General features: G+C 38.1%; 4 protein-coding genes and 1 long non-coding RNA gene across 10 annotated transcripts in view; 4 read left to right on the forward strand and 1 right to left on the reverse strand.

Annotated features, from left to right (window-relative positions):
• The first annotated feature begins 29699 nt into the window (after window positions 1–29699).
• LOC110940423 lies at window positions 29700–33143 on the forward strand. Of its 5 annotated transcripts, none has more exons than XR_004890439.1 (7): window positions 29702–30079; window positions 30937–31243; window positions 31305–31515; window positions 31605–31791; window positions 31884–32059; window positions 32173–32310; window positions 32413–33143. It is a non-coding gene; the product is annotated as an uncharacterized LOC110940423 (long non-coding RNA). The 5 variants fall into 5 exon arrangements; XR_002593135.2 differs by having other exon boundaries at window positions 29703–30079; window positions 31312–31515; XR_002593137.2 differs by having other exon boundaries at window positions 29703–30079; window positions 31320–31515.
• Window positions 33144–34388: 1245 nt separating this feature from the next.
• On the forward strand, window positions 34389–35666 carry LOC110940422 (peroxisome biogenesis protein 7). Its single transcript, XM_022181961.2, has one exon. It carries the CDS (start codon window positions 34500–34502, stop codon window positions 35448–35450), a length of 951 nt encoding a protein of 316 aa, XP_022037653.1. The 5' UTR covers window positions 34389–34499; the 3' UTR covers window positions 35451–35666.
• Window positions 35667–49406: 13740 nt separating this feature from the next.
• On the forward strand, window positions 49407–54570 carry LOC110940421 (protein SCAR1). 2 transcript variants are annotated; one of them, XM_022181959.2, is made up of 10 exons: window positions 49407–49829; window positions 50438–50601; window positions 50695–50818; window positions 50903–51020; window positions 51125–51195; window positions 51276–53304; window positions 53404–53502; window positions 53635–53739; window positions 54108–54183; window positions 54316–54570. In XM_022181959.2, exons 1-9 carry the CDS (start codon window positions 49675–49677, stop codon window positions 54150–54152), a joined length of 2910 nt encoding a protein of 969 aa, XP_022037651.1. In that variant the 5' UTR covers window positions 49407–49674; the 3' UTR covers window positions 54153–54183; window positions 54316–54570. The 2 variants fall into 2 exon arrangements, with proteins under 2 accessions (XP_022037651.1, XP_022037652.1); XM_022181960.2 differs by having other exon boundaries at window positions 53407–53502.
• A 3920-nt stretch (window positions 54571–58490) lies between these two features.
• LOC110940419 (F-box/LRR-repeat protein 25) lies at window positions 58491–61288 on the forward strand. The gene is made up of 3 exons (XM_022181958.2): window positions 58491–59583; window positions 59982–60062; window positions 61055–61288. Exons 1-3 carry the CDS (start codon window positions 58642–58644, stop codon window positions 61115–61117), a joined length of 1086 nt encoding a protein of 361 aa, XP_022037650.1. The 5' UTR covers window positions 58491–58641; the 3' UTR covers window positions 61118–61288.
• A 2824-nt stretch (window positions 61289–64112) lies between these two features.
• Window positions 64113–72089, reverse strand: part of LOC110943030 — an 8703-nt gene continuing 726 nt past the window's right edge. Inside the window, exons 2-4 of the mRNA XM_022184788.1 lie at window positions 65505–65753; window positions 64533–64820; window positions 64113–64415 (exon numbers count right to left, since the gene is read on the reverse strand). Of these exons, the coding sequence (XP_022040480.1) occupies window positions 64113–64415; window positions 64533–64820; window positions 65505–65753 (840 nt within the window). The remainder of the gene's footprint in view (window positions 64416–64532; window positions 64821–65504; window positions 65754–72089) is intronic.

Genomic DNA, 72089 nt, shown 5'->3' on the forward strand with positions numbered 1-72089 from the left:
ACAAGGCTTTGTTTAGCCTGTAGACATGATCAGGATAAAATGGATCCTCAAAGCCTGGAGGTTGACATACATATACCTCTTCTTGCAATGTACCATAGAGGAAAGCACTTTTGATATCCATATGAAACACCTTCATGTTGTGGTTGACAGCAAAGGCCAGGAACAGTCTGATAGCTTCCAATCTTGCAACAGGGGCGAATGTTTCATCATAATCAATCCCCTCTTCCTGTCTGTAACCTTGAACCACAAGCCTGGCTTTGTTCTTGACAACAATGCCCCTTTCTCTGTTTTGTTCTTGAAGACCCACTTTGTGCCAATGGGACTGACCTCTTTTGGCAGTGGTACAAGCTCCCATACTTGTTGTCTCTTGAACTGTTGGAGCTCCTCTTGCATGGCTTCTACCCAGCTGTTGTCTTTCAGTGCCTCTTGGTACTTGACTGGCTGATGGAGTGATAGAAAACCAGCAAAAAGACAAATGTTTTGGGTTTGGCTTCTTGTGAGCACCCCATCATTGATGTTGCCAATGATTTGATCAGGTGGATGAGATCTCAAGAAGATTAAATCTCCTTGATATGGTATGATGGCATTTGTTGGTGAAGGCTACAAATGTGTATCATCTGAGCTAACCACTGCTGGTGACTTTGATGACCCAGCAGTGGCTTCAAAAGGTGGTGGAATGGGTGGTAATGGAGTGGACCACTGCTGACTTTTATCCACTGTTTGAGGAATTTTGTCAGCAGTAGTTGAGGATATGGAAGCAGTCGTAGATGGGCTACTTTGATCAACAACTGTTGATGCAGCAGTGGTTGAGCTTTGACAGTTGTTTTGAACAACTGATGCTTTCCCTTTTGTGGCAGACCTTTGAGGGATGATGACTTCATACCAATAGTCTGGTGTTGTATCCTCTGATGGACCTGCACTGTTAGTCTTGACAGCAGTATTTTCAAAAGTGAATTTTTCAAGATCAAACAGTTCAGCAGGATTTGCTGGGATTTTCATTGATGAAAGTTCATTGAACTTTACATCCAAAGTCTCCTCCACTACCTTGGTCCGTGCATTGAAAACTTTGTAGGCCTTGGCAGTGGTTGAGTATCCCAGAAAATATCCACAATCAATTTTGGCTGCAAATTTTGAAATGGAATCTTTTAAGTTCAAAATAAAGCATGGGCAGCCAAATACCTTGAAGTATGAGATCAGTGGTTTGATTTTATACAGAATTTCATAGGCAGTCTTTTTGTGCCTGGGGTTGATTAAAACTCTGTTCTGGACATAGCAAGCAGTGTTTACTGCCTCTGCCTAGAAAGTTAATGGCAAACCTGAATCTGCAAGCATGGTTCTGGCAGCCTCAATCAAAGTTCTGTTCTTTCTTTCAACAACCCCATTCTGCTCTGGTGTTCTAGGGATGCTGTACTGCCTTACAATCCCTTTCTTCACACAGAAGGCATCCAACTCCCTATTTTTAAATTCTGTGCCATTGTCACTCCTAAAGCTTTTCACTGGAAGATCAAATTGCTTTTCAACCTGTGTCACAAAGTCTTGCAAAATGCCTGCAGTTTCATCTTTAGAGTGCAAAAAGAAAGTCCATGTAAACCTAGAAAAGTCATCAACTATAACTAAACAATATCTTTTCTTTTTGAGGCTCATGACTTGAACTGGGCCAAACAAATCCATGTGCAGCATTTGCAAGCACTGGGTTGTTTTGGACTCCTCAATGGACTTGTAGGAACTTTTATGCTGTTTTCCTTTTAAACAGGAAATGCAATGTTCAGGACATGAAAACAATTTTTGTGGTAGGCCTCTCACCAAACCATTTTTTGAAATTTCTGTTATTGTCTTAAGATTTGTGTGTCCCGGTCTTTTGTGCCAAAGTTCTGTCTCTTTGTTAGAGGCAGCTGAGAACAGACACGCATCAGCTCTGGGACACTCTTTAGACATGTCAACAACATAAACATTGCCACTTCTTTGAGCAACAAGTTTTGTTTGACCATTTTTAATTATTGCTTCAATCTTTTTGACCATTTCTGGTCCAACAATCCTACAACAGTCTTTTGTGAAGAATGACCCAAACCCTTTGTCACTCATTTGAGACACACTCAGAAGGTTGAATTTTAGATTGTCTATTAGATTGACATTTTCAAATTTTACATTGCCAGATTGCACTGTTCCAGACCCCAGAACTTTCCCTTTACTATTATTTCCAAAGGATATATCACCCCCACCATGGATTTTAAAGTCTTTGAGGAGGGCTTTACATCCTGTCATGTGCCTGGAGCCTCCACTATCTACATACCATAGACTATCAAAGCATGCAGAAGCTCCCTGCACATGAAGTAAAAGGATTAGTTCATTAAGGACTCCAAAGCCAACAGGGCTTTGGATGGGGTCTCAACAGTGTCTGGTATGGATGCAGTGTGATGGGCAGTGGTTAAGTCAGGGGTTTGGACAGTTTTAGTACTGTTTCTTGCTAACCACTGTTGGGGGTCTTGTCCAATCAACTGCTGGTAACCGAAAGGATGCCTATTCACTCTGGGTTTAGAGGGCTTTTTGTAGACTTCATAAACGTGTGGAATCCTTTGGTAAGACTGTTTTTCCTTGCCCTTTCTGAATTGATTGGCAGGAGGTGCATCAGTAACCTGAACATCTCTTTTGACAGATGTTTGGTTCAGCTGTTTTGTGACAGCTGTTTGAACTGGCACAAACAGTGGTTGTTTCTTTGTGAACTTGACAGATGGTGAAGGTGCTGATGAACTCAAGGATGTTTTAGCCATGTACTCATTCTTCTTTTCATTGAAGTTTTTAAGGTACACACATGCCTGAGTTTTATGGTTTGTTTTACCACAAACACTGCAACTTTCAGCAGAAGTAGTGACACTTGTTTTGGTTAAGTCATAAGCTTTTAGATGGAAACAATCTTTTGTTAAATGGTTCCTCTTCTCACAGAATTCACAAAACAAGTTATCAATTTTCTCTTTCTTCTTCCTCTTTTCAGACTCCTTTGTAGCAGAGGTTTTGACCACTGCTGGAATGTCCTTAAGAGGAATGACTTTAGCTTTTGGAGCCTTAACACCATCAGTTGATGTAAAGTCCATTGGTTTAAATTGATGATTTTCAATCTCCTCAAATGCAGAGGGACCCACTGGTTTGTCAAGTGTGATTTTGTTACCAAGTTTGTCAGTGATTTTCACTTCTTGGCCATCCTTGTTTGTTGGGATGAACTCAGTAGTTTCATCAGTGGTTGAAACAGATTTTCCAAAAGCAGTGTTTTCATCATCATGTTTTCTATAACCAACCCCAAATTTTACATTGCTTTTTATCTGTTTCTCAAGCATAACCTCATACCCTTTGCATGATTCCACCCATTTTTCACAAGTGATCTGGGTGGATTCTAACTCCTTTTTGCAAACTTGGTATTTCTCTACCATAGTTTGGAGTTGGGTTTTGGTTATGCTTTGCTCTTCTTTCAAACTGCTAATTTCTTTTTCCTTTTCAGTCAACTTGTTTTTAAGTTCTTTTAAAGATCTTTCAAATTTGACTTCATCAGTTAAGATTTTGTTCCTAAGGTTTTCATTCACCTCTTTGATGTTAGCAAAAGCAATAATGCAATTATCAGAACATAGTTTTTCTAGAACTTGAGGTGATACCTTGGCAGCAGCCATCATTGCACAATCACATTTAGGATTTTCTTCCTCATCAGCTCTCTTTTCTTCCTCACCAGCCTTTTCATCTTTCTTGTCTTCTTCAGACCATAGATCTATCATTGGTTCAATCAGGGCACCTGAACTTTCTCCTAGCAGTATTTCATCAGTCACAGCAGTAACCACTGCTTCAGTCACCTCTTCCACTGTTTCAACCTTCAGCTGTTCCTCCTCAGATTCAACCCCCTCCTGTATTGACTCTAATGCCATTAAACAAAATTCATTGTGAGAAGAATCATTTGAAGCATATAGTGCAAAATTTTCATCATTAAGATTTTCAGGCATACTGCTCCAGTCAACAAACTCTTGACTAAAGAAACTTTGTTGTTCAGGTTGTGTAACTACTGGAGCAGTAGTTTGAGGTGCAGATTGCACTTGTGCCTGAGGAGCAGGGGTTTGAACAAATTGGATTTGTGGAGCAGCTGTTTGGACATAATGCACTGGCATAGGGGCAACAGCATAGTGAGCAGTGTTCACATGTGCTGCTGGGGCATATTGGGCATAGTGCACAGTGTTTTGAGTTTGAGGTCTAGGATTTGAGCTAGGGTGAGTAACTATGGGACCAGTTGTTTGACTCCTACATTCCCTAGCAAAGTGTCACAACCTGTTACACTTGTAACACTTGATTTTCGATTTATCCAACCCAACCCTTAGGTTCCCATGAAGACCTGGAAATTTTCTCCCAGTTCTCTTATAAAACTTGCTAGTTCTAACACTTAGCAAGGCCAGTTGGTGCAGGATGTCCATTTCTTCTAGGTCAGTGGGGTCGAAATGCTGTAAATCATTGAGTTCAAAGCTTAAATTGTCTGACATCTGGTTTTCATTGCAGTGAATGCATAACCCGTAGAGTGAGGATCAGGGTTGTTGAAGTTTGCACCAGCAGTTATGTCAATGAAGTGATCATAACCCTGATCCTTACCACTACCACCAGATTCTTCTTGACCCAGAAGAGCGGTGTTACCGAATGAATAATCATCAACGGTTTTCCCTGACTCTTGTAACTTCCTTTTCTGTTTCAACTCCCTCTCAAAGGTCAGGAGTCGACCATGGAGTTGGGTCAAGGTCAGATCCTTGAACTCAGGTGCAGTTCTGGTGACAATAGCTATTGTGTCCCATTTTTCTGGCAGTGATCTGAGGAACCTGCTATTTTGAGTCGAGTTTGAAAACGTGACCTTAACAAGCCTCAGTTCACTGATGAGACAACGGAAACGCTCAAATTGTTGAGTCAGTGATTCACCTTTAACATGACAAAATGTTTCATACTGTTGGTTCAGGATTTCCCTATTGTTTTCTATGACCTCTTCGGTACCTCCAAACTGTTCCTTAAGTGCGTCCCACAACTCTTTGGCACTGTTACAATGTAACAATCCAGCATATATTTCGTTGGGGAGCGCTGATGCAACAATACTAAATGCTTTAGCATCTAGTTCAAATTTTTGATAATCCGTTTCAGTATAATTTTCAACAGGTTTAGGAACAAATTTTTTAGCATCTTCAGCGCTTGGCACTGTAGGAACATGAGGACCAAAGATAACAGACTTCCAACAACCTGTGCTTTGTTGAGCAACGATGTGACCCATCCTCCTCTGCCAGATGTTGTACTCATTTCTTTTTAGCATAGGTGGTTTAAAAAGCGAGCCAATGTTGTTTTTATCGTCCTGAGATTGTGACGTCATTCTTGTTGTTTTACAGGTACTGAAAAATCAACTATAATGGTGATTAATCCTTACTCTGTTTTTCAACGACGAACACACGATCAGTATCAACTGTTTTGAGCTGAACTATTTACGTCAAAATGATTGTTAAATCAAATTTGACTGTTCTGGCTCTGATACCAATTGTTGGATCTGAGTTTCCTTTTGATTGTACTTTTGTTTGTAAAATAAGATGGAAATGAATGAGTGTGCAGCGGAAATTAAGATGAACACAAACTTTGTATACAATCAAATGAGAGTAATACTTTTAATTAAACATCTTTACACATAGAACCGAATGATTGAATTTATTTCAAACACGATTACAATGATGATGTATGAATGCAAACTCCCCCTCGGCCCGAGCTCAGTAGTTTGTTCGTGCAAAGAAGAAGAATGATGTGAAGAGCTAATAGAACAGTACAAAGTACTGTACTATTTATAAGCACTTGCAAACTATTGAGCATCTTTAGCTGACGTCACCATGAAAGTGACATCTAACCTCCTAACAAACTCTAACCTCTGATCTATACAGACACTGCTTGTGTTAACTACTGCTATTACATTCTATTACATAACAGACTATAGAACAACTGCTGCAACCTTCTACTGCTGTGAACCCAGCAGCACTTGTCCGGATCAGCAGTGCTTGACTCAAGGCAGTAGATTGAATCAGCAGGACTTGAGTCTTCATCAGATCTTTAATTGAGCAGCAGTTATTGGTCAGCAGTTAGTAAGATCAGCAGATAGGAGGTCATCAGTTGTTGTAATCACTTTCAAGGGGAGAGATATGCATATCAGCATCTGCTTATTCTGAATCCACTGAGATGACCCAGTTTTGGCTTTACATTATCTGTTCCTCTGATAGGGTTCAATCCCAACACCTTTATCAGGAGTGTCAACATGTTTACAGATGTTAACAAGGATCTGAATCTCTTTTTAAACAGGTTTTACCATCTTAGCTAGGTCCTTAAAGACATTCAAGCTAGGTTATACCTTTTAAGATTCTCTTTTAATATTTATACTGGCAGGAAAGGAATGATATTTATCTTATTCAGGATTTTCACTATTAATCCCAAATTATAAGTTAGTAATAGCACAAAAGGCTTAGTCGCGTGGAAAAGTTTAATTTATAAGTCATGATTCTCGTAGAATCAAGGTATTTAGGCTCGAACGTTGTTCACTGCCTTTTCTTGACAGGGAGTTGTAGGCTACCACTGTCTTTAGTCTCAGAGGACGTTAATAATAGCCCGTGGGCACTTCACCCTTAAGGGATGATTATTTTTAATAAAGAAAAGTGGAGTAATCCAATTTAAGGTTGACTCATGCGGTTTTATCGAACCACGTCTGCCAGGAATGTTAACATGTTGCAGGTGTTAACAAGGATTTGAATCTCTTGAACAGGTTCTACCATCTTGGCCTTGTAATATAGGTTAGGTTTACCTTTAAGATTCTTTTTAATAATTAACGCAGAACAAATTCTAAATCGAGATGTAAATAAGGATCTGAATCTAATTGAGGAACCACCGTCTTGGCTTGTCAAATGACACATGGCTAGGTCTTGTCCTTTTTAGATTTTGCCATTTTATTATAATGGTAGATCTTGTAAAAGAAATGTTATTTTTCATTTATTCCATATTTCATGTTTAGAATGAAAATTTAAATTTAATCATTCCACTATAAAATTTAAAAAGTTCAGGTTTGCCCTAAATGGGACTTGAAAGGAATAATGTTGTACTCGAAGGGACTGAAAGATAAATATGTCCTTATAAGGACTATTAAAGAAACGATCTTTAGCAGAAGGAGTTTTCTTCTTTACTTTATTTCTGAATGTTTTCTCCCTGGATGCACATTTCATCCTAGTCATAGCACGAAGCTCGGCCTTCCCTAGGCTCCAATTGGGGAGAAATTCCACTACGGCTTCTTTGCTTAGCGACGTATTAGAATATAGAATTTAGAGCAAAAAAGGGTATTCCTACGTTAAGTCTAGACTCAGAAGGTCAAGGAATGTGCTACTGTGTCACTGAGATTAGACACCAAAGACTAGTGTTTAATTCACTCAATGTTGGCTCTGATACCAACCTGTCACACCCCGATATTTCCACGTACTACCGGTGGGCCCGGTGGGGAGTATCGTGACGTAGTTGATATCATCATAGTCAAACAACACAATATATAAATGCACCGTGGAAGCAAAAGATAAATATATTACAACCCGATATAAAGTAATATCAAATATTACAACGGAATGTAAGATGGATCCACAGGCGGATCTAAAATAGAAAGATAACACTATTCAACAGACTTTAACATCTAAAGCTTGCGAGACTTGATTATTGATGCCTGGAGTAGCCAGCCTATTACGTATAGTACCTGCGTTTAGCCTTTTTGGAAAATACGTCAGTTTACACTGGTAAATACAATTAACTGACTCATTTTGAAAAGTTTAATAAAATTGATTTGAATGCACGTGGCACAAACTCTTTATAACTTGGGATAATTATTTGAATATAATACTTGTAAAGAATTACATGTTTGTTATGCGTTCAGTTGCCCGGATCATGCCGGGTTAAAGACTAATAGACACACCACAGGTATAATGCCCACAAGGTTATTCCTTTAAGTGGGATACCAGTTTTTTACATATGCAGTTGTCAGGTGTACGCCTACACCCCGTGCTTAGGTCGTGGCCATTTCATGAATGATGCCAAGGATATCCGGGACATGGTCATTAAACTCCCAAAGGCGTAAAACAAACAAAACAAATTTTTAAACGGGTCATCTTGATAATACTTAACCACCAAATCGATTAAGGTCAAATGCCCGACCAAGCGGTATTTTATATACCGTACCCCAAGCCCGTATAGGGACAATAAGTTAAAAGTATTTACCTGAACTAAATATAAATTCAAACCCAACCGTATATCAATTCAGCAAGTACAGCTAGCTTTTACTGGGCTCCTAATCTGGAATGAAGGTTTTTAATAACCTATTAGAATCCTAACGGGTCTTTAATTAAGTCTTGACTTAGACCGGTTAATTTTCAAAAGGAAGATACGGTTTGAACGCATGGTTAAGCGAAGACCGGAATAGAATGTGATTTAGACCCGACAAGTTTGAAGACTTGTATAATATGGGTAATCTAACCACATTCTGGATTTTGAGATAAAAACGACAAGGGTTGACCCGTTTCGGCTGATTTATGCAAACTAGTTACATAAACCGAACCGAACGCGTAAATAGCGTAACGGGTAACCGTAAGAGTCCTATACAAGTTCCCTAAGTTAATATGCCCTAAATATGTTGTGATATCAGTGGGATATCTTCCATTATGCCTAAAACGAGTTTAATCCCATAATACGCCCCGTAGGGGTATTTTGGTCATTTCAAAGATTATAAAAGAGATTAATTATAATTCTGATGTTCGGGTATGAAGCGATCTGTAAAACCACTTACTTTAACAAGTTACATCAGTAGATAATAAGTCTTTATATGACAAAATGGTTTTAAACCTATACTAGGTGTTTAATATGCGTAAAAAGCCATTTTAAGCGATTTCCGGGTTATACAGGAAATCTGAGTTTTTTGATCAGGTTATATAGTTCAAAATACTTTATTTATCATATAAAATCAGTAGCAATTGGATTTGTGTCAAAATATTATGTAGAACTCGTTTTTATGCCCGAAAAGGGTAAAATCGGTATTTATCGAGTCAAGGCCATAACCTTAGGTTATCAGCAGGTTAAAAATAATTAAAAATCTTTAAAAATCTCAGAATATTATATTACATCAGTGGGTAAAAGGTTTAGTGCTAAAAGTTGGGTTTAGATAGGCTTTATGCTAAGTGCGCCGTTTAATTAACAAAAGCTTCTTAATTGCGCTATTTAGCATAACTCCAATTCTGGACCTCGAACTGTTATGAAACTTTAGGGACATGTTTATAAACTAGTAACAAAGATTTTTGCTCTCACACATTTCCAAAATTCTCGTTTTATGGTCAAAAGGGCATTATGGTCAACATTTAAGCATTTAACGGAAACGTGTAATTTAATCGGACAATCAACGAACCAATCACAGAGGGTTAAACCATTATGTAACTTGGTCCTAATGAAGCTCTAAAGTATATCTAAATCATACTAAATCGGGTCAGAACTGAAGTCAAAGCAAAAGTCAAAGCTTTGCGACTTTCGGTTCCGAACCGGGTCTAAACAGAAAATTGCCGGGTCGAACATGTTTAGACATGTTCTTACACTTCTTACTAAGTTATATGAGTGGTAAAATAGGTTACACACCTTCAGCATAGCTAATTATGCGTTAATCCGAAAATTATGATTCTGTTGACTTTTTATAAACATTTTTGACCCGACATTTGATCTAGTTAGAACTGGAATCAGAGGGTGCCCTTTTAAGGGTTTAATGCCCACATAATTACCAACTTATGACTACCTTTGATTCGACTAATCACTGGACCATTAATGATTAATCGTTAAGTCAACCGTTAATTGCGACGGTTTGACTTCTAAGCTATAAACTAAGAAAAACTCAATTAAAGAAGGTCAAAGGTACTTACCAAAGACCTATGCACAACCAGGGATGCTTGGAGAAAGCCCTTGAGCTCCAGAGATGATCAGAAGTTGAGTTGGGAGTGAATGATCAAAGTTGCAACACAAGGCCTTTGTATAGTGCCTTTAATCCATTGGATTATTGACAACTAGGTCTATCACTGGTCATGGATCATCCACAGATGTTCCCTAAGGTCTAAAAGCATGTAGGGGTCGCCCATGAAGTGGGAAATATCTCCCTAAGTCGGTTACAAGGCTGAACAGGCTGCTGCCTGTATTTTCTGTATCTGGGAGTCTGACGCGACCCTTTTAAGCTTCTGTTAAGCCTTACGCGGCCCGCCTGAGGCCTGCTGTCAGCTTGTAAAACTTTTCAATTATTACATCTTGGCTCTTGTCCCTTCGAAAGGCCACCCAAGCTTATTTCTTGCACTATGACCCCTTCATATTTACTTATAGGGGCCTCAAGACTTATACCCACTTTGTTAAGTCCTTGGTCACTTTGTTATTACCCGTAAAGTCATAATTTTCAACATTGACGCTTTAACCCCTCCTTATACGAATGTGATCATAACTTTCTCATACGATAACGAAACTTTATGAAAATTTTTTATCGTGCATTCTAGTGAGCATAATTAATCGTTATAAAGCTTCGGGTTTGCTAAAAGGTCACTCAGAGGTATAACTTAAACTTGTTGACACATTTAACCACTGTAGTTTGTAATCTCTCACTTTCTTTCATATTTAGCTCCGTGTGATCCATGATTTATTCGTTTGAAGGTATATACACTTTGTATGGCTATTCTAGGATATATTTATCCATCGTTGACATTTTGAACCCTTTTATTCACATACTTTCCATGTTTGTCAACTTTAGTCCCTATAGAGTATACTTTCATACGTTCAAGCTTATGACACGTGTCAATACATTATAGGACGTGAATTTTCGAGGTGTTACATATATACACACGCATCATATTTTATACTGTCACTGTATTATTTACACAGACATTAGTGACAAACTTGATGCACAAAACACAGTTAGCACAGTGAGCGGATAACCCAGTAAACATGCTGACAATGTCAGCACCTAAACCGACAATATTTTTGAGGCTAGTATGAGCCAGGGTTAGAATACTACACTAGTAGGGAGTGTAGGGAGGTGAGGACCATAAAACTGCGTCACTAGGTGATAGTTATAATGCCCGAAAGTGCCTAAAACATACTTTAAGTGCAGAATTCTGCACTAAATAAACAAAATTCAGCATTTAACAATGCTAGTAAAGTGCAAAAACTTGGCAAAATAGTCCTAGATACTTTCCAAAGTGTTGGGAATTTAATGTGTCACTAAAAATAATATAAAAGACACTTTGTAAACTAATTTAGCACTTTAACGGATCAACATCCAACCGAACAACCGGACTTTACCCGGAACATGAAAATATTGCCTAACACATTGTTTTTACTTTTCTGAGCTAGTTAGGGTCCCCGAACACCCTAACACACCTTATATTAAATAACACACAATAATACACTAACTATATCATTCAAACTTAACTAGATTTGTAACTAGATCAATTACAACCCAACCCCCTAACCCCCCCCCCCCTCTTCGACGGTTATATGGGGTGGGACACCCCCACACTTCTTTTGATTATTTTATTTTCTAATGTTGGATATTTAGAGGCACATTACATGTTGGTTAAAGAATGAACTTGGATTATAAAAGGATACAAGAGGTTAAGACTTCACATTCACAACACACTTGCAAACTTACTCCTCCTTCCTCCTTCCTTACTTTCAATCGCCACCACCATCCACCATACCACCACCATCAAGCTTTCATTCAAGCATTCTACATACATACAAAGGTGCAAGAGGCCCTACAAGTAAGCTTGGTGCACTCGGAAGCTCAAGGACCGCTCTTGTTTTCTTTTATCCACCACTTTTACGCTTTTAAACTCCCCTAGCCTTGTGCTAGAAGTAAGTGCTTTAAATCTTCATCTTGTTCTTATTTATGGTGGTTAATAGTTGAAAGAATGATAAAAACCTAAGAAACTCTAAGAACTTAAACAAGTCTTGAAACATAAAGGATGAAGAATGGACAAAGAAATGAAGTAGTGTTATAGTGATGTTAAAATCATGTTGATCTTGTGTTGTTATGCTTGTAGAATGTTGTTTGTTAGATAAAATGTTATGGTCCGTCACATAGACTTGCTAGATCATGTTTAGAGACATGAACTAGCAAGGTGTGAAGGTTAAAGATGTTGTGGATGATGGAATCATCCACACATGAACTTTGAACTTGAACAAATAAGTGATTTCTTGGAAAATAAAGTTATAAACTTGTAGATCTAAAGATCTATGAGTGGTTTTTCGAAAGAACCAAGTGAAAGGAATAAGATTTGTTAAAACTCGGATCTTATAGGAAATAAACACATTTTTAGTAAATAAACAAGTGTATAAACACTTGTGTAACAAGAAAATTTCACAAAGAAATATTTTTGTAAATCATGACTAGAAGTTGTAAATGTTTAAATCCTTTAAAAATAAAGTTTTTAAGAAACTAATCACATTTTTAAAGGTGACAAGACTTACTAATTATGCTAGTAAGTTACTACTTGTTTTTATAAACTTTCAAGTTCATAAGTTTATGATTTATGCTTATTTTTGTCAAGTTTGGTAATTAGAGATTATATATTGTTGGTTGATGATTGTTTGAATGATTTTACAAAAGAAAATGATATGCTAGTAAGCATGGACACCTCCATTTACAAAGGAAACTCTGGTGAAATTTTTCTAGAATTTCAACACTTTAGAAATATTTTTCTAACAAATGTTTACAAATGTATTTTTAACTTGGTTTTCAAAATAAACTTCGCCATGATTTTTATTTCAAAAATCACCAAGTACCAGAGGTGGATTTTCGTAAATAAAATTTGATAAATATTTATTTAGAATATATTATACTAAAACGCTTGTGTGATTGTTTGTTATTTTGTGCACTAGATATATTATTTTTAGGGTAAAAATAATATAACTTGAAAATATCATGAAATTTCAACTCCAAAATAATACCAACGCTCTCACAAAATAAATATTTAAGTTACACAAGTATTGTTGCTTTACGACACGCTAAAACGTAACTTATGTATATTTCGAAAAATACTCTCATACGCATATTTTGATAAAGTATTATTTTAAAAAAATGTATGAGGTAAAATATAATATTTTTGGGAAAAATATATGTTTTGGAATTAAAATGTTTTAGACAAGTGATTAAAATATATTTTCTAAGTGGGCTTAAAATATGTTTTTCGGATTTATAAAGCGTACATGTATAGATACCCCCATTCTTGGGAAGGAATATACTTATAAAATAAATAAGAAGTGTGAATACGAAATAGTTGCCTAACTATTTTTCAAAAAACGTTAAACTCTAAGCCAAGGCACGACCATCCGTCTAATAGGCATTAGTACGTGTAGGTCGTCACGAAGCAGATTGAGTTGGAGATTGACGTTTCAGGATACGCACTTCTGTGAGTTCATGTCCCCCTTTCTCTTTACTGTTTTCAGTTTTATACTTCGGGGGTGAAATACATGCGACAATTATTACAAACATTTATTATATGGTATGGGTAGCGTAGAGAGGGTTTATACTACTAGATCATGTGAGGGGTGGGTACAACACTTGAGGCCATTAATCCTCGTTGTTAGGACCGAGGGACACAAGAGTGATAGATCTATTTGGGTGTAGCGAGCCCACACCCGTGAGGCCGGGGCGGCCCATAGAGGTAACTGTGTCTTCCATCCGAAGCCCGGTAACAAATTTGCTAGGTTTGAGTTTCCCTGCACTTTCTCACACATATCAGTGGCTTTGCAACCCATTGGTGATCTCTTTTTCCTTATTGCTACATACTAGGGACTTTTATACATACTTTAAAGGTTTACATACTCACTTTTACATGAACTCGCTCAACTTTTTGTTGATTTTTCAAACTACATGTATTTCAGGAAATTAGTGGATCTGGCAAGGTATGCATTCACGTCAAGCTGCGTAAGGAATAATGATGTCATCCGAGTTTAGGAAATGTGACCCTTGCCTGGACGGGTTACAAGTCTTAAACTGTGTTTTTATTCATGTCTTTTGGTTGTGTCATGTGAACACATTTTAAATTATGTCATGTTGTAACTTGTTTTAAGTGTCGACTTTTTAAACAATGTTGTTGTGATAACTTTTAAAACTTGATGAATGGATGACTATCATGGTTTTATTTTCATATAGCATTGTTGTGATTATGCTATGGTATTAAGAAGTCACACCAAATAAACCCACGCTTTCGCAAAAGCCAGGGTGTGACAGCTTGGTATCAGAGCATTGATCATAACGAACTAGGATTCTTTCTCGAGTCTAGACTATGATCACTAGGGCTCTCACGAAAACATTTTTACATTGCATACACTAAAACGTCCATATCCAGAGTACAAAATAATTTTTACAAATAAAAGGCACAAAAAAAACTCTTTTTCAAAAATTTGTGGTTCAGTCTTAGAGACTAAGGGAGTTCAGTTTTAAAGACTGAGGGAGGTTCAGCTTTAGAGGCTGGGGAGGTTCGGTCTTAGAGACTGAAGGGTTCAATCTTAGAGATTGGGGAGGTTTAGTCTTAGAGACTGGGAGGTTGGTCGTAGAGGCCAGGGAGTTAGTCTGAGAGGCTAGGTGGTTTAGTCTGAGAGGCTGGGAGGGTAGTCTAGGAGACTAGGAGAATTACTTGTTTGCTTTATGGCGACTTACATGTTTATTTGATTTCATGTTGATATATGTGCATATGTGTGATTGTGTTACAAACACCATGGTTTCATCTTCAGACGCAGGAGTATCGGACACCTTGGATCCTATGGCAGTTGTGTCAGATGAAGAGATACCATCAGAGGGAGACGTATACACCTCAGACACCACGAGTACAGATAACGATGATTTTCAGCCCTTCGCGCTGCCAGATATCGGAGTTGAGCCTGCTGATGGCATTCCTGCCGGGGATTTACCTCTTGTCGTGATCCCTGCTTCCATTCCGCTTGCTGCTTTCCCCATGGTAGACGCACCACTCGATGTCGTATCTGATGACGACATTGATCTGTTCGAGGAGGGTCTGCCTGAGGACGACTATGAGGGCGGGGCCCCGATCGATGCTGACATTATTCTTCCCATTGCTGAGGCCCCTGTAGAGGAGCTTCCTGTTGGTTCACCTGTCCCAGATTCATTTGAGTCTGTGGCATCTGCGTCTTTGCACGACCAGGGAGTGCAGCATCACACTCCTGACACCGACCCCGACTTGGCGATGTCAGCTGCACCTGGTCCCTCACACGAGTTCAAGTTTGACCACGAGGTCGATGATGATTTTGATCCAGTCTTTCCCCCTAACTTCGATCCTGACCAGGATATCAAGTTTATTCACATGGACCAGCCCTTAGAGGCACCCGTAGCTCCTATTGATCCTTTGTTTGACATCCCTGCTGATTTTGACATGGACCTTGTTGACCCGGAGTCTGTCATGGCCCCAGAACCTGTAGTTGCTCCTGATCCTGCACTAGAGCATGACCCTGTTCATGATAATGCCCCAGCCGATGCACCGCCCGATATGGGTGCACCAGCCATTGCACCTCTTGTTGATGATATACCCATTGCTGATCTAACCGTTGTTGCTCCACCGTTGGTGGATGATCCTGTTGTTGATGCACCGTTACCTGATCCCGTGTTGGTATTGTTTGACCATGCACCATTCCCCACGTATATAGATCCTCGATACGCCGACACCCGCAACGGGTGGATCGATGACGACGACGATTACCCACCGTTTGTGCTGCCTGTCACTCCCCCAGTAGCACCCGTTTCTGCACCCACTGATATCCCATTGTTTCCCCAACACACCACAGACGCTCATCGCTCTGATCTTCCCATTACGTTCCTCCAGGACATACCCCACCTCGTCCTGGAGAGGGGTCATCGAGGCAGCCGCCTGTTTCTGCTCCACCCGTACAGTCATCATCTTTACCATTCACATCTCAGTTTCCTCATGTTGCACCACCTACTGCACCATCTTTCATGCCATCGAGCGAGCCATTTTTATGGACTACGCCCCCTATCATGCCATTTTCTGATCCATACCACCTGTACCACGTTGGGTACTCTACGGAGGACATACTTACATCCTTGATGATACAGCAGGATGCATTGACACGTCGTATTCAGGATTTGGAGAGAGCTCCACGTCCGTCTTGTCACTGTCAGACTCCATTTGCAGCACCACACACTCCTCGTCCACTTTCCCCTGATTCAGACGTTCGTTTCTTGACATCTGAGCAGCAGATAGCATATTTCCTGCGCGTCAGTCGTGCTTTCGAGGATGATTGGTTACATATGCCTCGCTTGCTTTTCTCTCGTTTTCCTCCTCCTCCGCCATCAGCATAGGCATTTTGGGTTCGATGCAGGTAGACTTTTGGTGAGAAGACCGCGATTGTGCCGACTATACAGCATATTGAAGACCGCATTTTGATGTCATGACTTTTAATGTTTAGTTTTTGGTTGTTGTAGATGACTAGATAGTTCAGACAAGGGCGATGTGGCCCTTAGTCACTTTTGATGTACGATACAGTTATAAAACTTGTAGACATTGTATTGTGGTCTTGATTTTATGATAGCACAATCGCAGTATTCTCATTATATGCGTTGTTGGATTAATTGTTTTAATTTTATAACATGTGATGTTATGTGATTGGTGAATGTTATTACGTACGCATACTATTTACTTACTATGACCTGACCAACATGAAACATCTTTTAGAAGATGCCTTCAAGACGTGACCCGCGCATGCCCACTAATGAGGCGGAACTCCAAGGGAGCATTGCCGCAGCTATCGCACAATACGCTGCCTCTCATGCAGAAACAAGTGGAAATATCTCGCACAACCACGGCAATAACAATCCACCCAATGGTAATGTTAAGTCGTTTGAGATTTACTATGATACATTTGGATATTTATAGCACGTTCGCTAATACCAATTGTAAATTCTAACGTATGTGCAGGGTGCACTTACAAGCAATTTCTCGATTGCAAGCCCGTGAATTTCGACGGCACAGGAGGTGCTGTTGCGTTTGTTAGGTGGGCTGAAAAGACAGATTCTGTCCTTAGAATGAGCAAGTGTGCTCCCGAGCAACAAGTGACCTACATCTCAGGGCTGTTTCTGGATGGAGTCCTATCGTGGTGGAATCTGCAAGTGCAAACTTTAGGTGAAGCTGCTGCTTATGCGTTATCATGGAATGAGCTGAAGGAGCTCATGAGAAGGAAGTACTGCTCACGTGCTGAAATTCAGAAGCTAGATACTGAGTTCTGGCACCTAAAAATGGAAGGTCCCAAGATTGCAGAGTATGTTCAGAGATTTCACGATTTATCCCATGTAGTGCCGTACATGGTCACACCTGAGTTTAAACGTGTTGAGCGCTTTATCTGGGGATTGGCACCTCAGATTATTAGCATGGTTACTACGTCCAAGCCTGCAACAATCACAGAAGCCATTGATCTCAGTGTGGCTCTTACTGAGGAAGCCATTAGATTGAACAAGTTTTCAATTACTGAGCAGAAGAAGAAAGAGACTCATGTGGAGTCGCCTGGTGAAAACAAAAGGAAATTTTCAAACTTCAAGCAAGGTACCAGTAATGTGAATAAGAAGGGTGAATCAAGCACATCGGCCAGAGCTGCAACCGGTGCTGAAAACAAAGGAAAGGGTTACATGGGTACTCTGCCCAAGTGTGATACGTGCCAGCGTCACCATTCCGGACAGTGCAGATTGAGGAAATGCGAGTCATGTGGGAGGAACGGCCACACGAAGGATACGTGTTGGGCCGGAACTGGTGCTAGGCGTGTTGGTAATCGAGGTTATGGGAATGGTAATGGAAACCGCCAACAAGGAGGAAATGGCGGAAATGGAAACCGTGGAAATGTTGCGAATCAAGCTGGGAATGGAAATCGCAACCAAAACAACACTCAAGCTAGAAATGGGAATGGTAATGGTCGAGGACCGGGATGTTTTAATTGTGGAGAAGTTGGGCACTTCAAGAGGGAATGCCCAAAGCTGAATCAAGCCCGTGGAAGAGTGTTTAACATTGGAGCAAGGGAAGCGCGCCAGGATCCAAACGTTATCACTGGTACGTTCCCTGTAAACCAACGCTTTGCATCTGTTCTGTTTGATACTGGTGCCGATTATAGTTTCATATCGTTAGAATTTAAGAATATGCTTGGGTTAACCGCTAGTAAGTTAGATATTCCATACTCAATTGAACTGGCTAATGGAAAGCTAGTTGAAGCCAATGAAGTCATCAGAGGATGCGTAATTGAGCTGGGAGAACGCGAGTTCACTTTTGATCTACTACCAGTCGAGTTGGGAAGTTTCGACGTGGTGGTAGGGATGGATTGGTTGTCATGCAACAAAGCCGAGATTGTTTGTCACGAAAAGACCATTCGCATCCCAATAGAAGATGGAGAGACGATCGTAGTTCATGGAGAAAAGCGCGATACGCCTCTGAGAATCATTAGCTGTCTGAAAGCTAGAAAGTGTTTGCAGAAGGGATGTGTTGCATTCTTGGCACACATCGTGGATAAAGAAGCTGCTGAGCCGAAGATCGAAGATATCCCAGTGGTAAAAGAATATCCTGAAGTTTTTCCAGAAGACTTGCCAGAATTGCCACCTCAAAGACAAGTCGAGTTCCACATTGACTTGGTCCCAGGCGCCGCGCCTGTGGCTAAGGCACCCTACCGACTTGCGCCTTCGGAGATGCAGGAGTTGTCGACGCAGCTCCAAGAGCTGTTAGACAAGGGATTTATCAGACCAAGCTTCTCGCCTTGGGGAGCTCCAGTTTTGTTTGTCAAGAAGAAGGATGGTAGCTTTCGTATGTGTATCGACTACCGAGAACTGAACAAGTTGACAATCAAGAATAGATATCCTCTGCCAAGAATTGATGACCTATTTGATCGGCTGCAAGGTTCAAGCTTCTATTCAAAGATCGATTTGCGATCAGGTTATCATCAGTTGAGAATTCAAGAGCAAATTATTCCCAAGACTGCTTTTAGAACTCGATATGGACATTACGAGTTTCTAGTGATGCCGTTTGGGTTGACAAACGCGCCAGCCGTTTTCATGGATTTGATGAACAGAGTTTGTAAGCCGTACCTCAACAAGTTCGTGATCGTATTCATCGATGATATTTTGATCTACTAAAAAACGAAGCACGAGCACGAACAGCATTTAAGAGTTATTTTGGAGCTACTTAAAAAGGAAAAGTTGTATGCCAAGTTCTCGAAGTGCGAGTTCTGGTTACGCGAAGTCCAATTTCTTGGACATGTGGTTAATGGAGATGGAATCCATGTGGATCCAACAAAGATCGAAGCGATAAAGAATTGGGAGACTCCAAAGACGCCAACTGAGATTCAAAAATTCTTAGGTTTGGCTGGTTACTATCGAAGGTTCATTGAGTATTTCTCAAAAATCGCTCAACTTTTGACTTCCCTCACGCAGAAAGACAAGAAGTTTGATTGGGGAGACAAACAAGAAGAAGCGTTTCAGTTGCTGAAGAACAAGCTTTGTAATGCACTGATCTTATCGCTACCCGAAGGAACGGATGACTTCGTGGTATATTGTGACGCCTCGCGTCAAGGTTTGGGTTGCGTGTTGATGCAACGACAGAAAGTTATAGCGTATGCTTCTCATCAGTTGAAGGTTCATGAAAAGAATTATACTACGCACGACTTGGAGTTAGGTGCAGTGGTATTTGCGTTGATGTACAATCTTCACGGATCATAAGAGTCTACAGCACATATTCGACCAAAAGGAGCTCAACATGAGACAAAGACGTTGGGTAGAGCCGTTGAATGACTACGACTGTGAAATCAAGTATCATCCAGGGAAGGAAAATGTGGTCGCCGATGCCCTAAGTCGAAAAGAAAGGCTCAAACCCATAAGGGTTAGGGCTCTAGAGATGATTGTCCAGACAGATCTCTCATTGCGCATTCGTGCCGCGCAAAGAGAAGCTCTTAAAGAAAGGAATGTTGAGGATGAATATCTCCGTGGGATGGAGAAGCAGTTGGTACCAAACGAGGAAGGAACTTTATGTTTCATGAAACGGATTTCGGTTCCTCTGTTTGGTGGATTGAGAAAGGTTATTTTCGATGAAGCTCACAAGTCACCGTACTCGATCCATCCAGGAGCGGATAAGATGTACCAAGATCTTAAGGATTTCTACTGGTGGCCTAGGATGAAAGGCGATGTTGCAGTTTATGTTAGCAAGTGTCTAATGTGCGCCAAGGTAAAAGTCGAATACCAGAAACCTCAGCAACCTGAAATACCCAAATGGAAATGGGAACAGATTTCAATGGATTTAATAACAAAATTGCCAAGAACGTCCAAAGGCCACGATACAATTTATGTAATAGTTGACCGTCTAACGAAATCTGCGCATTTCTTGCCCATCAGAGAAAAAGACAACACGAGCAAATTAGCTGAGATATACATGAGAGAGATCGTTGCACGTCATGGAGTGCCTCTCTCAATCATCTCTGACAGAGACGGAAGATTCATGTCAAGGATTTGGCAATCCTTTCAAGAAGCATTTGGATCTCAGCTGAATCTAAGTACAGCATTTCACCCACAAACGGATGGATAGAATGAACGAACGATTCAGACACTAGAAGATATGATGCGAGCTTGCGTAATGGATCTAGGTGGAAGTTGGGACACTCACCTACCATTAGTGGAATTTTCATACAATAACAGTTATCACGCAAGTATCCAAGCCGCACCGTTCGAAGCTCTTTACGGACGCAAATGTCGATCACCGATTTGTTGGGCTGACGCAGGTGATAGGCAACTAGTTGGTCCGGAATTGGTCCAGGAGACGACTGACAAGATTGCACAGATCCGAGAGCGCATCAAGACGGCTCGCGATCGACAAAAGTGTTATGCGGATCAAAGAAGGAAACCTCTGGAATTTGAGGTAGGAGATATGGTTTTATTGAAGGTTTCACCCTGGAAGGGTGTGGCACGCTTTGGAAAGCGTGGAAAGTTGAATCTGCGATACATTGGCCCATTCAAGATTCTGAAGAGGGTTGGTTTAGTAGCATACAAGTTGGACTTACCTGCTGAGCTTAATGGTGTTCGTGATACATTCCATGTATCAAACTTGAAAAAGAGTCCAACACAAGAGACAGTTGTCATTCCTGCTGACGAAGTTCATATCGACGACACGCTTCACTTTGTTGAAGAACCAGTTGAGGTTACTGATTGGAAGATTAACAAGACACGCCGGAGTAGTATCGAGCTCGTCAAAGTTCGATGGAATGCAAGACATGGTCCAGAATTCACGTGGGAACGTGAGGATCGTATGAAAGAAAAGTACCCCCATTTATTTCCCAAGACCCCTGCAACTAGAAGCAGAGCTTAAAATTTCGGGACAAAATTTTCTTAACGGGGGGAGAATGTGACAACCCTCATAATTCCAGGTATCCGTACAATTAATTAATAATTAATTTATGCTTAATGACTGTGCTTGATTACAATTATGATTAAACTGCTTTCTGTTTTCTGTTACATACATACACATGCATCACATTTTATACTGTCACTCTATTATTTACACACAGACATTAGTGACAAACTTGATGCACAAAGCACAGTTAGCACAGTGAGCAGATAACCCAGTAAACATGCTGACAATGCCAGCACCTAAACAGACAATATTTTTGAGGCCAGTATGAGCCAGGGTTAGAATACTACACTAGTAGGGAGTGTAGGGAGGTGAGGACCATAAAACTGCGTCACTAGGTGATAGTTATAATGCCCGGAAGTGCCTAAAACATACTTTAAGTGCAGAATTCTGCACTAAATAAACAAAATTTAGCATTTAACAATGCTAGTAAAGTGCAAAAACTTGGCAAAATAGTCCTAGATACTTTCCAAAGTGTTGGGAATTTAATGTGTCACTAAAAATAATATAAAAGACACTTTGTAGACTAATTTAGCACTTTAACGGATCAACATCCAACCGAACAACCGGACTTTACCCGGAACATGAAAATATTGCCAAACACATTGTTTTTACTTTTCTGAGCTAGTTAGGGTCCCCGAACACCCTAACACACCTTACATTATATAACATACAATAATACACTAACTATATCATTCAAACTTAACTAGATTTGTAACTAGATCAATTACAACCCAACCCCACTACCCCCCCCCCTCTTCGACGGTTATGTGGGGTGTGACACCCCCACACTTCTTTTGATTATTTTATTTGCTAATGTTGGATATTTAGAGGCACATTACATGTTGGTTAAAGAATGAACTTGGATTATAAAAGGATACAAGAGGTTAAGACTTCACATTCACAACACACTTGCAAACTTACTCCTCCTTCCTTACTTTCGGCCGCCACCACCATCCACCATACCACCACCATCAAGCTTTCATTCAAGCATTCTACATACATACAAAGGTGCAAGAGGCCCTACAAGTAAGCTTGGTGCACTCAGAAGCTCAAGGACCGCTCTTGTTTTCTTTTATCCACCACTTTTACGCTTTGAAACTCCCCTAGCCTTGTGCAAGTAGTAGGTGCTTTAGATCTTCATCATGTTCTTATTTGTGGTGGTTAATAGTTGAAAGAATGATAAAAACTTAAGAAACTCTAAGAACTTAAACAAGTCTTGAAACATAAAGGATGAAGAATGGACAAAGAAATGAAGTAGTGTTATAGTGATGTTAAAATCACGTTGATCTTGTGTTGTTATGCTTGTAGAATGTTGTTTGTTAGATAAAATGTTATGGTCCGTCACATAGACTTGCTAGATCATGTTTAGAGACATGAACTAGCAAGGTGTGAAGGTTAAAGATGTTGTGGATGATGGAATCATCCACACATGAACTTTGAACTTGAACAAATAAGTGATTTCTTGGAAAATAAAGTTATAAACTTGTAGATCTAAAGATCTATGAGTGGTTTTTCGAAAGAACCAATTGAAAGGAATAAGTTTTGTTAAAACTCAGATCTTATAGGAAATAAACACATTTTTAGTAAGTAAACAAGTGTATAAACACTTGTGTAACAAGAAAATTTCACAAAGAAATATTTTTGTAAATCATGACTAGAAGTTGTAAATGTTTAAATCCTTTAAAAATAAAGTTTTTAAGAAACTAATCACATTTTTAAAGGTGACAAGACTTACTAATTATGCTAGTAAGTTACTACTTGTTTTTATAAACTTTCAAGTTCATAAGTTTATGATTTATGCTTATTTTTATCAAGTTTGGTAATTAGAGATTATATATTGTTGGTTGATGATTGTTTGAATGATTTTACAAAAGAAAATGATATGCTAGTAAGCATGGACACCTCCATTTACAAAAGGAAACTCTGGCGAAATTTTTCTAGAATTTCAACACTTAGAAATATTTTTCTAACAAATGTTTACAAATGTATTTTTAACTTGGTTTTCAAAATAAACTTCGCCATGATTTTTATTTCAAAAATCACCAAGTACCGGAGGTGGATTTTCGTCAATAAAATTTGATAAATATATATTTAGAATATATATATTTTATACTAAAACGCTTGTGTGATTGTTTGTTATTTTGTGCACTAGATATATTATTTTTAGGGTAAAAATAATATAACTTGAAAATATCATGAAATTTCAACTCCAAAATAATACCAACGCTCTCACAAAATAAATATTTAAGTTACACAAGTATTGTTGCTTTACGACACGCTAAAACGTAACTTATGTATATTTCGGAAAATACTCTCATACGTATATTTTGATAAAGTATTATTTTATAAAAAATATATGAGGTAAAATATAATATTTTTGGGAAAAATATATATTTTGGAATTAAAATGTTTTAGACAAGTGATTAAAATATATTTTCTAAGTGGGACTTAAAATATGTTTTTCGGATTTATAAAGCGTACATGTATAGATACCCCCATCCTTGGGAAGGAATATACTTATAAAATAAATAAGAAGTGTGAATACGAAATAGTTGCCTAACTATTTTTCCAAAACGTTAAACCCTAAGCCAAGGCACGGCCATCCGTCTAATAGGCATTAGTACGTGTAGGTCGTCACGCAGCAGATTGAGTTGGAGATTGACGTTTCAGGATACACACTTCTGTGAGTTCATGTCCCCATTTTTTCTTTACTGTTTTCAGTTTTATACTTCGGGGGTGAAATACATGCGACAATTATTACAAACATTTATTACATGGTATGGGTAGCGTAGGGAGGGTTTATACTACTAGATCATGTGAGGGGTGGGTACAACACTTGAGGCCATTAATCCTCGTTGTTTGGACCGAGAGACACAAGAGTGATATATCTATTTGGGTGTAGCGAGCCCACACCTGTGAGGTCGGGGCGGCCCATAGAGGTGACTGTGTCTTCCAGCCGAAGCCCGGTAACAAATTTGCTAGGTTTGAGTTTCCCTGCACTTTCTCACACATATTAGTGGCTTTGCAACCCATTGGTGATCTCTTTTTCCTTATTGCTACATAACAGGGACTTTTATACATACTTTATAGGTTTATACATACTCACTTTTACATGAACTCGCTCAACTTTTTGTTGATTTTTCAAACTACATATATTTCAGGAAATTAGTGGATCTGGCAAGGTATGCATTCACGTCAAGCTGCGTAAGGAATAATGATGTCATCCGAGTTTAGGAAATGTGACCCTTGCCTGGACGGGTTACAAGTCTTAAACTGTGTTTTTATTCATGTCTTTTGGTTGTGTCATGTGAACACATTTTAAATTATGTCATGTTGTAACTTGTTTTAAGTGTCGACTTTTTAAACAATGTTGTTGTGATAACTTTTAAAACTTGATGAATGGATGACTATCATGGTTTTATTTTCATATAGCATTGTTGTGATTATGCTATGGTATTAAGAAGTCACACAAAATAAACCCACGCTTCCACAAAAGCCAGGGTGTGACATGGGTCATATTACCCATTGTCTAACTCTTTGTCCAATGTTAACGTGTTCCACATTTTGTATACAAAACCCCAAGATACCGGCAGTAATTGAAGATTACAAAGACTCAATCACTGCTATTTATAATTTAGGAAAAATTACAAGTTTTGTCCTTTATCTTTATAGTACTTTACAGGCGGTGTCCTTTTTTTCAAATGTTGACAGGCGGTGTCCTTTTGTAGGTATTTTGTTACAAGTTGTGTCCTTTAGCCCTAACCCAGTTAGATTTTTTTGTTAAGTCTGGTCAAACAGGGGTAGTTTAGTCTTTCTACCTATTTATTTATAAATCTTTTTAATAAAATAAAACAAAAAGAATTTAAAAAACTAATATCTATTTAAAAAATTAAAATATCTCTCTCACCCTCTACAAATACACGGATCTCTCTATTTCTCTCTCTCTCAGCCTTTATCTACCACCACCATCTCCCACCTCCCACCACCACAACCATCCGCCATCCTTCTCTACCATCATCCACCACCACCTCCCACCACAACCATCTGCTGTCGCCCACACTTCTACCACCAACATCATCTCCCACCTCCCACCACCACCACCACAACAACCATCCGCCGTCGCTGTCGCCCACACATCTCCCATCACAACCACAACCATCTGTCGCTGCCCACACATCTACCACCAACATCATCTCCCACCTTCCACCACAACCATCCGCCGCCGCCCACACATCAACCACCATCATCATCTCCCACCTCCGAACACCACCACAACCACACCATCCGTCGCCGCCGCACCCACCCCAACCCTAACCAAACACCACCACAACCACACCATCCGTCGCCGCCGCACCCACCCCAAACGTAACCAAACATCAGAGTTCACCCTCACCAAAATTAACATCATCAACCGGTGCAAGATTCAAATTCGAGTGTGTAGAGATTACCTTGTTTGGATCTGTATGCGGTTTCGATTGTGCAGGGGAATGAAAGGGTTGACTTGAAGGTATGGTGTGTGATTTTGAACATTTTTGATGATGGTGGTGCAGATGAGTAGGAGATTCGATTCCACAGCAGATCGAGCTCACAGCATTTGAGTGTGCAGATCGAATGAAAGGGATTTGATTTCTTTTTGCATTTGAGTGTGCAGATCGAATGAAAGGGTTACATTTTTTATGATGGTGGTGCAGTGGATTTGATTTCTTTCTACATTTGAGTGTTTAGGGAAATGAAGTGGTGGGGTGGAAAAGACATAATTACCCTCATGTGCTTATCATGTGCCACAAATTAACTGAGTTTTTTAACCAGGTTGGGTGGAAAGGACAAAACTTGTAACAAAATACCTACTAAAGGACACCGCCTGTTAACATTTGAAAAAAAGGATACCGCCTGTAAAGTACTATAAAGATAAAGGACAAAACTTGTAATTTTTCCTATAATTTAAATAAATAAAGGTTTTGTAAATTAGTCTGCAAAAAGGTTTACAAAAAGGAGATTACTCACATTGCTGTCTTAGGTTTTCCTTTAGGGTTTCCTGGTGATTATCTATTTAAATACACAAATGCACACGCGTTAGTATAATAACCCAATATTTACATTAGTAATACCCTCCCCGAGACGGCATTCCAACGACTACGTCGGGCAGAATCTCGTCAGCCGTTACGGAACCCTGGATCAATCGCGCAGCGTATCTAATACGTAATCGGGGTTATGATACTTACAACGAGGCAGAACTTTGTTATTTAGAGGGGTATTATGCTCGAAAATTATAATTTCTATGTAGAATTTCGAGAGAGAGAACGAGAGATTGAACGGTTTGAAACTGAGGCTGAAGGCCTCAATTTATAGTGCCTCTTCGACTTCTCTCGCGCCCCGCGTAAACCTCCTCCAGGGCCTTCGCGGCCTGCGAGGGTGGCTAGGGTAGGCCCTAGCTGGTCCGACTCACACCCTAGCTTCAACACGACTGGGACACGTGACGGCCTCGGGGCTTGCCTGGTGTCTAGGTTGTCGCGGCCCGCGACAGAGGTAGTCAAGGGATACGCGCCCCGTGACGACCCCTTTAATTTCGTTTTTATTTAATTTTTGCAAAATTAAAGGTATTCGGGGCCCGTTTTCGTATACGGGGTGTATTTTAGGACATATGGGGATACTTTAAATATTTTTTTAGGGTGTCGGAAATATTTTGGAGGGTTGTTATATCACCTCCTGAAAATCACGTTAAGTTGGTCAAATGACGGGTTAAAGTTTTATTAAACAAAAGTAAAAAACGCAGATTTTTTTAATTAACGTTAACTGAACTTTAAGTATCGAAACCTTAATTTTTGACACTATATCAGTTTATATAACACATTAGGACATGTTAGATCATGTCCAACCCGTCATTTCCTGTTTAAAGCTCGGTTCGTAACCGAAAGTCAAATAGTTTGACTTCTGCTTTGACTTTCGATTCTGACCCGTTTAGGATAGTTTAAATACTGATTTGAAGTTGTAACATGATTGTATTATTGTAGGGAATAACCCCTAAGGGTTATACCTTCTGATCATATCATTTGTCAGGTTTTTATGCAAAGTCCTTATACTATGCCTAAATAATGCCTAAAATGCCCTTTTTGCACATAAATTAATTTTGAAGCATGATGAACATATAATCTGAGTTATAAACTGATGTGGTAACATAGTAAACATGTTTTGACATATTGGACTTACCATAGACCCATCCGATCACCAGATGTCGCCTATGCGCGTACGGTTGACTTATATAGCGTAATTTATATAAGTTAACCAAATCGGGTCAAAACCTTTCCAAATCAGTTCTAATCAGAATGTATGGTTGTTTGACCCATATTATACGAGTCATAGTACTTGTGAGGGTGCAAACCACATTCTATCCGGTCTCCGCTTAATCTAGCGAACCATACCTATTTATTATAAGTTAATCGGTCCAAGTCTTATGACTTGAATAAGACTCTTTAACATTCTAACGGATCATAGTTACGTCCATTCCAGACTAGGAGCTTCCAGTAAATTGCGCCCATTAGTTGTTTTGATTAACAACTGTGATTAAAATATCTTTGATTTGTAAAGATAAGCTCAGGTAAATACTCTTAGCCTATTTTCCCTATACGGTCTTGGGATACGGCATTAGCCGCTTGGTCAGTATGGGATCAATGACGAATAATGTCCAAAATCCAAATGACCCGTTTTAATCCGTTATGCTTGATAACTTATACACTGGGGGTTAATGTGACCGTGTCTTGGATATCCACGGCTCACTTAATTGCAAGTGGCCACGACCTAAGCGCGGAGTGTAGGCATACACCTGACAGACGCTAATGCTATTATATTTTTTATTGAAAAGTGGTGTGTCGGTTAATCATGTATCGGAGTTCAGTTCCGGGCCTCATATTTATTGACTAGCATGTAATACTGGTAACAAGAGATTACAAATGATTTTGAAAAGATTTTCAAAATGTGTCGTTTAATTGTATTTACCAGCGAAAGCTGACGTATTTTCAAAAGACTAAACACAAGTTAGCAAATATGGAATAGGCTGGAGTTGCTCGGTATATGCATATTGGAATTTGCGACTCCACGCAAGGCCTAGCAGTCTTAATATTCATTTTTGTTATTTTCGATCCGCCTGTGGATCTTTAGTACACTTTCCGTCTGTATATTTATTTTAAACATTTCGGACATCTGTACTTTGTAATATTATTTTCTAATCCCAAGACTTTCGCTGTGCTACATGTGAATATCTGTATCAATCGTCACGCATAAACCCAAAGTCCGGGCCCACCGGGAAATCAAGGTGTGACATAAAACGTTTAGATAACCTTTTCTTTCGTAAAAAAGTATATATAGTTTCTTCATGTCAGTGAGGTCAATTTTTTATAAATCCAATTTTGTCAATCTTAAAAAAACAATGGTGTCACTCAGTATTTTCCTATTATACGTTACACACGAGATGCAAAATTCATTGGTGTCGGGTGAACCCATTCACCACAATGTGGCTCAGCTACTGGATCCAGTATTGTCATTGTAAATTTAAACTGGATGACACACTAGATAGTAGGGCTGTCTAAATCGTTTGTTGCTTGCTAGGAAGATGCTCGTTCGATATTTGGCTTGACTCGGTTGAAAAATGAGCCAAACACAAACAAAGATCCGTCCGGTTTGACTTGACTCATGAACAACCTTTCCTTGAGGACACGTTTAAAAAACTAAATTATAGGTACCAAATCTTATATGATTCGCCTCGAAATTGCATGCATAGGTACCAACTCAGTAAATATCAATGTTTAAAACTTTGAATGGTCAATGTCAAATATTTTCTTTAAATTTATGAAAAAATAACATCATTTGTTGTTAACTCAGTTTATTTCATTGTCGTGTCTTCGGACGGGTAGAGGTCAGGTTTCCGTACATCTGGGAGAGCCAAGGGGCTGACAGTAGTCGAGTAGTCAACCTTGGCCATAACACCCGGTGTCACGATGGTTGACACGCCGTTTCTTGCCGTTAAAAAAAACTCCTTTATTTTATTTAAACTAACCCATTCCATTTATATTGCTTGACCTGTATTTATATCACACAAAGTTTAATATCTGGTGAACAAATTTAACTATTTAAACACTATAAAAGCCAATGATCTCTAGATCAAGTGGTGGAAGGCTTGCATTTCTCTTGAGAGATGCAGGTTCGACTTCTACTTTGTACAGAATGAGGGAGGCATTGGTGGGCAATGATAGGAGACCCGGGAAACCTGGGTTGGATCCTTGAGCCAAACGAGTTTTACTAGTAATTTCACCGTCATGCCTACGGACGGGTGGGTTACTGGGTTTTCCACGGAATTGGTGGTGGACTCGGATTACTCTCGGAGTACTTCGTTTGTCCCGTGGATGCCCGACAGTGCTCGGGATTGATTCTGTTAACCGCTAAAAAAAAAAAAAAAAAACCATAAAAGATCCCAACTTTAGGTTAATTTTACGATGAATCGATAGCACCGTCTTATTTGATCTGATGATTTAATATTAAAAGAGTTGCAATTAAGCAGATTTGAAAATCTATTGTTGGACGATTCAATGCCTGGAGATTCAGTGGTACATTCTTCGATCTTTTATTATGTTTGTATTTACAGATGTATGTATCTACGCATTGGGTTTCTCCGCCATTGATTTTCTTTATAGATATAATAATCTTGAATGTGTTTTTGCTTTGCATTGCATTGTCATTGATGGATTTGTTAGATTTCTATCGTTGGATTTTGGTTATGTCTGTTAATTGATGCTTTAATTTTGGGGAAATGCAGAAGTGGGTTATGCACACCAGGTGTTTGATAATATGCAATACATACTTATTTTGTACTTTTGTTTCTGTTGTTCTAGTTTTGTTTACATGATTTATTGGTTCACTGAACTAGTGAAACTTTGAATTATGAATTGTGGGATTAGGATCAAATACAAAGAATCCTAATTGTAAGTGTAAGAAGGATTTGTAAAGTGACAAGTGTCCAATAACCTAAAAAAACCCACTACACAAAAAAAAAAAAAAAAAAAAACCTTAAACATTCACCGCCACCAAAAACTAACCCCCCCCCCCAAAAAAAAAAAAAAAAAAATTTTTTTTTTTGCCGAGGGGGTGGGGGTGGGTGTTTAGTTTTTTTTAGATTTTTTTTTAGGTTTTTTTTTGGGGGGGGTAGGTTTTTTTTAGGTTTTTTGGGGTTTTTTTTGGTGAGGTATAGTTTTTTTTGTTTTTTTTTGCCGCGGGGGGGGGGGGGGGGGGGTTTAGGTTTTTGGGTGGTGGTGGGGTGAGGGTGGGTGTTTAGGTTTTTGGTGGTGATGTAATGGGTTTAGTTTTAGCTTATTGGACACTTGTCACTCTATAAATCCTTCTTACACTTCTTACAATTAGAAGCCTTTGTAGAGTAACTTGACCCATGAATTATATATATTTATAGGTGATATGATCTTGCAAATGAATCAAGTCTAACTTTAGTACCCAGTGAAGAGTTTTTTTGAAAGGAGTTCGAGCGCGATTTGATTAATATATATGGGCTAATAATTGGGGCAAAATGATCTTATGTTTTGAATCACCAAGGAGATGGAGGAAACACAAACAAACGGAGCTTCTAAATTTTAAAAGTTGCATAGTGAGCAACTGAGCATCAGGTCGGGGATTCCGGAGCACAGAGAGTGGCACAAGTTCTATGGTCAACTGGGAATCTCGTTGAGCCGATTCCTAGCGGGTTCTATTCTATTTTACGGGTAAGTCAATCAGATCATCGTAACATTATGGTTTATTGTAAAACAGTTTATATGTTTATAGTTTTTAGGAAAGAAGACTTAAAGAGAAGTTTGACATGATTCCATCTCTTGAAGAGCTTCATGCCTTCGAATTAAAAGGGTTTAAGCTCAGTGTAATTGTTGTTGACTTGCATAAAGATAAGAAAGTGTCAATGTTGCAACAGCTGGCTTTGACTTTGGCTAAAGGGTTGACTTCAAACCCAGCTGCAGTGATTAAGACGATTGGCGAATTGGTGCGTTATGCTACCTTCTATCTATTATCCTCTTTTCAATGATTTTGCGAATTAATTGATTTATTATGATAAGATGTCACGTTGTGTAGGTTTGCGATTTTTATAAACTCCCAAGTGGAATTAAGTTATGTGAAAGAGGCATAGGAAGAAATCTACAACATGCATAATCAGGGTATTCAGATGTTGGGTCAAATAAAACACGGTTTCTGTCATCCCCGTGCTATTCTTTTCAAAGTTCCTGCAGATACGGTTGGCATCGACTGTAGGCTTATGGTGGTAAGTTTAAATGTTTGTCGGTTCAAGTCTCCATCTTTGCATAACTAATTTGTTTATAGATTTTAATCTTTTTTTTTTCGTTCGGTCGTTAGGGTTTACCCAAGGAAGGAGAGCTGGAGAGAACCGATTCACACAGACATGTAATAGTTTCTCGAATCCGTAACATTAGTTTACTTTACAGCTTATTACCCGGTGAACCTAATGTCACAAATGTGGCATGGGGACGCAACAAGAATGCACCAACCGAACAAAGCACCTCCACTTCAAGGTTATATCTCAGTCCCTCGCTATTATATATAGTTAAAACATTTAAATCAACGGATCATGTTTATTTCATGCTATTGTTTCTAGAATTTGTTTTCTTGACTATTTGAGTTTCAGTCCAGAACGGATCATGTGTAGTTAAAACATGGAATAAGTTGCTTGAATCAACCTCCATTGGGAATGAACCATGGTTCCCTGACCATGAATGGAATATTGATTATTCTGAACTGACAGTTGGATCTAGCATTGGCATCGGTATGTGCTACTTTTTCTTATCATAATTGTTTACCTTTTACTTTGGCTTATATTCCTTTTTTTCTTGTTTTACCTTCTAAATTGATGAATATTATCTTTTAGGATTTTTCAGGGAAGTTTTCTGAGGCACTTGGAATGAATTAGAGGTTGCCATCAAAGTCTTACTTGAACAGGAAGTAAGTGCTAAGAATATTGAAGAAATCCTGTCATGCTTAATGAGCTTCGAGATGCTGATATAGTTTTCTTGGATTTCAAGTAAACTCCTAATCGTTTCCATGTTCTTAGACCACCCGTAGTGGGGGGTTTTTTGGCGTTTTTCCCAAAAAAAGGTCCAAAAACGCCCGGTAACCGTCCCCTGGAGCGCTTTTTTTGAAAAAAATGGGTGAAGCGTGCTTTTTTTAACGCCTTGAAGTTTATCTTTGGCCAATAGCATTTTTTTATGGTTTTTATTTTTATTCTTTTATTTAGTTCTATTAGGTTATAATGCCTCACAAGATTTCAAGCCTCACTACACCCCTTTTAACATAATGCCCATATGCTGACTAGACCGCCAGATGACGTAAAACGCCCAAGGGTCTTCCCCCTCCCACTACACATGGTCTTAAAAATCAAGCTTGGTGATGTATTGAATATACATACAGTTGTGGGATTCACATCCTTAAACCTTGCCATTTCTAAATCTTTTTGTCATGTTCTTCAATTGAAGAAACAATCATTTTTTTAGGTATCAGAATGTGGGTTCCCCAACAAGTTTTAGACAGAAAGTCTATGTAAATATTAACATTAGAGCTAAAAGATCCTTTTTTAATAAATTCTTAGGGGCTGTTTGTTTATCTCTCAATGGTTCAGAGTGTTTGTTTCGCAAGCAGATGTCTGAATGATTCAAACATTTGCCTCTGAATGGTTAAGCATTATAAAAGTTTGAATGGTTAAGACCTCTTATCTGAATTGGTCAGACATTTGCCTTTGAACGGTTAAGTATTATATTGGCTCTTAATAGTTCAGACCTCTTACTGGTTCAGCACTTAATGGTTCAGATCTCTTACTGGCTCAATATTTACCAATTCAGAAATTGTCAAACAACCCTTAGTGTTAACTAAAGAATATACTATTTATACCGGTGATTTTTCATGATATTGGTATTTTATGTTAGTTTTTTAAAATTAAAAAATCTAATGATTTTCATTATATTTTGTGAGGTAAAGTCTTTTAACTATAAGTTTATGATATTTGTTATTTCCTTTTTACATTCTTTTCCTGATTTTTTTTTTAACTCGTCTAGATTGGATCTTGTTAGATACCGAATTAGCTATGAAAAATTGATTAGTGGTGGTAGCTCTATCATTGATAGAGCATTATATTAAATTACATATTTACTCCTTCAACATCTAATACTACACAAATAATCAATTGCTCTAAAACTTGTTACATAGATGGTCTCAGGATCAACTTGGCGTTTAAAGGGTCGTTAAGACGTGCCATACGCGAGACATGTAAGCGTATAATTGCCATTTATCACATCTTTTTTAATTGATCAACATAGCTACCAGTAAAATATATACAGTATAATATAATAAATAAACCCACTTCAAATCAACGGTGTTACTCTCTCCCTTCCTACTCCGCCACTAATCCATGAAAAGTTGCCTCCGACATCAACCTTAGTTCTCCCTTTTACTTCCCTCATCGTTTCACAATTAACTAAAACAAACACCTAAATGAAAACCTTAATCCATGACTACTTAGTCTACTTTCTTCTTCGTTGGATACAATATCACCACCGTTCGCCCATCTTTACAAACCCCTTCGACATTATCAATCTTATTGATACCGTCACGGCGTCACCCACCATCAACAATAAATCATATCACGCATAATCTTTTTGTTGCCAAGGGACATCCCGCCATCTAGGTAGTAAAGTGGTGCGCTCCTTACCTAAGTAGTTGTGAGTTTAAATCCTATAAAGTGCAAGTGTGATGATTTTAGAAGCACAGTAAAGACGTATGTATTTCGTCTGGCAGCACAAACCGCCATAGGGACCGAAATGTATACAAATAGAAGTACAGGTACCAAATCTACGAACAAACAAGTAATCAAAATATTCTAGTACCCACCCTCCACCAGATAAAATACATATCCCAAATCCCAAGAAACCCACTTTCCGGTCACCGGAACCCCAAACCCCCACCATGCCGGCGTTCAAAACCCCCTTCAACGGCTACGCCGTCAAATTCAGCCCATTCTACGAGCAACGTCTCGCCGTCGCCACCGCCCAAAACTTCGGTATCCTCGGCAACGGCCGCCTCCACGTCATCGACCTCTCCCCCGCCGGCCCCATCTCCGAAATCGCCGCCTTCGACACCGCTGACGGCGTCTACGACGTTTCCTGGTCGGAATCCCACGATTCCCTCCTTATCGCCGCCATAGCCGACGGCTCCGTCAAGTTATACGATCTTAACCTCCCACCCACTTCCAACCCCGTCCGATCACTCGCCGAGCACACGCGTGAAACCCACTCCGTTGACTATAACGCCGTTAGGAGAGACTCGTTTATTTCATCATCATGGGATGATACTGTTAAGTTATGGACGATTGATAGACCCACGTCCGTTAGGACGTTTAAAGAACACGCGTATTGCGTGTACTCCGCGGCGTGGAATCCCCGACACGCGGATGTGTTTGCATCCGCGTCAGGGGATTGCACGGCGCGGATATGGGATGTTCGTGAGCCGGGGTCAACTATGATCCTCCCGGCTCACGAGTTTGAAATATTGTCATGTGATTGGAATAAGTATGATGATGCGGTTATCGCGACTTCGTCGGTTGATAAATCGGTTAAGGTTTGGGATGTGAGGAATTACAGAGTCCCGGTTGCGGTTTTGAATGGGCATGGGTACGCTGTTAGGAAAGTGAAGTTTTCGCCGCATAGGGGGAGTGTGATTGTGTCGTGTTCGTATGATATGACGGTTTGTATGTGGGATTATATGGTGGAGGATTCGTTGATTGGGAGGTATGATCATCATACGGAGTTTGCGGTTGGTGTTGATATGAGTGTGCTTGTTGAAGGGTTGTTGGCGAGTACCGGATGGGATGAGCTTGTTTATGTTTGGCAACACGGGACTGATCCAAAAGCTCCTTGATTATAATGGTGATTTTGATCTTTTTCGATGTTTCTGTTAGTGTGATTTATATTAGAATTCAAGTGTTTCTTGATAAATAGCATGATCTATACGTGTTCTGTGGGATACTTTGCCTGTTGTTTATTGTTGGATGATCAATGCATTGCATATGGTGTTCAAAAGGTTTGATCTTGTTCAGGAATAATGATACCATTTAACATAATCAGTTTACGTAAACACAATACGTATCCAAACACCCCCTTTATACCTCATAGCTTAATTGCCTGATGTAGATTATGTTCGGTAGTTTGCGCTGCAGTTGTTTTGTCTTTTTTTATTGATAGTATGGCAACTTTACTAGGGAGGGATATTCATAAACAGTTACTTTAATACGAGGTTAAGTTATGTTTCTTATCATTCTATGGATCTGTGTCTAATATTATGTTTATCTAGCTAGATCACTAACAAATTGAACTATTGAAGCAAATCTGCCAGTTCAGCCAGTTTGAGATTCGTTAGTTTGAACCATGGTTTACTAGCTTGAAAATACGGGTTTAACGGTTTGGCAGATGGGTTTTTTTTTTTTTTTCATAGTTTTTGGAACATGCAATTATATGCGTGCGTATATAATATTGTTTGTATGTTGTGGTTTCTACTTTCTAGCTTTTATTTACTTGCTAGTAGCTACAAATCTTGTATTATGATTATGTGAGTTTGAACTAGATTATTATCCTTTTGCTGTAGCCTTCAGATTTCGATTTTGTTCAACAGTGTGGTAACCTGACCATGATTTTGGTATAAATTGCATAATTATGGTTATGTTCGGCGAGATTTCCAAACAAACCAAAAAATACCATAAAGGATGCATGGTGGGAAAAGATGAGCAACAGAAGCTGCACTCAAGAAATAAAGGCCTCGTCATCTTGATGTAGCGATTAAAGGCAAATTACGCTAAGCCCACTGTGAAACTCAAGGGTAAGTAGTTTGTTCCATGCACATTGAACCCCGCCTCTAGAACCGTTTTATGAACTTTATACGTAGATAATTGATATATAGATGGTGGCTACTTAATACAAATTTCACAAAGGTGAGTCACCCACCAAATGATAGATTGCTCGCCTTCCATTCGCTAAGTTTTGACTTAAACAGTTAAACCTCATCGAGAAAAGAAAACAGGAGGGACGTAGGCATGTAGCTTCACGTTTGAGAAGGTTTGCTAGCCTTGTGAATTCGATATTTGCCGCCCCAATATTGAACACTTCTCTATGAAAGTTGACTTTAACCCCAGAGGTTGCATAGAAACAACTGAGGATTTTGGACATGTTAACGATTATAAGAAGTACGACGGCCATTGTTACACATTGTTCTTGCAAGGCAAGTGCATAGTTACGTTAAGCTCAACCATTGCGATAATTAAAAGAAAAAAACATAGATAATTAAAACTTGATGTTTTTCGAGTTTTTAAATTATTGGTCAAGGAAAGGAGGGATCGGAATGAAGCGAAAGAAAAAAACATAGATAATTAAAACTTGATGTTTTTCGAGTTTTTAAATTATTGGTTAAGGAAAGGAGGGATCGGAATGAAGCGGAGGTATAACGTGGGTAGAAACATCTCAACCCAAGGAGAAAACTCAAAACACGAAACATAAGACGGGTAATGGAATGTGTATTTGGGTATGTGGTGGCGAATGAGATTAATTATTAACTTATTTGAGTATGGGACGGATACGGTATTAGGTGATACTCGTCCTATTACCCAAAAGCGGCCCCACGTCTATTACCCACATCGAATGTAAAAATAAAAAAAATATATATAATCTTAGTATTTTGAAATTATTACAAACTTGAATAATATTAATAAAAAAAATATTGTTATAGTTGTAGTCAAGTATTTGATATTTCAAGTCAGGTATTGAGTAAATTTAGATCAAGTTTTAACCCCATGATTTTAAACAACTATCCTCAATATCGGTGGTATTAGGTGCCGAACTAGTAATGGGTAACCGGTATTCAGGGGCGGATCCAGCCCACATTTGTGGGCTCCCAGGAACCCAGTGCGTTTGGAAAAAATGGAAAAAAAAAATAGTGAGAACCTTATAGAATTTAGAAAAAAATTAGTGAGAATTAAAAAAAAATTACGAAAAGGAACCCATTGAAATAAAATCCTGAATCCGTCACTGTCGGTATCCAAATACTCGGGTATAGGATTGTAATCCTTAAACAGGTAGGAGGTTTTTAACTTCTAAAGCATTTTTCGCACTTGAGAAAAAGAGGGTAATGAAAGAAAAGATTTTGAAGACGCTTGAATTTCATAATATTCTTAATCATTAAACTCTGAAAGTAATGACTCTTATTATATTTAGCGACATAATTATATACCTGTCGTGTTTCTTTTACTTTTTCATTTAATTCCAAAACATGAAAGCTTTCCTATGATTTTTTTTTTCTATCGTTTCTTTTCTTGAAAAGACGTAAATTCTATTTTTCATTTAATTTAAAGCTAAAAACCACAACATTAAATGAAAAAGAAACATTTTGGTAGAACTGTCTAAAAACCATGCCTCATAAAAAAAAAAAAATTATTTCCTTACTAAGACCATGTGTAGTGATTAAACAAAATAATGCCCTCACCATGGGGCATTATTCGACACGTGGCAGTCCAGTCAGCATGGTGCGTTATTGCAAAAGTGGCGTAGTGGGAATAATACCTAATAATGCCCCTTCCAATCATTAAACAAAAAAAAAAAAAAAAACTATTTTATCATTGGCCAGTCAAACCCATTTGCAGCGTTATTAAAAAAACGCTGGGGCAATTTTTTTGTAAAAAAACGGCACATCACGCCGGGTGTAATGGGTGTTCCGGCGTTTTCCAACGTTTTCGGACGGTATTAAGGGGGAACATGCCCCAGTACGGTTGTTCTAATTAAATGTTTCAATAGTTTTGTTGTATTGGCTTTTTTTTATTAAATAAGCTGTGGGTGGTGCGACACGGCACCGGCGCGGTTTCCGGCAATAGATTAAAGAATAGACACAAATATCAAGGTACCGGAAAGTGGAAAGATTCCGAACGGCTCAATCAAGTCAATGCCTCACAGTCAAAAGTCAACTAACCAGTAAATATCAAAGGAAGATATTATAAACTAGCGTTTAACCTCGCGTTTACAGGTGTGGGTTTGTAAAACCCTGATAAGTAGTAAGCAAATAATGATCAAAATCGAAAAAATCGTAGAACAAAAACGCGAATTTATATCGCCAAACGCAAACTTATACCATAAGATGACATTTAATGTAGACAAACTCAAATTTATACCAAGAAAGCTTTAACTTAAAAGACAAAAAACGCAAAACCTCAAGAGGCAAAAATAAATCATACAAACTTGAGTGACTAAAAATGTAAACCACATTACAAACACACTGAAAGACACACAAAAAAACAATGTTCATAATACTATCCGAAATGGTTAATGCCTTTTAAGGGGCATTTTTCGTAACATCAATATCATAACGTTTCATGTGATGGTTAAGGCTCCTTAATGCCCCGTCATTCATTACTTTCCATGTTTTTCCTTTTCATTGGGCATCATTCTAGAAATGTTCCTCCATTTTCGTGCCCCTATAATGGCCATAGGGAATGGTGTGGGGGCGTTATCGAACTTTTTCACGCCCTCTAATACCCATTACGCATGGCTTAAGAACTTACCCAAATTAGTATATATTACAAATCCCGTAGGCCTTGGAGATAGTTGCTTTTTGTGAGTTTCAGATATGACCACCAAACTTTATTTGGTGTTCAAGTTTGACCCCTTAATTTATTTAAGCTTTTATTTATTTATTTATACAACCTTTGAAGTTCACTTCTTCAAACTTCTTGACTTTGAGTCACTTGGTATTACAAATTCGTGTTTTTTGTGTACGCTTTTTATCGTTTTGGTCATTGTTGGATTGGCGGTGTAATGCCCCACGCCCCGTTGGTATGAGTTTGTCTACGTTTTACGTTGCGTGAGGCACTTGGTGTTATAAATTCGTGTTTTTGTTTTACGTTTTTTCCTGTTTTTGGTCGTCGTTGAGTTACTAAACATTTTTTTAGACCCCACCTCTTGTAGCATAGTTTTACGTCCCCGCCTCGCAACGCGGAGGCTCAGTTCTGGTTTTTTTATATAGTAATAGTAATTTAAAAATCAATTGTTAGCTTCCTTAAAAGTGTAAAGTTATATATAAAGAAACAATACAGAAAAAATAAAATGATATAACATAACTAAGGACATAAAAGTCAGTTAGGAGTCGTTTGGCTCGTATTTTTTTTCTAAATAACTAAAATGTCTTAAAAGGAATTGAATTTTGAGAGAAATGAAAATAATTCCAACTATTGTATCTTGTTTGTAAAATGATAAATAAATGAAACTAGAATATATGAAAGTTAAATTGACAAAATTACCCCTTTATCCCCACCCCAATGCATTGTCTCCTTCAAGAAAATGAGAGGATATTCAATTGTGATACACGATCCATGTGCCAAAAAAAAAATAGTTTCCTCTAAAACACGATCCAAGAGATATATATAACCGATGAACAAAACAAAGCTCCTTTTAACTTGGTCGATTGAGTTGTCCCTTTTTCTTCAAATGATTTACTTTAAAATAAGGTATTTTTTTTTCTCCAATAAATTTAGGGGTTGTTTGGTAACTTCTGAATGGTTAACTGCTGAACCAGTAAGAGGTCTGAACCATTAAGTGTTAAACCATTAAGAGGCAGTATAATGCTTAACCGTTTAAAGACAAATGTCTGACCAATTCAGATTCAAGGTCTTAACCATTCAGACTTAGTATAATGTTAACCATTCAGAGGCAAATGTCTAAACCATTCAGACATGTGATCACGAAACAAACGGTTTGAACCATTAAGTGCTGAACCAGTAAGAGCTCTGAACCATTAAGAGCTCTATTAAAAGATAAACAAACATATCTTTGATTTTAGTTCATAAAGTGGAATATGCATTTTACTTCTCATAGGATTTACAATACTTACGTAATGAGGAGAAATGGGGAAGAAAATAACAATAGTATGAAAAAGAAATATGGAAAGAAAAGGTTTTGGTTTATGAGATAAAGATGATTCTAATAGCTGGATTAGTTAACTAGAAATATCAAAAGAAAAATGACTTGGTTGTTTGAGATTATTAGACTATGTGTAGCGGGCGTTATCTCACTGTCACATCACACCCTTTGTCACATCCTGATTTCCTGGTGAGCCCAACTGTGAGGTTTATGTGTGATGATTGTATATCAGGTCACAAATACAATGCAACTAGGGAGTTGATAAAGTACAAGTATTAAAAACTTGAAATTATATTACAATTTATAACGTTGTGTTTCGATAAAGAACATCCCAAAAGTAGGATGTAATAAAACGGACTTGAGACATCATGGGTCTTTTAGCTATGGAGTCGCAAATTCCAAAGCTCGTGACCGAACCTTATCCAGCCTACTGAGGTTCGTCACATGTAAGTCAATCTTTAAAAATACGTCAGCTTTCACTGGTAAATACTATCAACCTACCCATTTAAAAAATATTTTGAAAACCATCATTTGATAATCATTTGGGATAGTTTTACTTGTTACCATATTTACATGCATGTCATATTCGGGAACCGGTGTTCAAAACCAGTTTTGGATCAATATACACGCCATAATGTTTGTGTCTGTTAGGTGTATGCCTACACCTGCACTTTAAGGCCGTTACAATTAATGAATCTGGGCGCCTGGATACGGTACTATTAACCCCTAAATATTTTATGTTAATCAAACAATACAGATTAAACTCAGGTTATCAACATCCTGAAAGCATTTGCCCATTGCAATACCCGAATGAAGTGGTTTTATACCATATCCCAAGTTTTTATAATAAAAATGGTTAAAAAGTATTTACCTGTACTAGTTGTATTCACAGTGTATATAATTCTCGTAGTATAACCGAATTCAAAGTTTATTAACTTATATAGTGTGATTTCCAGGGGGCTCTATTGTCTAGAATGATATGGAAATATCTATCCATTAGAATTGTTTACGGGTCATTAAAAGTCCGTTGGACTTGACCAGTTAACATGCATTTACACTCGGTTCCGCTAGATTAAGCGTTGACCGGATGGAATGTGGTTTATAACCATACGAGTGAGTAGTCTCGTGTAAATGGTTTATGTAACCATACATTCTGATTTGGAAAATTTTGAAAAGGTTTGGCCTGCAACGACTCATTTATATGGTTTATGCTATTTTAATGAGTCGTGCGCATAAATACGGTTTTGGATGAGGAAAATGGGTTCGTGACAAGTTCGATATGTCGAAATATATTTTATAATGATGTACAAATTGTTTTGGAGTCAAATAGTACAATACACATGCTTAGAAGTCCATTCTTGGATAATTATGTAAAAACACAGTTTGACTTTTTATAACTACAGGTTTGACTTGTCATTTGACTCATTTAGACGTGATGATCATGTGATATAAATGCAGGGTATTACACCCTATATTATGATGATCACGTGGATGAATTTAATTTGAAATTGACTTACCGAAAGTCAATGGAAAAGTCAAATTGTTGACAATTCCGGACTTTCGGACAACACTAAGCTATGAAATTGACTTCTAAAGAAAGAGCTAAAGTAGGACAACTTACTTGCTTCAGAAAGCTTATTAGAACACCCAAAAATAGAGCTTGAATGCAGAAGAGGGGAGAGTTCACACTTTGACTTCTAAGTGTTTTGAAATGTTGTGAGAGTTATGGTGAGTTGGAGTTTAGAGGGTTATTTATAGTGATCAAGGAATCAAGAGAGCAAGACAAGTGTCCTTAATGCTTTTAAGGAGCTGATTAGTGGCACAACCGGACTTAATGTGGAAAATGTAAAAGAAAGGTGTAAAAAATGCAGCATAGGTTGCTGTCAACGAGTGTCTGACTGTCTAGTGACCCCTTACGGACCGCAAGAGATGCCCCATATGGTCCGCAAGGGACCTTGGCACACATAATATTTAAACACCCCTTGCGGACCGTAAGGGAATGTTGATGCGGTCAGCAAGGAACCTCCAGTGGCCAAAATTTCAAAATTTTTAACACTTTAACCCCCTAACTCTTTATCTTTGCCCTTTTTAGTAATTATAATCACTCTCCTTCAACATTGTCAATTATATGGAGGGTTTTAGGACATGTGTCACGCTAGGATTCGATCGGAAATATCAGGTTCTTACACCCTTTGGGTTGAAACATTGCTACACGTTTGTTATTAGGAGGCGTCAATGTGAGGGACGTTGCCCGGATAACACTCGTGAACGATGATGATAGATGATGATGACTAATGGGATGTATTTCTCATTGGAGTCCAACTAAAATCCTTCAATCACTTCATTTTATTTTTTTCTCTAATTTATTGTATAATTAAACCACTACACTTCAATAAGTTAGTTAACGAGAGCCCCATTCTTTACGTGGCAATGATGTGACACTCACTTTTTTCAATCACTAGACATAGTCTTATGAAAAGAGTTTTTTTGTAAGACTACCCGTTGTGGGTTCACTAAGAAGCGGTGAACGGGGCACGTCACTTGTTAACGGGCGGAACACCGTGCCGGTCCGTTAACGGGGTTCGTTAATGGGTGATTCGTGAACGGATTAGTGACGTTAAAGGGAAGAAGAGGGGAAGACGGTGGGACCTGTGGATGTGGGAACCAATCACATGCCACTTTCTTCTTCTTTTTTAAAAAAAAAATTATTTTCAGTTATTGGTATTGGGTGTTTAGTTAACCCACAACACATTGTTAACAGGTATTTAGTTAATAGTCAAGAGATTATGTAGCGATGACGTAACGGTGATGTGACAATGAATTTACTTAACTCACAACACATAGTCTAATATTTTAACATTAGTGGAATGTTATAAATTTTATGAGAAAGTTGAATTTTGATTAAGGATTTTTAATATTAATATCATTCCTTATAAACCAAACACAATTTTGAAAAAAAAAATTCCTTTATAATTCTAACTAGTGGTATTCCTTGTCGCGCGTTGCGCGACTTTTTATCACAACACGCGTTCATATAACTATAAGGAAGCATCAAACTTGATTTTTTAATCTTTCTATAGAGTAATATGACATGTTTGGTATAACGTAATTCAAAACTGAAGAGTAATCAATTTGACAATAAAAAGTCAAACTATACGATTCACAATTACAACTCAAATAATTAGGAACAATCTACTTAGAACTAAATTACATCACACTTGGCAAAACCTTCAAACCAGTCCGTACAAACACAAACTGCACTGCTCCTTTGATAAATAAGGCGTACATTGTATCATCTCGTAGATCGTCACCGAATCCCGCCCAAACGTCACATTTTCAAATGCCAATTTCCGAAACAAATCTCCTCCGACAGCTTGCGTTTGTAACCTAACTGCCAAGTTACTCAAAGCATTATCAAACCCACCGATCCCTAGCCGTGTTAAACAACTCGCCGAAAATCCAATTATTAACGATTCCGATTGTTTTTCGATCTGAATACCACACCATACAGTTCAAGTACCACACTGTTGCCTCCTTCTGGGTTGGACAGTTCCGTCATAGTGATGGAATCGAGTTTTTGACACAATTTTCTGTTCCGAATAGGTTATTGTCTTTGTTTCTAAAAAAAGCACCTACACATTTTTCTGTTATATTTAGACGGTATTGAATAGCATTCAAAAGCGTTAGTCACAAATAAAAAAAAACAAAAATAACTGGAATAGTTGATGGAAGTCAATATAGATTAAACATGTTCTTACTCTGCATCTAAGTAGCTGATTGTTCTATACATTTTTTTCATTTAGGTAGACCATATTGCGTAGCATTTAAAATCTCAAGAAATACCTTTTTACCTTTCCTCTCAAATCTTCAAGGCACCTTTCATCAATAGTATGCTACAAACACAACCATTTAATGTTTTAACTCTTAAGGTTAACTTTATGTTTAATCAGGTTTAGGAGTAAACCAAAAAATTATACAATAAAAAATTTTGTCAGAGCACATAGGGTCAGCTAAAGTAAACTGACATCCATTGAGTCATTTTACTCTAAAGTCTAGTTCACCATTCATTATACAAAAATAGACTATGTATCACACTATTAATCAAACCCGAGTCTAGGACGGTGAGAACACTTACAAGGGCTCAGGCGAACTTCATAGCTCCTGTACCATCACAAAATTACACATGAGAACAATGTGCATACTCAATAAAGGGCTCAGGCAACCATTATAGCCCCTGAAACATAGGCAACATAGCCACACGAACAAAAAAAGAACTATTCGAAAATTAGAAAAGGCAGACATTCAGCCACACCCGTCATATGTTCTCGAAAGGGCTTACGCAAACATCATAGCCCATGTACCATCACAAAACTAAAAGCATCATAGACCTTGAACCATTTCAAAATTAAAAGTAGCAAATACTAACCATAGCCGACTGCACAAACACTATATTTTAGCCATTTTTAACGAACACCTTATATGCATAACCAATATGCATACTGATTCTCACAACAGAAAGCTTCGCAGACCATCATAGCCATTGAAGCATCGGAAAAAGAAAAATGACAGATGTTCATACCTACACGTCATACAATATCGAAGCCAACAATCACAACAGATCCAAAGCTTATGATGCTCACAAATCCAAAAAATTCCACAAATTAAGGGTGACGCCAGTTGCCATGCGAAACCCCCCCCCCCTCATTTAATTCATTATTATACCACTCTATGGAAAATAAGCGAGCCATGGCAGCAGGTCCAACCTTAAGATCAGTTAGCTTTTCCAAGAAGGATACAAATCTTAACGGGCTTTCAACTTGGCTTTGCATTATCTAAGAACCAAAGTTGTCTAATGGCACCAAAGACATTATAGAAGCACCAAAGTAACCAGACTTCACCAACAGCTTCCTACAAATCTTGTAATTAGTTTCATATGAAATTCGAAACAAATCGTGTTACCACAAAATCACCAACATAAAAACTCATCGACCAATTCTAATAGGTAAACCTATTTACTCGTGATACACGGAGCTCCAAAGCAGTAAGCGACAACACCTGCATTCTGGAGTTCTACTATTCACAGAACTGCATCCGCTTTAGGCACATGATCAAACATATTGTTTGTTTTTCGCTTCCAGCCACTTTTCCGTGCGCCTGCCTCGCCTTTAGTGTGCCTTCTGTACACATTGGGACTTTTCAATTTAGAAGCGACCATCCTTGTGCATGAGGTGCATGTCAGTGGCGCCTTTTAAAAGCCAGCTTTATAGATCGATCATCATTAATACTTTAACTTGACGTGCTCATTTTGATATAACATAAAACAACAAAAGTCAATGATCTTGTGGCAATATCATTACAATAATGACGAAATTAAGAATCATAATCTTGAAATCATGATCCAAACAACATGTGTAAAATGAATTACCTCCCAGAGGATGAGATCAGTTTGGCCTCGATCTAGTTCGTGATCTGCTAAAGTTTAGCATTTGTTGAAGAAATCCTCTATGAAACATGCAAGTATGGATGAATCTGTTGCTGCCAATTCAAACCACCACATAAATGACACAGAAAGAAAACAACAGGGAAACATAAAGGTACATACTAAAACTATACGAACTGAATTTGGCCCCTCTTGTAAATTCACCAAATAACTCAAATTCAAAATTGATGATCAAAGAAACACAATTTCATTCAAAAGCCCAAATTAAATATAGTTTAACAAAACTCAATCGACATCATAATTCAACCAAACAATAAGAGATATTGATATGAAGAAGCTAAAAAACAAACAATATAAATAAAAAACCCAAATTATAATCAGATCATGAAAGCTCAATCGTACAATCAATAAACACGTACCCGGAATCATAGAGAAGTAATATGGATGTGGATGACCTGAACCGCGACAGTTGTGGTCGGAAACCTTAACGGCGGCTAGGGTTGCCGTCGAGAACCTTATCGGCGGGGTCAAACCAACGTCTCCACTCGTCTTCATCGCAGCGAAACCAACACCCCATCGTCATACCAGTCCACCCTTCCATCCTTAATCAACAATCGGCAACCCCTTCCACTCCACCTGTCTTCATCTTCACCTGAATGTGTCATAATACAGAGCTGCTCAAAAGCTGGCCATGGCCTTTTTTTTCTCACTTCTAACTGCTCCCTTGGTTTCTCTCTCTAATTCGTATAGAGGTTAAAACCCTAGAAAACAGAGACACCAGATGGTGACCGCGGTGGTGTGACGGTGATGACCGTCCGGTCACCACCTCTCTCTTCTGTCTCCGTTTTCCCTCTTCCCATCCTCTCTCATCTGAAGCAAACCAGAAATAGGGGTAAGGTGTTAACCAGGAGACACGCGTGTAATGAGAGGATGGTCGCCCAAATAGGCCAATTGAGAAAAACCACGTTCAGAAACACAGAAACACTGTTCATTCACTTCTCTAACTATCATATATTAATAATAATAATTCTTTTGAATTCCAATAAAATATTAATATCATTTATCCATTATTTTTATTTAAATCAATTTATTTAAAATAAGGTGTGGTTTATTTTAAAAAACAATAAAAAATAATCGTTTAACAATCATTTATTTTTTAAAAACCAAGAAACTAATGGACAAACATATTAGAATGTTGACTGAAAAAATTTATCATTTTTTGTTGACTTATATTCTCTTCTTGTAAAGTTTACCCCATTCTACAAAATGATAACCTTTGTTAAACCTTCTACATTTGGATTTTTTAGCTCCACAAACTACAAACATAGAAGCAAGATGGCATGCATGGTAAAGAGAGGGTGGGGGCATGTGGTCCATGCTCCATGGCAACAGATCGTTGGTGAAAGAGAAAAAGGTCTGGTTGTGAGAGATGAGTAGAGAGAATTGACAACCGTCCATGATATTATGATGAGTTGCATATGCTTTTCTCGACTTACTTGATAGAGGACCCATAATAGTGGTTCTTAAAACCGAGTCCACGTAAGCAACTGCATCGGACAAGTCAAAATCACTCTCGCTCATCTCTCACTGCTAACATAAACCCGTTTGAAGGTGTTCTTATACAAAATCGACTAGATCATGCCTTATCTCATTTACATCATACCTCTCTTTAAACAACACCCCCAAACTAACAAAGAGCAGGTGATGCCATGTAAATAGGGATGAGCTCGGTAATTGTAACAACCCTTAAAAATATTCCCAACGACAACCTGTAATCAAAATCAGAAGTGCGCGCGATGAAACTTGTATATTCAATCAGAGAACTTAGCGGTTAAGAAAACTTGACGGTTAATGAACCAACCCACACAAAAGTACCCTTATTAGATTCACAATTAAAAACCGAACCAATTGGGACCAAGACCCGAGCATGCGCGATAAGTATCAGCACATAAATCGAGGAAAACGCGCGATTGGACGAAAAAGGCGGCAAGGGACACGTGTCATGACATCGCGCCACATGTCAGACCTACGTTGTACACGTGACAGTCTAAGCCAGGCCGGCCCTCCCGGCGACATGCGGGAGAAGCCCAGTTGGGATATAAATGCAACAGCTTGGGACTGAAGTTTCTGCACATTTACGATTGAATTTCGTGATCTTCTGATCTCTCGTTCTGCCTTTCTTTGCAACAATACCCCCTAAACTGCGAAACTCAGCCCCATTGTAAGTATTTTAACCCTGATCACTTATTCGATACCCTGTTTGATCGATCTGAAACCCAGCAACCGATGTCAAATTGCTGCCTGGATAAGGCTATACTTTGTTAACTATGTTGGGGTTTTGATCTCGTGATGTATCGTTAAAGTATGATTTGGGTTGATGCACTGATACGTGTTGCATTGTGTTTTTATCAGGAACCTAGGCTTAATACCAAGAGGCTGTAATAATCAAAACCCTAAATCTACAAAGCGAGCCATTCTCTTTTATCAAAATGCTTTCAAAACCCTAAATGTTTTCCAATTGTTACTTATATTACAGTGATTAAGTCTTTGTATTCTTACTGGGAAACTACTGTCAGTATGTGGGGTTTTGTATACATTACTTGTTATGCATCACTATTGAATAATGGGTTAGCCAATGAGTGATATGACCACAGTCACAGGGACTGCCACCAAGTGACAAATACTATTTAAAATAGTTTCTTTACTATTGGACAATGAGTTAGCCAATAGTAGTTTGGTAAGATAAACAAATGTAAAAACTCTAAATGCTGTAATTATAAGAATGTGTTTTATACCAATGAATGAACTCACCAGTATTTCCTGCAGATGAAATGTTTTTAAACGCGTTTAAGGTAACTTACTATGAAAGTAAAGAAACATGTTATGAAGCACTGAAGGCTTAAATAAAGTGGCTATGTCACCATATTAAAGAAAGGAAATTATGTTTTGTCAAAATAGGGGTTATCCCTATAAAAACGTGGGTTTTATCCTAGTTGTTTAACATTAACAATGTGGTGTTCTACAAACTCTGAAATTTTCCTAACTACGGTCCTGATGAAAATTTTTCTACTGCGAATTTAATAAACACCGATACCACCTGTAATCTGCCTCACGGCTCCCGCCCAGGGTGTGGTCGGGGGCTGTGACAGTAATCTACCGGTACCAGTACCAAAAGTATTGATCCCAAAAATCGGCAAAAATGGATACCGGTATGATACAATATTCGAAGGTAAAAAATAGGTAAAATACCGTACCATACCGAACAGAAAAGTACCATTACCGAAAGACACAATAAAATGAGTAGTGAATTAGTATCGAATTTGATCATTATGATACGGTACCGGCATTTTTTGATAACTGTAGTACCGATTGGTCATCCTACATGTAGTTTGACATAAAAAGCAAAAATAAGGGCAAAGGAGTAATTTAGCAATGAGCCATCAACAACAAGGATACCCACCTTGGAACCAAAATTTGGCTTGTAGAGTTGGCAACGTCGTCGTCTTGGAGTTCGTCTTATTTTCACTCAACTTTCACTCTCACTCCCATTCCCGTTAACCTGCTTCAGTCCCCACCCAAACTCACACTCTCTCTCTCTCTACAAAATCCTCCATTCAATTCCCTCTCTCACTCACTTTCACACTCTCTCACTCACTTTCACACTCTCTCTCATCGCATTCATGTTTGCAGAGTCTGCAGTGTACAATCTTTGAGAGAGAAAGTAAGTAAGGTGCAGATACCAGAAGCGAAGATGCCGTTGGTGAGAGTAGAAGTCAGAAACGAGTACAGATTAGGCATGCCGGAGCTCTACACCCAAACTAACCTAGAAGATCCCAAGGCTGTGCTTGACGGTGTCGCCGCCGCTGGTCTCGTCGGAATCTTACGTCAGCTAGGCGACCTGGCTGAGTAATTAACTAATTATCTCGTTTCAGTTTCTGATTATTGGAGTTAATTTTCGCTTAATTTGAGTTTGAATTTGAATTTGACAGTTTCTGATTATTGGAGTTAATTTTAGGTTAATTTGAATTTGAATTTGAATTTGACTGAGCAGAAGCACATGATTTAATTGCAATTATTGATAGAGAAAATTTGTGATTTCTGAAATTAGGTTTTATTTCATGGTCCATTATGCCAAAAGTGTTTTAACTTTTTGGATAACTGTTGTTGAATAAAAAGTGTGAAGTGTCTCATTTTTTTTCCATGAATGTGTGATTTAGGTTTTTATAGGGCTGGCAAAACAGGTCTAATCGTGTTAAACAGATCAGAGACGACGCGATTAACACAAGTATCAAACATGATAATGACTGGTTTAACTACTTTATATCTCATATCCGTAACTTTTTTATATGATTTATGTACCAAAAGGAGAAATGACGGAACCTAGCCTCCTAAATTTGTCTATTTCTAAAAGAAATATAAAATTACATAGTGTACGTTTTTGTTAACTGTAATTGTCTATTGTTCATATTTAATCTAGCTTTTGGGAACTGAAAGAAAAAGTTTTGCATGTATAGATTTGCAGCAGAAGTTTTTCATGGATTACAAGAGCAAGTGCTGATTACATCTTCTAGAAGCCATAAATTGGTAGAAAGAGTCCATAACATTGAATCTGCACTTCCTCCACTAGAGAAGGCTATTTTGGGACAAAGAAGTCACTTGCATTTCGCCTACACAGCCGGTAACACTTGCAAGTTGCAATACTTGTTGTACTGTAAATAAAAAAAAACAATTTCTAGGTAAACTTTTCGTTTATACCGTATGCCGCTTGCAGGTTCTAAATGGCACACTCGACTCAGAACCGAACAAAACCATTTCATATATAGTGACTTGCCATGTTGTATAATGGACTCGTACGAAGACTGCCATGATCCTCCACGTCTGCACAATCTTGACAAGTATGAATATCCTGTTTGATATTTTATTATAGTTTATGAGATTGGTTGTTGTGTTGACTGTTGACCTTCATGGTTGACTTGCAGATTTGACAGTGGGGGCCCGGGGTCTTGCTTTAGAAGATATTCTGATCCAACGTATTTTAAAAGATCTTCAGCTGGACCTTATGAAGAACATCTTCAAAGCATCCCGAGAGAAAAGAAGGCGCGTATAAACAAGATGTGTTTCATTGTATTTACAAGTTTAATTTAATTAATATAATATGTTAATTAAGTATTTGATGTCCAAATTATGTTTACTTAATGCAGAAAAAGAGATATTCATCAAGGTATAGAGACGTGACACACACACATGGGGCTTTAACGATGCATGATGAAAGGTATGATGCTCTTAAACTTAATTGTGATTATGAATGCAGTAAAGCCTTGATGAATATACGTTATAACTCTTTTTCTGCAGAATGGATTATGGCTCTTCGAATTTCAAAGAGAAAGCTTCCCCGTTTCAAGATCTCTCCACAATTGACGTGCCACAAACATGTGAAGTTGTACCTGAAGTTGACCATTTGACTTCTTCTGACTCAAGGAATGGGTCGCCTTACATAGAGTGTATCGTTCGTCCAAGCCACTCAACACAATCTGAAGACAACAATGTTAAGGAACTGTCTTATGTTTCAAACGTGAACCACAATTCTTATCTCGATTCGGCTTCCCACGAAGAAAATTTCTACGATAGTAATCTAGCGGAGGATAGCGGGTCAATGTCAACATACATTACCTGGGATGAAAAGTTAGAAATCATAGATTCTACAGGCCGACCGAATGAACCGACAGAGATACCTTGTGCAAATGAGAGGATGGATACTGAAGTGATGGAAGATCTGAACTCCAGAGTTGTTGACTGTATTGACTTTGACTTTCATGATGAACAACCTCGTCCAACACCGGTCATTATCGGTGGCCGACATGATGAGATTGAAAGTGAAACAGATTCTTTCATGGATGCACTTAACACCGTTGAATCAGAATCGGAAAATGATTTAGGTTGTCACACAAAGAGAGAACTGAAGCAAAAGTCAAACGTGAACGACAAAGATGTGGATGAGATGAATAAAGAAAGTCGTCTAGATGACAAGTCGATGAATATCGAGTTTCATGTTCCCGAATCACATATGGAAGCTAGCGGTTCATCTAACATTGAGAATCACGAGGATGTTATGACGTCGGATCTGATACGAAGTACTCAGATGGCTGTTGTATCTTCAAATATCTTAACTACAGATGAAAAATTAGAATCTGAAGAAGTTGAAAGAAATGTTACAAATACAGAGACTGTTGCTAGAGAAGCTATAAGCACTTATGAGTCTCCGAAGCCATCTTGGTCAACTTCTGGTGGTCAAACTACAGTCAGCAATCCAGTTATGTTCTGGACAAATGGTGGCCTGTTGGGATTAGAGCCTTCCAAACCTCCAGATTTTGGCTTGTCAGCTGCTGTGGGACCCGATCACGTTGAAGAAACTAAAACCAATGAGAAACAACATCCACGTCAGCAAAACACCATTAATGGTATCAAATCCGAAGCATCTGGAACTAATTTGGCAGTTCCTAAAGATGATTCTGTTAATTCATCCAGGATGCTTGAATTTAGGAATAGACTATTAGTGAATGGTTTTCGGAAACAAATATCACTAGTTGGAAACGAAAGGCTTGCTAGCTCAGTGAAAAGTGACGTACCTGCGGATACAAGCATCCAAAAAGGGCATCAAACTGTCACCGGGATACCGTTCAGGGAACAATTTGGGAACAGAACTTCATTCATTTCACCGTCTTCTCCACCTCTTGAACATATGAAGATATCATTTCATCCGATTGACGGATTCGAGACTTCTAAACTGAAATTGGCATTTCCTGATGGAAATAATAATAATAGTAATATGTTTCCATCATTTCAGTTGGTGCCAGAGCCTGCGATGTCATTACATGAGTTCGATTCAGACTCAGATGACGATGACACGTTTTGTAGATCATCTCCGTATGCATCGGATGACTGTCGTAGTAATCCTTCTGGATCGAATTCTGAACAGTGGGATGACAATGACTCTCCCAGAATCAAAGATCGTGAGTTAGATGATGCTTTTGGCAGGATCTCATCTGCCGAATCAGTTTCAACCTCTCTTGTGAATGGAATCAGATTCCAACAAAGTTCATTTACCGAGGATGGCATGCAATCCTCTCAGCGTGGTCTTTTATTTGATATTCCAAACTTCGATTCTATGAAAGCTTCACAAAACGAGGTAATTAATGATCTCAATGAGCCCGCACAACCTCTGCCGCCACTGCCACCATTTGAATGGCGAGGTATTACGCCAAATCCTTGTGTGGCAATGGAGAAAGACGACGGTCTCTCAGAGGTCTTGACTTATTCATTGAATCTGACACCGACAGAGCCTACACTCCCTCAACGATTTAAGCCAGCTTCAGCAAAACAGGTAACCTTTGGTATTTTATATGTTTTCATTCATCTAATATGTTACATGTAAATAAAACAAACGTGGTGAGAATTGAGAAATATTGTATTTTGTTTGCAGCAGCAGCCAGACTGGGAGAATTTACATGTTCAGAATGAATATAATCGCCGGAAAGCGGGAGAAGAAAAGGATGATTTTCTACAGCAGATTAGAGCAAAAGTGAGTAGCCCCTCATCATATCATCCTTTTGGATTTTCAGTTTTGTACCAAAATGATCAGCCTTTTTTTTCAATTATATATGGATTTTCACATACTGCATCTAATTCCAACATGTTAATTAACGATTTACAGGCGCGCAATCTAAGACCTATTTCACAAGCCCAGCCAACTACGCCAGCTGGCCCTACTAGCATTGAAGTCACTACAATTCTTGAAAAGGCAACCTCAATCCGCCAGGTTTCTCTCTATCTCCTCCTTTGCACTGGGGTGGGGTAACGGGTCAAAGCAGGTTTGGATTTAATTGGGCCGTTTTTTTTAATAGAAGTCAAATTCTTTGTCCAATTTCATAATTTTTTATAATAAAGAGTTAATGTCTAGATTATGATTACAAATACCGTATTGTGAAAATTATAGTCTAGATTTTTAAATAGAACAATTTTTGAAGTTGCAACCTGTTTGACCCATTTGTCATATTTTATTTGACTGACCAGTTCATGTACTTTTGGTCGAATTTGCCACCTGTTAATATCCTAACCTTCAAACTGCAGTGAATATTCTGTTTATCTTGTTTAACTAATTGAACTTTTGTCTGTTAAATTTGTTAGGCTGTAGGAAGCGATGATGGAGAAGATAACTGGAGTGACACATAAAGGGACATGAATGCATATAAGCCAACTTCAGGTGATCTTGCAGTTATTTATATGTTATTTCCTTCTTGTAATTAGTTTTTATTCTTGTTTTTATATTTTTTTTGTTCTAAAATTATTATATTAATTATTGACACCCATATGGTTATGTTTTCTCTTTTTACAGAACTTTACTCTTGTTTCTAGAGGTGGCAGGATGGGTTGGACTTGTAAGATGTAACCTTTTGGTGCGGACCGACCCGCCAACAAGGCAACACATTTGTCATTTTTTGAGTTTTGTTAGTATATAATGTAATTAATATTAATATTATGATTTAGTCTAACTAATAATAATGTATTTTCTTTTAAATAAATCAATTTAGGAAGTTGCAAGGTTTGAATTTTTGTATTTTTAGCGTATATTTTTAGACTTTACCTCTTTGATATGTTTTTATATGAATGGGTTGAAAGGTTTTTAAGTGCACTAGTTACAACTTACAAGGATAAAGATGTCAAATACTCAAATACAACATTTTGTTTCTGTCCATACCTTTGTATCTGATCAATGATTATAAAGGATTCATATATTTATCGAATGTAATGCTATTGGATTAATTTCAGTAAAATGCTAAGGGTATATGTAGTGGAGCGCGAAGAAGGGCATAGCGCCCATATGGAGCCCCTCCCACCGCCCCCCCCCAGCGCCATAATCAGAAAAATAAATACCGGCGTGAAAAATTTCGCGGCGCGAGGAAGAAGGGGATGTTCTCCATTTTCCACTTTGGTCCCTGCATTTTACAATTTGGTCCCTGCATTAAAACACTTTGGTCCCTGCATTTTACACTTTGGTCCCTGCATTTTACACTTTGGTTATGATGAGGTAGGGCTTTATGACTACGGCCTCAAGCCCCATAAAGCCCCGGGGTGACGTGGCATGCCACATGGCGCATAACGCCCCTTTGGGGGCTTTATGACTACACATGGCCTAACTACTTGACAGAAATAAGAGCACGAGTTTCAAAATATTGATAAATTGATGTTATACACATGCAAACAAGCACACAAATATAGTCACGTAATGTCAAAAATCACCCTTGAGAATCTAATATTGGATGCGAATTTGTATCAATGTCGGCCTTTAGAATGGCAAAAAAGTTGCCCTTTCAATAATTCGGTTGGGAAAATCACGAAACTAGCCTTTGACCAGTCAAATTTGCAAAACTAGCCCACTAAAGCGTCTTCCTGAGTCTTTTGACCGAAATCGAGGCTGTTGTAGCGGCTCTACAAAGACTCTTCAAATGATTCAACCACGGTCCGCCACGTGTATTGTAAAGGCTCTAGAGAGGCTTCAACATTTAGAGATTTTACAGTACACGTGGCGAACTGTAGTTGGTTCATTTGAAGAGTCTTTGTAAAGCCGCTACAACAGCCTCAGTTTCAGTGAGAAGGATTAGAAAGACGCTACAGTGGGCTAGTTTTGCAAATTTGACTGGTTAAAGGCCAATTTCATGATTTTCCCATTATTTTTTCTAATAATGCAAAACTAAATTATTTATTTTTCCTCAGTGTATAATTTGTTTAATGCATGACAAAAAAAAAAAAAATTTCTTATTTATTTAAGGAAAATTGGTATTTAATAAACCAACCTTTAACCAGTTGGTAAATAATAATCCAACCTACAGAATTGGTATATAATAATCCTACCTATCAACATGTTGGTACTCAATGAACTTCCGTTAATTTTTTTTTAACTGAAGTTAGTTTTTAAGTTTTATTTATTACACAAACAGTCCCTGTAGTTGTAATTTACTAGTTTTAACTATTTTATAAACCTTAAATCGAGGAAAATGAGGATTTTCGAGTGGTTTTTTTTTGTTTCATAAAAGTTAAAACTAGTAAATTACAACTACAGGGACTGTTTGTGTAATAAATAAAACATAAAAACTAACTTCAGTTAAAAAAATTAACGGAAGTTCATTGAGTACCAACATGTTGATAGGTGAGATTATTATTTACCAATTTTAAAGGTTGGATTATTATTTACCAACTAGTTAAAGATTGGTTTATTAAATACCAATTTTCCTTTATTTAATCATAAAAAATGGTCGCATATATACTTTTGCTTACACATCGTTATATGTTTGTAACAACACGGACTTAAAGCTGATCTTACACTACACTATATCGTATACTAACTATTCTTTCATATAGCATCGAGACGTCCACACACATGTTGGGGTGTAAACAAACCTAGAGGCTCAAGAGCTACTTAGGATTGGCTCGGCTCAGCTAAAAGCTCGAACAAGCCGAGCCTTAACGAGCCCGAGCTCGAGCCTGAAATACAAAACTCATTTAGGCTCGCGAGCCTAAACGACCCCAAACAAATTTTAGTTATGCATGTGTGTGTATATATATATATAGGCCGGTTAACGTACAAGAGTGGTTATCGTGCGAAGCGTACACGAGCATCTCAACCGCACACATGAGCAACTTGACATAATTACGCATGTTATAAACTCAAAACCTAATCATGCATGAACGATACATATATTCACGCATACCCTAATCTCGCATGAACAAAACATCACGTAATCATGCATAAGGAAACCTAATCACGCTTGGAAAAAATTCAAATAAAATCATGCATGTTGTTATGTACTCGCGCGTACATTAAGGGACTTTTGTATTTTACATTTATATATATATATATATATATATATATATATATATAGGGAAATGATAATAAAAAAACCCTTATGAGTTCAAAAAACTAAAGAAACTCAATCTTCACCATCAATCTACAAATTCTATGGTTGAGATTGGATGTTATAAAAAAATAACTTTTTCGAAACATGCTATAAAAAGTAACTGATAAAAGTAATATTCATAGCTTTTTGCCTTTTCACTTATGTAACACGTGTTACACTAAATATTTTTCTATTAAAACATGTAACATGGCTTTTACATTCACTATAGATTGAAAACTCGTAAAATTTAAGTTCGAAATGTTACACTTCATAAAACCTGCAAAATCTACTGTTGAAAAAAAAGTGTAACATATTAACTTTCTCTCCCTCTCTCCTGACAAAAGTTGTTACATGTCAGCTTTCGGAAAAAAAGTTGTAACACGTGGCAAAATGTGTTTATTTATTGGGTTTGTTGAGTTTTTTGAACTCACATGAGATTTCGTGGTATACTTGACCTATATATACTATAATGATAATGATAATTATAATGATGATTATAACTCAATCCTAAAAAGCCCAAGTCGGTTTCAACTTAGGCCTATATTCTTTAAGCTAATAACATTGGTGAGCCGGGCTTTGGCTCATTTAAACGATATCGAAGCGAGCTTGAGCCGAGCTTTTAACTCGTTTGAGATTTTTCTCAAAATAGCTCGAGCCGAATCGAGTTTTGGGTTTTACTTGTGAGCCGAGCTTGAGCTCAAATTAGTCGACTCGAACCGAGCCTAAAGCTTCATAAAAACATGACAGTGAGTGCTTGAGTGGTGAAAGATTTACACCCCTACACACATGTAATTAACTGATAAAGTTCAATAAACACACAAGAGTAAATGACAGATCATGTAAATTTTTTGGCCTATCAATGATAGAAGGACAACCCACTCTGATTATCAAGTATACTTGTAAATATACTCAAGGACAAAACCACTAACTACACAAACATAACTCGGCTATCACTAAAACCAATATTTCGTATTTAAGAGCACAAAATTGGGTGAAGGGTGGATGGAGCTCTCCTTTCGTGTACCTTAGAATCCATTAATCATACAATGTCATCTCATTTCTACCCTTAACTACTCTATTACCACAAAATTACCGGCAATACTTCTTTCAACTACATAGAACTGTTTTTTTCTTTAAATAAAAGTAAATTAAATAATTAAAAATAACCAAAGTTTCAGTTAAAAATAAAAGTAAATTAAACAATTAAAAATAACCAAAGTTTCAGTTAAAAGTAAAAGTAAATTAAATAATTAAAAATAACAAAACTTTCAGTTAAATACAATACATAACTTAGAAAACACCTGAATTAAAATTAAAAAAGTTACATAATAATTAAAATAAAAAAATCCTTAACAAAATATTTCCATTAGATTAGGTCTCACAATTTTTCATGCCTCAACATGACAAAATAGTTGGACTTGTAGGCTGTAGCTCTTTTGTACTCACGAAGCCCAAGCCAGTGTTATTTTCTCTTCTTTGGTCCAACCTGCTGTTGCCATTTGAGAGAAACGATATTGTTTGTATTTTCTTTGTAAAAATTATTTGTAAGTGTGGTAAAATATTGTTTGTAGTGTCAAGTATGGAAATTGTTTGTATTTATAGTGGATGATTAAAAGTTTTTCTTAAAAAAAAAAAAAAAAAAAAAAAAAACTCACCAACAGTCATTTCACCGTTCAGAGGTCAAGAAATCGTATCTATGAAATTTGGCTCAAACATTAACCCCAAACCCTAAAATCGTATTCTATGAATTTTGGCTCACTGTTGAAATGGAAGAAGCTCTGAAACGGATTCGATTTGAAGAAGAAGAAGACGAAGATCGAATGAGTGAGTTACCAGACAGCTTACTTGTTGAAATCCTTTCTCGTTTACCCTCCACAAAAGACGCCATTAGAACAACTACACTCTCCAAACGATGGCAACATCTTTGGACTGCTGTCACTAATCTCAATTTTAGACACCCTGATGGATTATTCACAAGCCCCGATTTCTTTTCTTTCGTCGACAAAACCCTAACTCAGCGTCCCCAATCGAAGCTTAACAAACTTACACTTGTTACCCGCTATGGTAATTGGCGTAAATCTCGGGTCCACAATTGGATTCGTTATGCTGTAAATTGTAACGTTGAAGATCTTCACTTAATGTTATGGGAACCGTGGGAACCGGAACCAAGAACTGGGTTTCCGCTAGACGATTTTGTTTTCATCGGTTCATGTTTTACACATCTCACATTGGCAGGTTGTGCGTTTAATCCCACTGGAGCGATTAGTTGGAAAAACCTTAGGAGTTTACGTATCATTTATGGGAATTTAGATGAAGATTTGATTGAAAACATATTATCTGGGAGTCCTGTGTTGGAAACTCTGGTGTTGAACGGTTGCTATGGTTACAGGCGGTTAAATATCACTTCAAAAAGTGTTAAGAACTTGGTGTTCTCTAGTTACCTGGCTGCGGATCTTATAAATGATCCTTTAGATGTCATCGAAATCAATGCTCCGAATATTTTGTCGCTAAAAATTGAAGGTGAACTGATGTTGTGGAAGATTTTGTTGCTAAATGTGTCTTCTTTAGTTGAAGCTGACTTAGATTATAGGAAGCCTTTTGGGCATTTTGAGACAACCCGTGAAGAAGCTGACGAGGAGATGCTTAAAGAATTTATACTCAACCTTCGACATGTCAAGGATCTCAAAATTCGGAATTCCTGTTCCAAGGTAAAGTTTGTTGCTCGTCTACCTGCTATCCTTACGTAATTTGCCCTGATGATTGGAATGAAACAATATAGTATTTAAGTAAAAAAAAAAGTAAAGTTACTTCTGTTTTGGCAAATTGTGTCTTTGTAATAAACTAAGAAAATGTCGATTATTGTTGATATAATTTAAAGAGAGTGTCCACAACGCCTGGTTTTGGGGATGTTGAGGCTGTTTTGGAGCTTACCATTGTGGATATACCCAACTATGCAACTACTTACGTTAAGGCTGGCCAACTGTATAAACTAATTTATAAGCGACCCTGGTATTAATATAGCTCCGTTTGTACCAAATCCAGCAAAAAAAGTTGGATGATGAATTGGATGTTGAAATTTGTTCTCATGTTTTTTTTTTGTTTGAAGGTCCTTGATTGTTTAAAAGCTAAAGGTTTCATTTCTCCATCGAACTTGAAGGTCCTTGATAATGGTCCTGCAGGCAATGAGGTTAGTTGATTAATGGTACTTTAGATTCATGTTTAATTACACTTTGTTGGTGTCTTCCAACTTCATATATGTTACCCAAAGTGATCTGAATAATGCTATACCTACAGATTTTTTTTGAAATGTTGCCCCTATAATTATTTTCTAGATCGGCTACTGGTGTGAATTTTTTCAAGGAAATTAATGTTGGTTCAAATCTCACTCACATTTTTTCATCCGATGACAAAAGTTTGACCCGTTTAGGGTTTCTTCTAATTAAAGGGCCCGACGGATTGTAAACATTATAAAAGAAGATGCGTCTTGGTATGCAAAGAACAAATTAGAGAACATGAGAGGTGATAATCTTACTAGTGTACTAACAAATGAGCCAATTCGGGTTATATTTTATATTGATAACTCTTGCCCGTTTATATTGGTTGAAAAGCTACACTTATAATTGGACAAAATTTGAAATTTGAACATGTAACAATAAGATTAAAACAAGTGTGCCTGCCTTGAACTCTTTGAAGTTGCTTGCTCTCTGATATAAGACTTGTTTTTCTTCTCGTACAATATACATAGTTAAATTCTAGAGTAAACTTCCATTTTGCTCCTTGTGGTTTGGTCGTTTTAATGGTTTTGTCCAAATCATTTAAAAATGGCCATTTTCCTCCAATTGTTTACTATGTTTTTCCCATTTTGCTCCCCGCCTCTAACTCCATCCAAATTGTTTGTTAACCGAAAGAGTATTTTGGTAACATAATACCCTTAGTTTTATACTTGAAGTTACCAAAATACCTTTTTATTTAACAAACAATTTGGATGGAGTTAGAGGCGGGGAGCAAAATGGGAAAAACATAGGAAACTATTGGAGGAAAATGATTGTTTTTAAATGACTGGGGCAAAACCGTTAAAACGACCAAACCACAGGGAGCAAAACAGAAGTTTACTCTAAATTCTATTTTCAATATATTTAATGATAATGCATGAAACATTAAATTGTGTGTTGTTTCCAGTTACAACAGCAGGTTGATGCTGCTACCAGCAGTGGCGAGGAGGATGGCAAATCTAATGCTTGATATCCTTGAGTGATTATGTTCTGGTGAATCCTATGTTTGAACTTACATAAATATGGTTAACATACTCGTGTTTTGTAGCTAGACCATGCATGTAAATCTTTTCTTTTCTTGCTTGATCAGTTATATTGGAAGTTTAATTATGAGTTATACAATGTGAAAGTTAACGCTTGATTCAGTTTTTCAAAATGATAAATTTTGTCATCAAGGGAGTTTTTATTAAAATGATCAAGACAAAGTGATCATGTGTGGCGTTGATAGCCGAAAGACAAGGGGGTACATGCACTAATTGACCTTTGTCTTAATTGCCGAGTGTTATGTGTCTTATGTCCAAGGTTTGATGCAAAACTACCATCGAGCCGGGGGTCTCACTGGAAGCAGCATTTCTATTCCTACGGGATAGAGATAAGACTGTCTACATCTTACCCTCCTTAGACCTACGTTAGCTTTGCTATTGACGGGATTTACTCAGTATGATAATGATGATCAAGACAAAATGACGAGTGAATGACAACTGGCTATCAAGTATTATTCTTCTATAATAACAATTGACGTAGGACCTTAAGAATAGTATGTTGCTATTTTGCGCTGATAGCTTTTGATTGGCACATTTTTTACCCGCTGCAAAAGGTTGTCTCCTTAATACTTATGTAAGTTTTTGTTTTTATTGGACAACATTTTGCCTTTGGAGGAGAGAGTTGGAATACCGCTGCAAAAGTTTATTTATTTTTTTTGCTTTTTAATTTAACAAAGATGTCAATATGTTGGGCTAGCCCATTTGATAGAGTCTTATGCCTCTTAGAGGAGATTTATGTAGGATTATTGGTATCATATAATTTAACAAATGTGTCAATGTTGAGGTAGCCCATTTGATAAAGTCTTATACCTCTTATAAAAAAAGGTGGAGTGTCTTTGTGGACACGTCACACGTGTAGGTGTAGGGCTGCTAAACCTAAATGGAGATATTCAAATCTTTGTTTCTATGGGCATAATACTCACCTAGATGTGTCGGGTTTGAGACGGTTTAGGTAATTCAAACTTCAAACCTGGTTAGATAAGTTTGTTTCAAACTCGTTCTAAAATCTGTCAGGTTTTTAGTGGGTAAATACCCATTAATCTAAAAAAAACTCCTGTTGGGTATACCCGACCCAAAACCCATCGGGTATCTACCAGGTACATACTAATTATTATTTAGAGCATTCACATCCAATCCATTATATTTTCACCCTAAATTACATTAAAAAAACACTACATTTTATCTCTCATTTTCAATTAAATAATATTTTTATACCTTTATCATTACATTTTCTCTCTCCTCTACTCACAACCACTTTCAAAATATATTAAAAAATTATAGGGTGTGAATAGTGTCTCCCAAATATACAGATGAACAGTAATATTTTCTCTCTCCTCCACTCACAATCACTTTTTATACTATTTATATTTTAAAAACAACACACTCATAATTTGATTCCTTGGATGTGAATGCTCTTACATTTAGTATTATCACAATCAAAATGTATCAAATAACTACAATGTATGCGGAATAAAATATCTACATGTATAAAAATTGATGTATCATATATATACATATTTAAAATATAAAAGAATTTATATCGAGTATACAATCAGGTAAACGGGTACACTTTATCGGGTAACCGGGTCAGGTAAACGGGTGTATCACCAAATCCCAAACCCGCGAAAAAAATAAAAGATAGTCCCAAACCCAATTAACCAACCCCAAACCCGTCCCAAATATTTTGGATTTACGCATCGGGTTCGGGTTCGATAGCCATCCCTATACTCACCATTGTTGTTTATAATATCTACTAGGTTATAACCCTGTGTATTACACGGGGTTGAATAAATAAATTTTATATACTAAATAATAAAACAATATATTTTTAAAAACCTCATTTATTGTACCGGTTGAATAAATATAATTTTATATATTAAATAATAAAAAATTATATCTATAAGAACCATATTTTACTGGTTGAATAAATGTAATTTTATATACCAAATAAAAAATGTTATATCTTTAAAATCACATGTATTACACTGGTTGAATAAATGTAATATTGTTTACCAAATAATAAAATAATACATTTTTTGAAAAATCTCATTTATTACATGGCTTGAATAAATGTAATTTTATATACCAAATAATAAAAAAATTACATCTTTAAAAATATGCGCATTACACGGTTTAAATAAATGTAATTTTCTGTACTAAATAATAAAAAAATATATATTCTTAAAAAACCCCGTGTACTGTACGAATTGAATAAATCTAATTTTATATATCAAATTATAAAAAGTTATATCTTAAAAAACCTCATGTATTACATGGGTCGAGTAAATGTAATTTTATATAATGAAAATATAAATCTTTAATATATTAATACAAAGTTTGGTTTTCGTGATAAAAATAGATTATTCTGTTGTTGCAAAATTTGTTAACGAAGTCTCAATAAATTTAACCCTTTATTTAAAACACCGTAAATATATAAATGATAAATAATATTAGTTAATTTAATTTTAAGTTTCGTAAAATCTATTTGATACCAAACTAAACAAAACGTTCAAATATAATTAATTCAAATAAATAATATTATAAATGAGAAGTACATTAAATTAAATAATAATTATCCATAAAATATTAAGCTAATAATATTTAGTAGGAGGGTTATCTATAATATAAGATATTAAATTAAATATTATTTAGTAGGAGGGTTATCTACAATTAATTAGAAGAGATTAAACTAAAATAATAATTATCTGTAAGAGATGGCCTAATATGATGACAAGTGTCCCTAAAGTGGTTTCTTTTATTATATAGTACTAGCGGTAAGACCCGTGTGCAAACACGGGTCGTTTCTTAGAAAACCATGCATAACAAATATAAGCGATGAGTATAGTTATATTTATATAGACTTATAAATAAAATAAATAAATAAGTCAGTCGGTAAATACTTAAAGTTTAGAGTATAAAAACTTAAAGTTTAGATTGTGCCGAGTCTTGTTTTTCTTCTATAAATGCCTGAAGAACCATTTTGATGATGTATTCTTCTTGAGCCTTGTCTTCTTTTGTTAATTCATCAATCTGCTTTTCTTTCCTTCTTTGATAAAGGATGCTAGCATGTGGAGCAGTGGGTCCCCTAATTGGCAATTTTTGTTGTTTGACTGGAACCACTGCTTCCGGAAAATTAGGCTTTTTAGGAGCAGTGGAATCTCTCTTCCTTAACTCTTCCAAATTTTTGTAGGTTGCTAATACCTTTTCTTCTCTCCACCTTGTAACCTGGTTCCTTGACCCATAATCAGCAGTTATCAGCTCTTCTTTCATTCTTTTCAGTTTCAAGGTCCTTTCTGGTACATTTTTCTTGTAATTGGCCCAAACTGGAGGAGTTTGCTTTACCTTGTCTTGAATCATCTTTTGAATTCTGGCTGTCTCCTCTTGCAGTTCACTGATGGTCCATTCTTTGTATTGATACTTTTCTGCCCTGTACTTCTTGTATGCCATTATGTATTCAAGATAGTCATTTCTCATGCTTTCATCATCTTTTTCTGATAATTTCTGATAAAGGACTTTTGAGAACTGCTCTAAAGTTCTAACTTTGGTGAGTAGGTATTGATAATTTCTTTGAATCTCTTTGTCAGACTTTCCTTCTGTATCTCTTTTAGATATATCCTCTGCCTGTTGGGCCTTTATTTTGAGATATTCTTCTATATTTCTTGGCAAAGGATAACCTTGAACAGATGGGAGTTTCCTCTTTTCAGGATCATCTTAAGAGTAGAAGGATTTGATTTCCTCCCTGACTGCTGGAAGATCTAGAGGATATTGTACTCCTGTAGGGTCAATGACAGTGTTTTGATTGAAGGATTGAACTGAAGATAATGGAACAGGGGTTGGAATGGTGACAAGGGACAGTGGTTGTGTAGATGTTAGAGTTGGGGAAGTGTCATCTTCCAGTATAATGTTTGTTATCTTTCTCCTTTTGTGCTTTGGAGAAGTTGGTGGTGTATTTGTGGGTTGAGTGGCAGTGATTGAAGTAGTTGGTATCTGACTAACAGTTGTTGAAACAACTGGTGTTTCAACCACTGTGGTCACTACAACAGTTGATGTGTCAACTGTTGTTTTCTGCTTTTTGGCAGCTGGTTTTTGTGGTGGTGATATTGTTTTTGGTATGGCAGTGGATTGAGTGTGGGTTGATGTATTAGTGATGGCAGTTGTTGAGATAACATCTGTTGAAACAACCGAAGTATCAACAACTGTTGATACAACATGTGTTTTAACATCTGTTGGTTTGGAGGTTTGATGAGAGGAACTTTTGGGGATTTGAGGAGTTTGTTTCGTGGTTTTGGAAGGTGTGGTTTTGGGTTGGCTTACTTTTCTGGTAGGCTGTCTTCTTTTAGGTTTAGAAGTACCCTGCTCTTCTTTTTCCATCAAAACTTTATTCTCCTCCTCAAACCTTTTAGACCCTTTCATGTTTGCCTTTAATGCAGCAAATGCATTTTGAGTCTCATCAACCTTTTTGGAACCATCTGGCCTTGGGATTTCAACCACAAGTTTGGACATTCGATCTGGTGGCATGTATAAACCATCTTCTTTTCCCTTCTTCCCTTTAGTTTTCTCCCCCTTTTTAACATCATCAGGATTTTCAACATAGATGATTGAAGAAGGAGCAGTGCCAGTAGTTTGAAGCAGATGAGCTTTAATGGCTTTGATATCTGCTTGAGTATCTTTGTACCTAGCTTCCATGATGTTTCTGAGCATTTGCAGTTGAAGTTCTTGCTGTTGATCTGCATATTATCTTTGTTTGTGAAGTAGAGGTTGAAACTATCACACCCCAACAGATTGTCCAAAAGTTTCCATAACAATTACATTTACCAAATATTTTAAGTAACACGTCCCATACCATGTCATATAAGATAAGATACTTATTACAGTACAAATCTAGGCAAATTGTTCTGTTCCGACAACTCAGGTTTAATTAGTACAGACAAGTATTTGTTGGTCACTAAGACTCTTTCCTAGCCTTGATTTCCAAGCAAATAGACACCTTAAGCACCTATCACATACGTTAAAATAAAGTCAATACACATAGTGTAAAGGCGAGCATACAAGTTTGATAATAACATATAAAGTTCGAAATAGTTTACGCATAACCAGCATGTACACTGAGTAAAACGAAGCATGTTAGTTATCGACATGAACCTATCGATACCAATGACTGCAGGTTGAATGCCCAAGGCAGTTTGTAATACATAATCACCACTATAATCCATGCAAATAATTGTCCTTAACAACCCCCGTGTGAACGGGTGCTGAGTCCAAACTATAGTACTATCGTTGCTAAGGCAGGTAGACAACATTCCATGTGTAAACATAACAAACAAGCATTCATTTAGTCACGTATAACATGCGGTAACGGTTAGCGTTAAAAGTATCGCGTAGTGTGTTCGATGTGATTTAGAATAAGTAACGTATGTAACACCCAAAAGTGCGAAAGCAAAAAGGGATCAAGTATACTCACAGCGGTTGATGGATTGAAGGGAGCGCTTGGGAGTAAGGTTAGCCTGAATAGTTTGATAGCATAACGATAAGTGTTGCGTAAAACGAAAACAAGTCTTGGTGGGTCGAATAGCTGGTCGATCGGATGGTAGTCCGATAGGACAGCTGGTCGTGCGGGTGATAGTCCGTTCGGACGGCTGTCCGTTCGGATGGCCGTTCAAGTGGATTGTTTCTTCCTTTGGGAAGGATGTGTTTGTGTATGATGGTTTGACTTTTGAAGTTTTTTGTTGTAGCATTTGAAATCATTGAAGTGTCACTACCTTTCAGGTCGGTCGATCGGACGGTCGTTCGATCGGCCGGCAACCCGTTCGGTTGGGCACTTTAGTGAGAACAAGTTCACAGCAGGTTGTCACTCGATCGGACGGCAGTTCAATCGGGTGGCATTCCTAGTGCATTAAACATGTTGAAAATTGTTTAAGTGTTGAAGTCTAATGGTCACTCGTTCGAGCGGTTAACCCGATCGGATGGTAGTCCGATCGGATAACAACTAGTTCAACGATCAGACTTTGAATGTTGATGAATAAATTAAGTGTGGGACCCAAGATGCAGATCGATCGGGTAACAACCCGTTCGGATGACAGTCCTATCAGATGGTAGTCCGATCGAACAACATTCCGTCCTGGTCGTTCCGTTCGTCTGACACTTGGTTGTTTTGATTGTTTGTCGTTTTATCGAGATGTTTTGATAACGCGTTAAGCAACAGAAACCTCGTCAATACTTGGCATTCCTGATCGGACAGGAATCACCCAAATCCGGTCAGTTAACTGTTCAAGACGGTGTTCCATGTTTAACCCGTAATCGGTGAACCTCGTGGATAGAACCCGGATCTCGAGCCACACAACCACTAGAATGAGTAGTAGGTCAGCACCAGCTCCGTTTCTATCGGTTTTGGATGCATTAAGTGTAAAAGAGTTGAAAGAAAGTTGGAAAACCATCTTTCAGTCCTTTTCTTTGTGAATATGTTTAGATCTATAAAAGATCTTTGTTTGTTTATGTGGAAATCGGTTAGATCCAAGTTATTCTTTGTGGATTGAGGTCAAAGCATGAAGTTTCTTCAAGAACACATGATGACGTCATCCTAGAACACCTTGAATCTTGATGATTTCACGGTTAAAAGTTAAGATTCAAAAGATAGAAAGGTGTAGGAGTGCATGTAGATCAAAGAAGTACAAGATTTAGGACGAGATCTTACCGGAATCGAGAGAAATTTGAAGAAAAGTGAGGAGAGCGTGCTGTTCGGTCAGAGAGTTGCCAAAAGTAGAAAGAATGAAAGTGACAGGAGGTATTTATAGAGTTTCCCAAAGAGGAAAGGGCTGGTCGATCGGCCAGGCAGCTCGATCGGACAACCTGCCCGATCAGACGGCTGGTCGATCGACTGGTTGCCTGATCTATCGGCCGCCTGATTCGAGTGTTCGGTGCGACGAGTTTTGATGTTTCGATTTCGATTGCGAGCGTTGCGATGCGATAGGGTTTCCTAGTCAAATTACTTTTAATCCAACTACTCATATCATGCGCTATCTCTTCTCCACCAATTATCATACTATATCAACATACAATCATCCTTATTTTGTATTCGTTTTGCGTTCGCGATTCGATTGCGATTGAGTTCGATTGCGATTCGATTGATTACCACACACAATACAAATAAACATGCACAAGTAACACATAAGGCACAGACACACGTATAACAATCACCAAAATGCGTAATTCGAGTTGCGAGTGCGATGTTGATTTGATTAGTTCGATTAGCGTTTAATTGACTTTATCGCATTGTTACTTCCTATTGTTCACAGTCGTAAGGCGATTCACAGCGATAAGTATACATCGATTACTGCGATTCTTAACAACTACTCCACATAATACAACTAAAACGAAAATAAAATATACTAATCTATAAGTCAAAGAAGTCAAAACAAGAATTGAGCAAGGAGAGACAGATTGCAATTAGCAATCTTTTCTTCCTTTGACTTCAATCTTGACTTTGAGTTTGACTTCAGAAACACGGGGTGTTACAGCCTCCCCTAGTTGAGGGAATTTCGTCCCGAAATTAAGCCGAAGCCGTAACAAACAACCGCGGGTGTTTCGCCCTCATGTCGCTTTCGAGTTCCCAAAGTGAACTTTGCACCTCGTTTGCCTTCCCATCGGACTTTCACGATATGAATGCGCGAGCGTCTGAGCTGCTTGGTTTGGTGATCCATGATTTCGACAGGCTTCTCCACGAAGTGTAGTGTTTCGTTTATTTGGAGGTCATCGAGTGGTACAATTAAATCATGCTCAGCCAGGCACTTTCGGAGGTTTGACACATGGAAAGTCGGGTGGACATTACTGAGTTCCTCCGGTAGTTCGAGCCTGTAGGCGACTTTTCCGTTCCTTTCCAGAATCTTAAAAGGTCCAACATATCGAGGCGCTAGTTTCCCTTTCTTGCCGAATCGGACCACACCCTTTCAAGGTGATACCTTTAGGAGTACGTAGTCGCCAACGTCAAATTCAAGGGGCTTGCGTCGTCTATCAGCGTAACTTTTCTGTCGACTTCGAGCTTTCAACAAGTTGTCTTGAATTTGGAGGACTTTGTCAGTTGTTTCTTGCAATAGCTCAGGACCGGTTAATTGCGAATGACCGATCTCGTGCATACAATAGGCGATCGACATCTTCTTCCGTATAACGCCTCGAATGGCGCCATTTGGATGCTGGAGTGATAACTGTTGTTATACAAGAATTCGACTAACGGCATGTAAGTATCCCAATTACCTCCGAAGTCTATGACACACAAGCGGAGCATGTCTTCAAGGGTACGGATCGTTCTTTCAGTCTGACTGCCGGTTTGAGGGTGGAATTCGGTACCCAGATTAAGCTAAGTACCGAGAGCAGCTTGAAACGTTTCCCACAGTCGCGAGGTAAACCGAGTGTCACGGTCAGAGATGATGTCACGAGGCGTCCCATGATTACAAATGATCTCGTTGGTGTAGATTCGGGCTAATCGTTCTACCTTGTAGTCTTCCCGTATTGGCAAAAAGTGAGCAGATTTGGTTAAACGATCAACAACAACCCAAATGCTGTCGTGACCTGAAGACGTGTGTGGAAGCTTTTTTATGAAGTCCACAGCTATACTCTCCCACTTCCACATGGGGATTGGCGGTTGTTCGAGTAAGCCAGAGGGCCTTTGATGTTCAGCCTTGACCCTTGCACAAGTCAGGCACTTCCCAACGTAGAGAGCAATATCCCTTTTCATGCCCAGCCACCAGTACTTGTAGCGAAGATCCTGGTACATTTTATCGGCACCGGGATGAATAGAATACCGGGATTTGTGGGCTTCGTCCATCAAAATCTGTCGCAAATTGGTCCGTTTAGGGATCAAAATTCGGTCCAGAAAATGGAATATCCCATTTGACTTATTCACTAGCTGAGCTCCATCGTGATAGATTCGTTCTTTCTTCAAAGTGCATTCATTAAAACAGGCATGTTGGGCTACGCGGATGAGGGTTTCGAGATCGTATTGGGCTTGAGTATCACGAATGCTGAGCAAATAACTCCGTCTGCTGAGAGCGTCGGCAACGACATTTGCTTTGCCTAGGTGATAATGAATCTCACAGTCGTAATCGTTGAGAAGTTCTACCCATCGGCGTTGACGCATATTAAGTTATTTCTGATCAAAGATATGTTGTAGGCTCCTATGATCGGTGAAGATCGTACACTTGGTACCATACAGGTAGTGTCGCCAAATCTTTAACGCAAAAACAACCGCGCCTAGCTCGAGATCATGGGTTGTATAGTTCTTCTCGTGGATTTTGAGCTGACGAGATGCGTAAGCTATAACCTTGTCCCGTTGCATGAGAACACAACCGAGACCAAGGTTGGAAGCATCACAATAGACAATGAAACCGTCGTTTCCGTCGGGCAATGTGAAAACAGGAGCATTGCAGAGCATGTGCTTTTGTGTTTGGAAAGCAGACTCTTGTTTAGTTCCCCAAACAAAAGGCTTGTCTTTATGCATGAGAGCGGTAAGCGGCACAACGATCTTGGAGAATCCTTCGATAAATCGTCGATAATAGCCTGCTAGTCCGAGAAAAGAACGGACCTCAGACGGGTTCTTAGGTGTAATCCAACTCTTAACTGCTTCAATCTTCGCGGGATCAACGTGAATACCTTGACTATTTACAATGAGACCCAGAAACTGAACCTCCTCTAGCCAGAATTTACACTTGGAGAACTTGGCATAGAGTCGATTCCCCTGGAGTAGTTCGAGAACCAAACGTAGATGTTGCGCGTGTTCGGCTTTCGACTTGGAATAGATCAAGACATCGTCGATGAATACGATGATGAAACGGTCGAGATAAGGTTTACACACGCAATTCATCAGATCCATGAAAACTGCAGGTGCGTTGGTTAGACCAAAATGCATAACAACGAACTCATAGTGGCCGTAACGAGTGCGAAAAGCGGTTTTGGGTATACCCTCCCCCTGAATGCGTAGCTGGTGATAGCCTGAGCATAGCTCGATCTTCGAGAAACACGTAGCACCTTGTAGCTGACCAAACAAATCGTTAATGCGAGGTAGGGGATAACGGTTCTTGATGGTTAACTTATTCAATTCCCGGTAGTCGATGCACATCCAGAACGACCCGTCCTTCTTTTTGACGAAAAGGACTGGCGTGCCCCAAGGAGAGGTGCTCGGGCGAATGAAGCCTTTCTCAAACAATTCTTGAAGCTGACTCGAGAGTTCACGCATTTCATATGGTGCAAGTCGGTAAGGAGTTTTGGCAACAGGGTTGGCTCCAGGAATGAAGTCGATACGGAAGTCGATATCACGACTTGGCGGTAGTCCAGGAAGGTCATCAGGGAACACCTGAGGAACTTCACGGACCACAGGGACGTCTTTCACTTCTGTCTTCCTTTTCTTTTCCTTCTCCGCTACTACAATGTTAGCCAAGAAAGCTCTGTATTCCTTGCGGAGATACTTGCTAGCTTGGACACATGACATAAGTTTGAGACCTTTCGAAGCAGTTTCGCCATAAACACACAATAAATCGCCATTCGCGAGCGAGAATCGAATCATCTTATCGAAGCACACAACTTCAGCATGGTTTTCGCAAAGAAAGTCCATGCCTACTATGACGTCAAACTTCCGAGTTGCATCGGAATAAGGTCGATTGGGAAGATGTGATTGTTGAGCTCAAGAGTACAATCACGAAGAACAGAATTAACGGCGACAGTTCTTCCGGTGGCGACTTCAACATCGAATGTCAAGGGGAGATGGGAGCGCTTACGACTAAGGAGCTTCTCGAATTCAAACGACACAAAGAAATTATCGGCTCCAGTATCAAACAAACACGATGCATAAATACCATTCACAAGGAACGTACCATTGACCACGTTGTTGTCGGCCTGGGCTTGGCGCACATT

This window comes from Helianthus annuus, chromosome 4 (genome assembly GCF_002127325.2).
Source record: "Helianthus annuus cultivar XRQ/B chromosome 4, HanXRQr2.0-SUNRISE, whole genome shotgun sequence".
Taxonomy (NCBI): Eukaryota; Viridiplantae; Streptophyta; class Magnoliopsida; order Asterales; family Asteraceae; genus Helianthus; species Helianthus annuus.

Bases quoted from the DNA above. Each gene is read 5' to 3' on its own strand.
- LOC110940421 (XM_022181959.2), top strand. From the start codon at position 49,675: ATGCCGTTGGTGAGAGTAGAAGTCAGAAACGAGTACAGATTAGGCATG. The intron at 51,021-51,124 runs GCGCGTATAAAC...TACTTAATGCAG, and splicing joins GCATCCCGAGAGAAAAGAAG to AAAAAGAGATATTCATCAAG. The intron at 53,503-53,634 runs GTGAGTAGCCCC...AACGATTTACAG, and splicing joins TACAGCAGATTAGAGCAAAA to GCGCGCAATCTAAGACCTAT.
- LOC110940422 (XM_022181961.2), top strand. From the start codon at position 34,500: ATGCCGGCGTTCAAAACCCCCTTCAACGGCTACGCCGTCAAATTCAGC.
- LOC110940419 (XM_022181958.2), top strand. From the start codon at position 58,642: ATGGAAGAAGCTCTGAAACGGATTCGATTTGAAGAAGAAGAAGACGAA. The intron at 59,584-59,981 runs GTAAAGTTTGTT...TTTTGTTTGAAG, and splicing joins TTCGGAATTCCTGTTCCAAG to GTCCTTGATTGTTTAAAAGC. The intron at 60,063-61,054 runs GTTAGTTGATTA...TGTTGTTTCCAG, and splicing joins ATGGTCCTGCAGGCAATGAG to TTACAACAGCAGGTTGATGC.